This window comes from Rattus norvegicus, chromosome 5 (assembly GCF_021556685.1).
Source record: "Rattus norvegicus strain SHRSP/BbbUtx chromosome 5, alternate assembly SHRSP_T2T, whole genome shotgun sequence".
Taxonomy (NCBI): domain Eukaryota; kingdom Metazoa; phylum Chordata; class Mammalia; order Rodentia; family Muridae; genus Rattus; species Rattus norvegicus.
This window is the reverse complement of record NC_141538.1, coordinates 109224306-109293691: the sequence shown is the minus strand read 5'-3', so window position 1 is coordinate 109293691 and position 69386 is coordinate 109224306. Positions and strand designations below refer to the sequence as shown.

The 69386-nt window shown below is 40.7% G+C and overlaps 2 protein-coding genes and 1 pseudogene across 2 annotated transcripts; 1 reads left to right on the top strand and 2 right to left on the bottom strand.

Moving 5' to 3' along the window:
* Nucleotides 1-18148: 18148 nt before the first annotated feature.
* Ifne (interferon, epsilon) lies at nt 18149-18809 on the top strand. Its single transcript, NM_001402768.1, is given in 1 exon segment — nt 18149-18809. A coding segment is annotated over 1 exon segment (576 nt). The 5' UTR covers nt 18149-18170; the 3' UTR covers nt 18747-18809.
* Nucleotides 18810-59248: 40439 nt separating this feature from the next.
* LOC120103372 (U4 spliceosomal RNA) lies at nt 59249-59405 on the bottom strand (annotated as a pseudogene).
* A 6840-nt stretch (nt 59406-66245) lies between these two features.
* On the bottom strand, nt 66246-66815 carry Ifna4l1 (interferon, alpha 4 like 1). The gene has a single exon (XM_087551765.1). It carries the CDS (start codon nt 66813-66815, stop codon nt 66246-66248), a length of 570 nt encoding a protein of 189 aa, XP_087407891.1.
* Between the last annotated feature and the right edge of the window lie 2571 nt (nt 66816-69386).

Here is a 69386-nt window from a genome sequence, read left to right as displayed (position 1 = left end):
ACTTAACATTTAGAATTATAATTGTCCAATTAAATAGCCTAATACGGCTTCCACAAACACTCAGATGATCTTGTTGATAAAATTGTAACTGCAATTCTTGTCTCCCTCTTTTTCCTATCTATTTTAATGTATTTTATCATCCAGACTTCACACTGGTAAGACAGGATTGCTGAAGATGCTGTTGCAAATCTTATGGACTCGGTGTCTCTCTTTCTTAGGTTTCCTGAATAGAAACCATGTGCTCTCCCAGTTTTCTATGTTCACCTCTTTCCTCGACCTGGTTAGAATTTTGCTAAATTATGTTAGAGTAAAATGCAACATTTCACCTTTCCATATCATGCCTAATTGGCAGGGCGTGTTCTTTTGAGTCAAGCTACTTGTGGAGTTTTGCTCTGTGATTTACTAAATGAGCAATAAAGAAGGAAGGGTTTTTCTGGTCAACAGGCCTAATACTGTATGAGATTTCCAAGATTTTAAAATTTTGCTCTAACTCCTTGTCGTGTAGTACTGAGCGTTCCATTAAGTCCCACCATGAACACGGTGACTGTACTTAGAATCAGCAACCATTCCCTTATTTTGGGCTGTCTCTATTTTTTTAAACATCAATTGACTGAGTTTTAGGAAGCAGTCATGAGTGGAATTTTCCTTTGGCATTTCTCTGGCCTCTCTCTGTCTTTTGTAATCCCTTGTTGTGTTCTGGTTTGTGGGTTTTATTCCTAGTTCCCTTTAAGACATGATAAAGTTATAAGAGAATCTAACAGTTAGTGACTTGTTCTTCCTCTCAGCAAGACGGAAAGGAATGATAACTCAGAAAAAAAAACAATGTAATGTAATTTTAATCCTGGTTTCTAAGGGATCAAATCACTGGTCTCATGTCTCTGACACACAGTTGGTAAGGCTGGCAGGGTTATCATTAGTGAAACAAATGTTAATGGCTTTAAAAAAAACCTCTCACTAACAAGACCATGTACAGTAAGCTCTAAAGAAAAGAAAGCACACTTCTTTTGGGAAGAATACAAAGAAGAATTAAAGAAAACAATACTTTCCAGAAAAGTCTCAAAATGACTTGTGCATCACACTGAAGCTAGAGCTTCATACTTAAACAGGCTGCCAAAGATGGGCAGGTGAGATGGCTCAGTCAAGCAAGCCTGGCAGTCCAAGTTCGATCCTTAGAACCTCTGTGAAGGTAGATGGAGATAACCAGCTGTCCTCTGACCTCCACATGTGTGTCATGGCGTGCACATTCCTACACACCCACACATGCCATGCACCTGCCTTTCAATGATGATAATAATAATTTATTAATAATTAATAGTAATAATAATAAGTAGTAATGATAAATATAAAAGACTGCCAAAGACATCTATGTTGCCTAAGTACAGTGTACTTCTTTTCCATGGATTACATCCAATGCTCTCAATATTTGTTTATATCCCAAATGAAAAAGCAAGCTTGGTTGCCTTCCTTTTCCTCTGAGTGCTCTAAATTGCACACCTGCCAATAAATTAATTTCCTAGTCTATTGTTTTCTGACTTTTTTTTAAAAAGAGAAAGAACCTTCCAGAAGTCATAGCACTGTAAACAGAACATCATGAATTGTTTCTGCGACAACTTTAATTATATATTATACACAAATCAGATACCACATGGAGAAGCCAGAATACATAAGCCATTGTTCGCACCAGTGGTTTGAAACAATTTTATATTGGGTAATGCTTACAACTTAAAAAGCTCTTTCCATTAACTTATTTACATAGGATCTAGAAAAAGCCCATTACTTAATGTTAGGAGAAAAGCACCTAGCTTCAACTTATAAAACCTTTGTTCCACTGCATCTGAACCAATCGTCTTAATGATATATCATATGACAAACTGACAAACTGAGAAATCAAGTAAATTCCAATATAAAAGTTTTAGACTTGCAGGATAGTAATCACTGCCTCCCCATCCCCCCCTGAAAAGGTGAATTTTTAGTTAATTAGTTTTGTATGTATATAAGGGTCTGTATGAATGCCTGCAGACCAGAAGATGCTATCCACCAGATTCCATTATACATGGTTGTGAGACTTCATGTAGTTGCTGAGAATTGCTCTGAAGACCTCTGAAGGAGCAGTCAGTACTCTTAACCTCAGGGCCATTTTTCCAACTCCCTTACTACCTTCTTTTAAAAAGTGACTGGGCGTATACTTCTATAAATTACAAACTACTTTGTACCTATCACCTTGGCTTTAGTGATTCTAAGGATGAAACCAGTGCACCATTCATGCTCCTTTCTTGCTAGCATCTATCTTTCACATACACACGGGTGTCTTTTCCTCACTGGTATATAGATTTCTAATTATGAATGGGTATGACAATATACTCCTTAAAATGAGGAGAAGGGTTGATAACAAATGCTTGTAGTCTCACGTAGAGGCAGAATGATCAGGTGTTTAAGGCCTACCTCAGCTACATGGTGATTTGGAGGCCATCTTGGCTACATGAGATGTCTCAAAAAAGAAGTGAGAAAAGGGAAGGAAAGGAAAGGAGAAGAAAAGAGAGGAGGATAGAGGAGAAGAAAATATTAGAGAAGGGGGGAGAAGAGAAAACAATAAAACTCAACTATTGGGGCCAGAAAGATGGCTCAGTTAGTAAAGTACTTGCTGCCCAAGTGTGTGCACCTCCAGATCCCTGGTACAGAATAAGAAGTCTAATGTGGCAGTAGAATTTATAATTCCAGCACTACGGAAGCAGAAGACAGGAGGATCCCTGAAGTTTTCTGGCATGGCAGTCTAGCTAATTGATGAACTACAGGTAGCATTAAAGGCTCAATGTCTGCTTTTCACTTCACTTGTGTACATACACACAAATATGCCTAACCCAACACCTTATCCCCAACACATACAAGAATTAGCTTCCTTTTGCCATGTGGAAAGGTAATGTGAAAATCTCAAGGTTATGACCATAAGTTATATTAAGTATACTGCCTGAAAAGTCCACGTGACAACTCTCAAAATGAAGTATTATTATAGTTTCTATCTGAGTACTTAATATGAGTCATTGCAGTGTCCTACTTTATTTATTTCATGGTGTGTGTGTGTGAGTGTGTGTATGTGTATGAGTGTGTGTGTGTGTGTGTGTTTGTAATGTGTGGTATGTATGTGGGGTGTGTGTGTGTGTGGTGTGTGGTGTGTATGTGGTGTGTGTGTGAGGTGTGTGTATGTAGTATGTATTTGTGTGATATGTGTGTGTTGTATGTGTATGGTGTGTGTATGTGGTGTGTGTGTGAGGTGTGTGTATGTAATATGTATTTGTGTGATATGTGTGTATTGTATGTGTATGGTGTGTGTATGTGGTGTGTGTATGTGAGGTGTGTGTATGTAGTATGTATTTGTGTGATATGTGTGTGTTGTATGTGTATGGTGTGTGTGTGTGTGTATGTGTGTGTGGTGTTTTTGTGTGCTATGTGTGTGTGGTATGTTTGTGTGCTATGTGTGTGTGTTTGTGTGGTGTGTGTGTATGTGTGTATGGTGTGTATGTGGTGTGTGTTTGTGTGGTGTGTGTGTATGTGTGTATGGTGTGTATGTGGTGTGTGTTTGTGTAGTGTGTGTGTGCGTTTGTGTGAGGTGTGTGTAGTGTGGTATGTGTGTGTTGTATGTGTACGGTGTGTGTGTGTGTGTGTGTGTGTGTGTGTGTGTGCCCAGCTTCTACTTCTATATTTTCTTTGACTATTCCATTTTCTTCCTTGTGCATGAGGTACTGATGATTACAAAACAAACAAATGAAACAAAAACAGTCCTGAGGCCTGAGAAACAATTATAACCAATCTTCAAAGTTATTAGTAGCCTCCAAATAGGAGTTGGTTTATTTCAGAGTGATCTTAATCTTGCTCTGACCTTCTGGGTGGATGTGACAAGTAGGCAGTAGTTCTGTTTATACTCCCAAGGCATATGATAAATGGCTTCATTATGGGACTGCCTATATCTTCTGCACAGTCACAGTGACAAAGAGGACATTTGTTTCTGTGCATAAGATTTTGTTAAGAACCATTATTCTTGCCCTACAGAGAAGAACTATTACCATACAAGATGCTTATCAATGACACTAACAGCTTTCTAGCCTACTCTACCTGTGTCCCAGTTACTGCCTGTTGCTGGGTGTGTGTTTCCATTTCTGTGCCATCATCTCTTGAATTTCAAGAGGGGCCACTCTGAACAACAGTCTTTAGAATGGCCTCTTTTTGCCTTTCTATGTGACTGGAGGTGCAAAGATTGGGTTTCATGGCTTCCTAGGCTAGTCGAAGTGAATCTGACACTGACAGATGGATGGCATCAAGCAAGGATGCCCTCAGGAAATTGATCATGAAGATAAATTGGCCCAATGTCAATAGATATAACTAAGTCCAGAATAAAATGAATTTAATGTAAAGAAATATGTTCAACACTTACCTCTAAACTTCAGGCACAGATTTTTAGTGGTTACAAAAACATTTACAAAAATAGCATTCTACCTCAGTTTAGTTCTTTTAAATATTTAAGTAGTAGAACCTCACCTGCTATTTGTTTTTGTGTGGAAGAGTGCCTTGTGTGTGTCAGACATCAATTCTGTACGTTCACAGTAGTGCCTGCTGTCCACATGAGTTTGGGCTCCAGCTATTATGGTCAAAAGGTCATTTGGACAGTTTCCCATCTGATCTTTTGATAACACTGACATGATCTCAGCATTTTTGTTGACCATTTTAGGTCATAACCTCCACACTAGTCGGCCTTCATCGTGGCTGCTCATTGTGCCAAGAAAAAGGTGTGACCAGGTAGTTAGACTTCATTGCTCAGCAAACTCATTAATCTCCAGGCCAGGTTGGGCACTGGCTTTGCAATCTGATGTCTAGTGCTTACACAAATATGCAGTATTGATCTTAGATGACTCCGTCACTTGGTAATTGCTCAGAACCTTGAAAAAGTGTAGCCTAGATTAAGAAAGCAAAGAGCAAAGGTCAGAGCTCTTTAATATTTTATTGTCTTCTGGTTTATTTTTTCTCTTTGTTCTACCAACAAATGAAGACAACTGGGTTTTTTTCTCAAAGCTTACATTAATGAATTCCAAATGTGACAAAGTCCTCAGAGGTTCCAGTAATTTCTCTGTGGTTGTCTCTCTTAATCCTTCAAATGTTTCTTCAGGAAAGGAAGAAGTGACACAAGTAGGAATTTTGTTTGGTTTCCTGCAAAAAGAGGACTTCTTAGGGCTGTGAGAAGTAAAGAAAGAAAATATGAATGAAGGGGGCTCGGAGGGAGGGACTCTGAAAAGGTGGCCGTGAATATTAATTACTAACACTGGGTAATGTACTGGTGTTATCTATTTCTTATCTATCTACTATGCAAAATCATGAGAATGCTTCTTTTTGCAACATTAAAGCCTTAGTAAATTGAGCAAATTCATGTCTAAGTGAAGATTTTTCTGAAGAATTAGTACATTTCAGAAGAAAAGAAGTATCTATCCCACTGTAAAGTTGACTATTTTTTTCTCCAGGAAATTGTCATAATCTATGAGATTCCCACCTAGAATGCCTGAGTCAGAAAAGTAGTATTCATTTCTGCCTACCATCCTCTGAGAAATGTGTTCCCTTGGGTTTGCCGGCTTTAAACTTCCCCCCATATTTAGTTCAAAAACCCTTTTGGCAACCAAGACAACCTCCTTCCTCCAGATGGCACTACAACTCTTCCTAAGCCTGGTTCAGGCCCTCTAGTCAATGGTACACACTTAGTTCCTTAAGTTCTATTTGATAATTTCTGGCTTTTCTGCCAATCTGTTGGAAAAAGATTAATGCACGTATTACCAAATATACATGTTGGATGTATTGCCAATAATCTTTCTTACCAGTACTCTCTCCTCTCACTGTTAGTGAAGTTGGCCTTTCTGATCCTATTGTTGTTGTTGTTTACATTTGTACACGTTCATGTAGCTGTTCTGAGTCTCAAACCACTCTTCCCTTTATCAGTTTACATTTGCCCTCTGCCCCCAACCCCTCTGATTGGGTAAACGTTAATTGGTAGCTGTAGAATTTTTCATAACCCTATAAAGTATAAAGCACTACAGGAAATGAAAGACCTTAGAATCCATGGATTTTTCATTCTACCCGTGGTACAATTGTTTCTGCTGTGTTTGCTGTTAATCCTATCTAGCAACTTGTTCAGATATTCCATATCCCAAATCTTAGAGTTTCCCTTGGTTCTTTGTTTAAAAAAATGCTTATCTCTTTAAATGCGTATGTGTATATGTGAACCACATGCCCTTGGAGGTCAGAGAGAAGCATCAGATCCCCTGGAGCTGGAGTTACAAATAGTGGTGGGATGCTATGTAGGTGCTGGGAAATGAACTCAGGACCTTTGCAAGAGCAGCAAGTGCTCTTAACCACGGGTCCATCTCTCCAAGCCCCTCTCTTTGGTGCTGGTTAGTTTCCGTTCCTCTTTTCATTGTGGGTATACCTGACATGCTCTCAATCTTTGAGCATATAAAGTATATTTGTCAAAGCTGTGTTGACATTACAGTCTGCTAAGCTTGTCATTTCCAGTTCACAGGCTATTAACTAAATCATCTTCTATTACAGGTCATATCATACTTTATCACATCTTCAGTAGTAGTTAATATGCCAAGCATTTAATAAACTGTAGTTTAATGTTTGATGTGCTGAATTTTGTATTGTAATAAATTGTTACCTTTTGTCCTGGTAGGCAGCTATGTTGTCAGCTTTATGTCGTTGTTCTTAAGCCCTTTTAGGACAGGTTGACAGTAGTTTTTATTTTAGGATTCAGTCCTACCTTTGGGATTTCTGTATGGAGGAATCTTTACAGAATGCTCTACATAATCAGCAAGATTTCTTTCCTGTGTCTGGTGGGAATTCGAGAACACTCCAGATTGACTGTGTTTGTCTTAAATTTGCCCTGGAATTTTTTTTCTTTGAACGTCACATTTGCTGGGCTTTCTAAGCCTTCCCCAATACATTACTATCCATTAAAGAACCTGGGAGACATTCAGGAAGGTGTTTGGAACAATCCAGTTAGCTCCCTCTCACTGGTTAGTCTGCCTTGCAAATGTAGATGTTTTGGTTTTCAAACTTACATCTCTGACTTTCCCCGGGAAGTGAATCTGTCAGAGAAGTTTTTCCTGGCACCATAGTGGAGAAATTTCCCCCAGGCAGAAAGCCTTGCTGGCTTCCACCTCTCTGAATTTCTATCTTGGGCTGTCTACAATCCAATAGCTGAAAGTAGATATGTTCTATATTTTGTCTAGTTCTCTGATTGTTTATAGTGTGGGTGTAATTTTTAACCCTGTGAGCTCCTCATGCTCATAATGAGGCAGAGTGCCAACTGACTGCTTGGACCCACTAGTTAGCATTTCCAATCAGTGTGTGTGTTTACCTTTCCATTTAAAAATGCAATCATATTTTCATAAGATCTACCTGCCAATAGCATTATAAAGATCAGGAATAACATTATATTATCCTGTTAGTGATGCACACACTATTTGGATTTAATATATTTGCATGAGTTTCTGTATTTGGGCATAGGGATGACAGTGATACTTCGCAGGGTAGTTGTGTGGGTGATATGAAACTTAGAATTCTTTTACATGTATAAGAAGTATTAAGTATTACTTAAGCAATTTTGGTCATTCACAATGTATTGTCTGCTATGAAGAAGAAGACAGCCATCCTTAAACACTGGCTGAGCTGGTGTTGGAAAGCATGCTAACTACTTGTTAACAATTCCCAGTGGGGGATTTTTTTCAGTTTGTTGAGAATTCTTCTTAAGTGGTGCCCAGGGTCTCCCAGCTCTCATTCTCTCTAGTCATTTCACACTCTCCTAGTCTGTCTTTCTCCACCCCCTTTCTATTTTACTCCTGGCCACGTGATGGTATGTGCTCAGACCATGACGGACATGTGTGCCTACATCTTCATATGTCTTCATCTTCTTCATATGTCTACATCTTCTTCATATGTCTACATCTTCATATGTCTACATCTTCATATGTCTACATCTTCATATGTCTACATCTTCATATGTCTTCTAACAGTTGCCTTTGAAAAACGTGGGTCTTTTAATCTTTCCAGAAAGGAGCATCTGTTAAACACAGATTTTTGTTGACATCTGAGCTACTTCCAATATAAGTTGGATATGTTAATCTAATAGACTCTGTATTGCTTTACTGTATTTGACCAAAGAATTCTGATTAACATAAGGGAAATAAAAGAGGTGACAGAGACCACATACATAAAGCAAGTGGCTAATGGAGACTATATTCTTGCTTTTAGCTTTCATTTTCTTATTTTTATTTGAAAGTATGCGTGCCAGAAAGCAAATAATCATGTTTTAAAACTTTATCTCCTTTTTTTCCAAACAAAATATCGATCACTTTAAAAAAGATGTAAAACAAACGTTTCCAATGCTGATACCACTTAAATTTTCCTCTGTAATGCGATCAAATTTTTGTCTACTTTGCCTGTCTTTTTTTTTTTTTTTTTTTTTATTAACTTGAGTATTTCTTATATACATTTCGAGTGTTATTCCCTTTCCCGGTTTCCGGGCAGACATCCCCCTCCCCCCTCCCCTTCCTTATGGGTGTTCCCCTCCCAACCCTCCCCCCATTGCCGCCCTCCCCCCATAGACTAGTTCACTGGGGGTTCAGTCTTAGCAGGACCCAGGGCTTCCCCTTCCACTGGTGCTCTTACTAGGATATTCATTGCTACCTATGAGGTCAGAGTCCAGGGTCAGTCCATGTATAGTCTTTAGGTAGTGGCTTAGTCCCTGGAAGCTCTGGTTGCTTGGCATTGTTGTACTTTTGGGGTCTCGAGCCCCTTCAAGCTCTTCCAGTTCTTTCTCTGATTCCTTCAATAGGGGACCTATTCTCAGTTCAGTGGTTTGCTGCTGGCATTCACCTCTGTATTTGCTGTATTCTGGCTGTGTCTCTCAGGAGAGATCTACATCCGGCTCCTGTCGGTCTGCACTTCTTTGCTTCATCCATCTTGTCTAATTGGGTGGCTGTATATGTATGGGCCACATGTGGGGCAGGCTCTGAATGGGTGTTCCTTCAGTCTCTGTTTTAATCTTTGCCTCTCCCTTCCCTGCCAAGGGTATTCTTTTTCCTCATTTAAAGGAGGAGTGAAGCATTCACATTTTGATCATCCGTTTTGAGTTTCGTTTGTTCTAGGGATCTAGGGTAATTCAAGCATTTGGGCTAATAGCCACTTATCAATGAGTGCATACCATGTATGTCTTTCTGTGATTGGGTTAGCTCACTCAGGATGATATTTTCCAGTTCCAACCATTTGCCTACGAATTTCATAAACTCGTTGTTTTTGATAGCTGAGTAATATTCCATTGTGTAGATGTACCACATTTTCTGTATCCATTCCTCTGTTGAAGGGCATCTGGGTTCTTTCCAGTTTCTGGCTATTATAAATAAGGCTGCGATGAACATAGTGGAGCACGTGTCTCTTTTATATGTTGAGGCATCTTTTGGGTATATGCCCAAGAGAGGTATAGCTGGATCCTCAGGCAGTTCAATGTCCAATTTTCTGAGGAACCTCCAGACTGATTTCCAGAATGGTTTTACCAGTCTGCAATCCCACCAACAATGGAGGAGTGTTCCTCTTTCTCCACATCCTCGCCAGCATCTGCTGTCACCTGAGTTTTTGATCTTAGCCATTCTCACTGGTGTGAGGTGAAATCTCAGGGTTGTTTTGATTTGCATTTCCCTTATGACTAAAGATGTTGAACATTTCTTTAGGTGTTTCTCAGCCATTCGGCATTCCTCAGCTGTGAATTCTTTGTTTAGCTCTGAACCCCATTTTTTAATAGGGTTATTTGTTTCCCTGCGGTCTAACTTCTTGAGTTCTTTGTATATTTTGGATATAAGGCCTCTATCTGTTGTAGGATTGGTAAAGATCTTTTCCCAATCTGTTGGTTGCCGTTTTGTCCTAACCACAATGTCCTTTGCCTTACAGAAGCTTTGCAGTTTTATGAGATCCCATTTGTCGATTCTTGATCTTAGAGCATAAGCCATTGGTGTTTTGTTCAGGAAATTTTTTCCAGTGCCCATGTGTTCCAGATGCTTCCCTAGTTTTTCTTCTATTAGTTTGAGTGTGTCTGGTTTGATGTGGAGGTCCTTGATCCACTTGGACTTAAGCTTTGTACAGGGTGATAAGCATGGATCGATCTGCATTCTTCTACATGTTGCCCTCCAGTTGAACCAGCACCATTTGCTGAAAATGCTATCTTTTTTCCATTGGATGGTTTTGGCTCCTTTGTCAAAAATCAAGTGACCATAGGTGTGTGGGTTCATTTCTGGGTCTTCAATTCTATTCCATTGGTCTATCTGTCTGTCTCTGTACCAATACCATGCAGTTTTTATCACTATTGCTCTGTAATACTGATTGAGTTCAGGGATAGTGATTCCCCCTGAAGTCCTTTTATTGTTGAGGATAGCTTTAGCTATCCTGGGTTTTTTGTTATTCCAGATGAATTTGCAAATTGTTCTGTCTAACTCTTTGAAGAATTGGATTGGTATTTTGATGGGGATTGCATTGAATCTGTAGATTGCTTTTGGTAAAATGGCCATTTTTACTATATTAATCCTGCCAATCCATGAGCATGGGAGATCTTTCCATCTTCTGAGGTCTTCTTCAATTTCTTTCCTCAGTGTCTTGAAGTTCTTATTGTACAGATCTTTTACTTGCTTGGTTAAAGTCACACCGAGGTACTTTATATTATTTGGGTCTATTATGAAGGGTGTCGTTTCCCTAATTTCTCTCTCGGCTTGTATCTCTTTTGTATAGAGGAAGGCAACTGATTTATTTGAGTTAATTTAAACCCAGCCACTTTGCTGAAGTTGTTTATCAGCTTTAGTAGTTCTCTGGTGGAACTTTTGGGATCACTTAAATATACTATCATGTCATCTGCAAATAGTGATATTTTGACCTCTTCTTTTCCGATCTGTATCCCCTTGATCTCCTTTTGTTGTCTGATTGCTCTGGCTAGAACTTCAAGAACTATATTGAATAAGTAGGGAGAGAGTGGGCAGCCTTGTCTAGTCCCTGATTTTAGTGGGATTGCTTCAAGTTTCTCTCCATTTAGTTTAATGTTAGCAACTGGTTTGCTGTATATGGCTTTTACTATGTTTAGGTATGGGCCTTGAATTCCTATTCTTTCCAGGACTTTTATCATGAAGGGGTGTTGAATTTTGTCAAATGCTTTCTCAGCATCTAATGAAATGATCATGTGGTTCTGTTCGTTCAGTTTGTTTATATAATGGATCACGTTGATGGTTTTCCGTATATTAAACCATCCCTGCATGCCTGGGATGAGGCCTACTTGATCATGGTGGATGATTGTTTTGATGTGCTCTTGAATTCGGTTTGCCAGAATTTTATTGAGTATTTTTGCGTCGATATTCATAAGGGAAATTGGTCTGAAGTTCTCTTTCTTTGTTGTGTCTTTGTGTGGTTTAGGTATAAGAGTAATTGTGGCTTCGTAGAAGGAATTCGGTAGGGCTCCATCTGTTTCAATTTTGTGGAACAGTTTGGATAATATTGGTATGAGGTCTTCTATGAAGGTTTGATAGAATTCTGCACTAAACCCGTCTGGACCTGGGCTCTTTTTGGTTGGGAGACCTTTAATGACTGCTTCTATTTCCTTAGGAGTTATGGGGTTGTTTAACTGGTTTATCTGTTCCTGATTTAACTTCGATACCTGGTATCTGTCTAGGAAATTGTCCATTTCCTGAAGATTTTCAAGTTTTGTTGAATATAGGTTTTTATAGTAAGATCTGATGATTTTTTGAATTTCCTCTGAATCTGTAGTTATGTCTCCCTTTTCATTTCTGATTTTGTTAATTTGGACGCACTCTCTGTGTCCTCTCGTTAGTCTGGCTAAGGGTTTATCTATCTTGTTGATTTTCTCAAAGAACCAACTTTTGGTTCTGTTGATTCTTTCTATGGTCCTTTTTGTTTCTACTTGGTTGATTTCAGCTCTGAGTTTGATTATTTCCTGCCTTCTACTCCTCCTGGGTGTATTTGCTTCTTTTTGTTCTAGAGCTTTTAGGTGTGCTGTCAAGCTGCTGACATATGCTCTTTCCTGTTTCTTTCTGCAGGCACTCAGCGCTATGAGTTTTCCTCTTAGCACAGCTTTCATTGTGTCCCATAAGTTTGAGTATGTTGTATCTTCATTTTCATTAAATTCTAAAAAGTTTTTAATTTCTTTCTTATACATCATGTTAAACACATTTAATCAAGAACGGTAGCCTTTATCTTCACTGTATTGGCCATTTGTGGCCCAAATTAAAACTGAAAGCTGATGACAAAGTGTAATATATATATATATGCGCTAGCCTACTTGGTCTCAATGATCACATCTCAAATACTAATTATTTAGGTTAATAGCTCACTGATAAGTGGATATTAGCCCAAAAGCTTTGAATACCCAAGATAAAATTCCCAGACCATATGATGCTCAAGAAGGAAGTCCAAAACATGGATGCTTCAGTCTTTCTTAGAATGGGGAACAAAATACTCATGGGAGGAAATATAGGGACAATGAGCAGAGCAGAGACTTAAGGAAAGGCCACCCAGTGACTGTCCCACCTGGGGATCCATCCCATGTGCAGCCACCAAACCCAGTCACTATTGCTGACGCCAAGAAGTGTTTGCTGACAGGAACCTGATCTGGATGTCTCCTGAGCCTTACTGATAGAGATTATTAAATTTTCAGGTAACCATCAGACAAAGCATGGGGACCCCAATGGAGGCGTTAGAGAAAGAACTGAAGGAGATGACCAGGTTTTGCAACCCCATAGGAAGAACAACGATATCAACCGACCAGACACCCCAGAGTTCCTAGGGACTAAACCACCAACCAAAGAGTACACATGGAGGGACCCATGGCTCCAGCTGCATATGTAGCGAGGATGGCTTTGTCAGACATCAATAAGAGGAGAAGCCCTTGGTCCTGTGAAGGCTAGATGCCCCAGTGTAGATGCGTCAGGGTGTTGAGGTGGGAGTGGGTGGTTGGGAGGGGGCGCATCCTCATAGAAGCAGGGGGAGGGGAGATGGGAAAGGAGGGAACCAGTAAAGGAGATAATATTTGAAATGTAAATACATAAACTATCCTATAAAATATGCATACTCTGTTTTTAATTTTGAAATAAATATAAAATCTGAACATACAGCAAAAAGAACCTTCTTCTCAAAGCCACTTAAGTGAGAGGCACTGGGGGTGACTTCAATATTATTGTTTATTTGTTGACATAAGGACATTTTCCCCATATAGTCACAATGAGTCACCAAATTCAGAATGTAACAATGATGCTAGACTGTAGGGAACTAGCCTTCGTGTTTAGGTTCACCTATCTAGTTAGTCCCAGCGATGGCGTGAATATCGTGATCCTTTGCAGTATAATAGTTCATATATGGTTGTCACATCTTTTTCTCCTTAGTATGAGACAGTTTCTGGGTCTTTCTTTGTCATGACTTTGAACTGTTTCTTCCTCACTATTCCCATCTATGACTCCTGCGGGAGGCATCCCTCAAGTGTCTTCCTATTCTTTTCAGGACCTGGTACCTCATGGCTGGCTCCCTCCTCACGGGAACTTACCCTCCCCTTTAAGCTCCAACAGTGTGGGGCCTCTCTCCAGCACAACACTTAAAGGCATGCTGCCTGAATTCTTGAGAAAGGAAGAGGGAATCAGATATTAGGTGTTATCAAGATCACTTCCTACTCTGAAATCCTATAATAGAGACGTTAATAAAGATTAATATTTACAAATTCATGCTCAGCAAGTGAACTATGGATGTACTGAGAATTATTGTAATAAATGCCATGTTTAAAATAGTTACTACGGCCAAGTCAAACTGAGACATGAATAGCTTTGAGTAGGGGCAGTAGATGTGACACACATATGAATATGGTTAGAAGTGCGAGATCTGAGCATGGGCAGAGAAGTCAAGATCTATTTAGCTAGAGCAGCCCCAAAAGGAGATAATAGTGAGTGGGTGGCCAGAAAACAAGTATCTGTCAGTGTTTTTCATGCTAGAAAGCAAAAAAAAGTTAACTAGTGAGGATCTTAATGTATGTTAAAGAGATTAATAGTCATTCTGGAACCAATTTATCTAGTCTTCTAATATATCAATTACATGGTATCACCCAGTTTCATAGATGTTAAAAACTCTTGGTTTCACTTGCCCATTGAGGAGCTGACACTAGATTCTAGGTAACCTATATCATGCTGCAATCATTTGGCTGAGTTTAAATGCCTTCCTCACTAACTAGAACTGGTTTTAATATATTTTAAACACAGAGAAAATCACAATTTTAATAAAAAATATTATACTTTGGGGTAAAAAGTAATGATAAAAAACCTCATGGAGGCTGGGGATTTAGCTCAGTGGTAGAGCGCTTACCTAGGTAAGCGCAAGGTCCTGGGTTCGGTCCCCAGCTCCGAAAAAAAGAACAACAAAAAAAAAAAAACCTCATGGAAATATAGGATGAAATATATTTATATAATAAATTAACTTGAGGTCATATAAAATTCATACTAGGTAAAGACGGACTACCATCATTAATTTTACATTTTTGTCAAAGATTTGTCATACTCAGGGATGTTTAACATCAACCTTTTTTCTATCAAAACACCTCACTACTGCCCCTTCACGGGTGCAGTGTAAGTGTGCAGCAAATTCTCTTACCAGAATGCTAACAGTGGGCAACTGGGTAAGTCCATTCTCAGGACCCTGTATATCAAACACAGTCCTCTGTGCACATAAAACTACAGGCAAGCATATGTGCACGCAAGCTCACACTTAGTTTCTTCTAGTATTCATACTACCTACATAGATCGGTTATCCAATACACATACATGTTCTGATTTCTCTAAATACATCTGTTCACTAGTCACTTCCTTTGATGCCAGTGAAGTCCTCCTAAACCACTACCATGCCTATACCATGAAGGAATCAGTGCTTTGGAGTAAGGGAAATTTGAGCTTCAGAAGAAAGAGACCAAGTTTTTAATGTACCGAATGGATACAATGGATTTTTATATAATCAAGTATCTTTCCCCAATCATGCCAAGCAGGTGTGCATTCTCCTGCTGTGTCAATGTAACAACTAGTAATTCTGGTAAATAGTTTATTAGGTGGACCTTTGAAATGGTTACATGTTGAGGAATGACTTTGAAATATTAAAAATCTGAATTTATTTTGGTCTAGATATAGCAAGCTTTATGTGTGATAATATTCTCTTACCTTCTCATCCATTTGGATTTTGATAAATTTCTAGGCACTGTTTGCAAAAAAATAAAGGAAATAAAGTGAAAACAAGAAAGCATTATTTGAACATAAACATGCACATGCCATACACACACACAAACAGAAAGAAAAATCAAAGACTGTTGGATCCCATAAAACATAAAGCCCAACATATGCTACATAATAAAAATCAAATACAAACCCATTGGGAAGTTTTGAGAAAACTTCACACACACAAGAGAGAGCCATGTAAACATTAATCAAATCAAAGCATAATTGTACGTCAGGAAAGATACAATTATAGAATAAGAACAATTGCCAAGGATAAAGAACGTTTTTTTTTTTTTTTTTTTTTTTTTTTTTTTTTTTTTCGGAGCTGGGGATAAAGAACGTTTTTTACTTAGCTCATTCAGGTTTCATAATAACCCAGAATGTGTTATGTATACATAATGAAGTTTTAAACACATTATGTAATTGAAATGGTAGAAAACAAATCTAAAACCACAGCTAGAGATTTCAAGATCTCTGTGGTGGAGAGGTCTGTTTCTCTGTCTTTGTGTCCTTGTGTATGTGTGTGAGTCAGTCAGTCAGTCTGTCTGTCTGTCTGTCTCTCACCCCCCCCTCTCTCTCAAACACACACACACACACACACACACACACACACACACACACACATGCAGGCATTCTGGCTAAGACTTCTTTCTTGACAGAGCAGAAAACATCAGACAAATATGGGAATTTTCAGTGCTTTCAATTACTGGAACCTATCTGACTTTCATAGAACAGTCCCCACTACAAAAGTAGAATTATTTCAAGTTCAGCAATAAGACCATCAAGGCAGATTATACTCTGATCTATAGACCCAATGAACTCAAACTTTATTCTTGAATCACAACATTGAAATTAGAAATCAATATTAGAAAAGTATCTTGAAAAATCCCAAATCTTTAGAAATCAATAAAATTTTAGGTCATTATTGTAAATTGAAGGGAATTTCTATGAAAGGACATTATTTAGCACTGTTGGAGGGATATAAATAAGTATGATCGTAGAGAACAGTAGAGGTTCCTCAATATGTTGAGAGAGAACTACACTGTGAGTCAGTAAGCTCACTACTAGGTGTATATCTGGAGGAAACCAGTCTGTTGAAGAGGTGCCTGCAGTCCCATACCTACTGTGAAATTATAATAGCCTTGGAACAGAAACAGTTGCCCATAACAGATGAATCGATAAGGGAAATGTTGTATATACATCAAGAAATAGTTCAGCCTTAAAGCAACAACAACAACAAAAATAGCAGGAGGTGCTAAAGAGATGGCTCAGTGATTAAAAGCATGCATTTCTTTCAGAGAGGACCCATGACTAGCTAGTTCCTAGCACACATTTCTAGCATCTTACAACTGCCTGTAATTCCAACTTCAGGGGTCCAGTACCCTCTTCTGATCTCCACTGGCACCTGCACTCATATGCACAACTACCCACAACTACCCCCTCACTACCCCAATACGTGCGCGCGCGCGTGTGTGTGTGTGTGTGTGTGTGTGTGTGTGTGTGTTTGAATCTTTTTTCAGAAAGAGAGGGAAGGTATGTCATTTACAACATGGATGGAAATGGAGATAATTGTGCCCCAGGAATAAGCTAGGTACAGAGAGCTGAAGAGGCTAATCTCAGAGAGTGAAGAACAGAATGTGGTTAGGCAGGGACAGTAAGGAAACAAAGGCTAGAGGGAGACTGGCAAACAACTGCTGAGCTACAGTTGGATCAGAGCAAGGCATTGAGTGTGAACAGCAGGGGAACTAGGAACAGTCATTGAGATTCCTTAAAGCTTGAATAAGAATAAGCTTGTTCTCCCCATAGACAGTAAATAAGAAGAAAAATTTGTTTACCCTGATTTAATACATGTATTAAAACATGGCATTTAACATAAATTGTTTCTGATAGAGAGATAGACAGATAGATGGATGGATAGATAGATAGATAGATGGATGGATGGATGGATGGATGGATGGATAGAGATGTTTGTTTTTCTCACAGTGACTATAACTGACAAATGTAACTTGGCTGGAAAGTGCTTATGTGTTTGCTCATAGACCATCCAACCACTCCCATCTCTTCTCACAACCATTTTATCATTTACTGGTTTCATGTATTCCTAGAAGATCAACACATATGTGGCCATTGTATTGAACTTTTAGGTTGTTTATACTTTGCTGCTATCGTGAAACTATATAATCACAGTCTTTTGATAAGTTTTACTTTTATTTTATAAGCTAAAACATTACATATTGAACTGAGTAGATGAGATATAAATAATAGTAAAATAATCCAAGATCATTGATACATATTTTCAGATTAATTTGCCCAAATACTTGTGCCCATTTACAGTTCTACGTGAAGTTTCATGAGTTGTCAGCCTGTGGATTTTAAAGTTTACCTCTGAGTGTGTTCTGGGTACTACTAGATCTCTGATAAATAATACTCCACGAAATACCACTGTTTGAAGAAGAAAGCTTGCTCTTAATAAAAGTACATTACTAAGCCTGACTAAACATTTAGAAAGTGCATTGTGTTAGTTAGGGCTTGTACATAATAAATAATGGGGATAATAGAAGGTCAGATTAGACAACTGTAATTGTCTCAAGGAAAGTGTACAGTGAGGCCAGCTCTTTCGTTACTTCCTCCAGCAGCAACACAATGGGGAAAGTAAAGGAAATGCTCCATAAAACTCTGCAATGGGAACCAGAAAACCTAAGGTAGAAACTTGGGGAAATGACACACAAGGTAACAAAGGCAGCAGAATAGAACACCCTCCCTCATGGTTTCAGATGTGTGAAAGGTAAACATTTCTTAGAACTGGAGTTGTACAAGGTGTGCAGAGATCACTGTGTGCCCTCCGCCATGGTTCACAAACAGCTCCCGGAAATGTTGCTGCTCTTAGCTTCTTTCGCTATCTTCTCTCTAGAACCGAAATTGATTCTCTTCCAGTCAAGGAGGAACAGAGAAAGTTTACAACTACTGAAAGCTTTGCCGAGCTCATCAGTCCAGCTGTGTCTAGCACACAGGAAGAATTTCCTGCTCCCTCAGCAGTCTGTGAGTCCTCACCAGCACCAAGAGGGACATGTACTGGCTGTTCTGCACGAGATCCTTCAGCAGATCTTCGTTCTCTTCCAGACACATAGTTCTCGGGGCGTTTGGGAGGAAAACCATATAGAAGAAGTCCTAGCTGCGCTTCACCGTCAGCTGGGATACTTGGAGTCACTGGGTGGACTGAAAGCAGAGCGGAAGAGTGGGGGCTTGAGTGTGAAGGACCTTAGGTTACAGATCAAAGCGTACTTCAGGAGGATCCACGATTACTTGGAAAACCACAGGTACAGCACCTGTGCCTGGATCATTGTCCAGATAGAAGTCAACCGCTGTATGTTCTTTGTGTCCAGGCTCGCAAGACGGCTGAACAGCCAGGACATAGACTCTTGAACACTGCGAAGCAAGAGCCAACAGTGGATTTTAAAGTCATAGGTTGGTGGCAGAGTGGGAGGAGATCTATGAACATTGTTGCTTCTTCTTGGTGTAAAATGGCTACATTGGTTCACTTTTGCACATGGTTAATTGTGTCCTAAGATTGCATGAGTTGGCCACAGTTATTTCCATTTGCCATGTTATGTTTTCTGCCAATTTCAAATTATTTGAGAATTATAGTTAATCCATTAAAATTTCATAATTGGTCTTTCAATGGTGAAATTTTCATAGAATTTTGCAGTTAGATATGATGAACTATGCCAATAATGTAATAAGCATTCATTAACATACATTCATTTTAAGGAATTCCTTGTGTACCAGAAATTGTTAGAGACAATGAAACTAGCATTAAACCTTGAATATTTCTGTTACAGAGACAATAGAAATATGACCAAACGGCATGGACAATTTTCAGAGGAATGAAAACAGATTTAATCTCACTCATTATAATAATAATGCATATTACAACTAATAGCGTGCTGTTTTAAGCTATTAGCTAACACCTCAAGGTTTAATTAAGAAAAATACGCAGACTCAACAGATTGCTGAGAAGGCAGGAACTTTTCCTGTGTGCTAGACACTACTGGGCTGATTGATAAATGCTCTTATAATTTGCTAGATCAGCAGAAGTTAGTATAAGGAATTCCACATAAGAGAACAAGATTCTCTTGAAGAGACTGAGGTCATGCTTTCCCTACAAAAGTCCATAAAGGAAAATAAAAGCAAAAAAAAAAAAATCGGAAAATGTGTATAAGTAGTATATTTGTACAAAATCATGAAGAATTCTTAATATTTGTACTGACTATAAGTGAAAAACTAATGAACACACAAGAAATAAGTGGCCAGGATAAATTACTGTTCTGTGGAGGAAGAGAAGGCAGACTTGAGGGGCGGGGCAGGGAGACTAGGGAAGGATAGTTTTTACTCTTGTTTCTGAGGTCATTTTGCATCATACGCATATTACAAATTAAGTTAAAGGTATCCAGCTGGTTAGAATTGTCAGCAATATCAATGAAGGATCCTTGCTGAAGAACAGAGGCGCTAGTTGATGGTTAGAGGAAACAGGACCGAAGCAGCCCGCTCTTGGTTGGCAATGGCTGGGGGTGGAGAGCTGAGAGGAAGCTGATCATGCTACAGGGAGGGGGTTTCTGGGTCAGGAAAGGTCTGATGGTGACAGGATTGCATCTCTTCTAGGCACGCCCTTTCAGAAAGCATCACAAAGCAATGTGGAGCAAGACATCTGAAGTCCACTGAGACTTGCTGATTTTGCTATACTACAAATACAAGAAACAAGATAAAGACACAAGCCCTATAACAACTTCTACTTCATGGCCATTGTGTAATCTTTCCTGGAAGTTCTACTGAATGTAGAAACTCACTAGAGAACCAGACAATCCCAGTTTAGTTGAACCATTGCAAGCAACTGTTGATAGACACATCTAGATTTGGCTTAAATGAATGGAAAAGCTGAATGGACTTCTGAAGGTGAAGCTGTTGCCACAGTGAAATAATCTCTCCAACCACTGGAAACACAGGAGCTAGCAGCAGAGAAAGGCCTTGCTGACTTCACTGTGAGGCCCAGGACGGGACCTGTTTGCCTTCACGTTTACAGACAGGTAGTGGAGTCAAGGAAGGAAAAAGCATTTGCCACACTTGACTGAAAATACAGGTCACTTTGCTTCTCGTGGGCTGAAAAACAGTTTGTTGTTTTTATACTTTAAACCAGGAAGTTTCCAGAGCTAAATCTAACAATTACTCAGTTCTCCAAACAGCCTTGTCTGTTTTTCTCAGGTGAAAACAAGACTTCAAAGATGAAGTGACTTGCTTAAAGCAACAGAACAATTCCCAGAGCTAGCAGAAGCCAGAGCAAAGACTCCATTCCAAAGCACCCCGACTTGTGGCTCAAACACCTGCACTTTGCCAAACAATCATTTGTGATATTATCTTCTGTCTTGTATTATGGTCTCTGAATTAAAGAAAGGATATGTCTCCTTCTCTAGACATCTCTTTCCTCAAAACGGAGAACTTGGATGAGCTATGAAAGGTGAGAAGGAAGAAGAGTCATAGTGGTTATCATATACAAGTCTAGAGTAAGCCCGGTGGTGATGGCATACAACTTTAAACCCATCGCTCAGGAGGCAGAGGCAGGTGGATCTGTGAGTTTGAGGCCAGCCTAGTCTACAACAGAGTGAGTTCCAGGACAGCTGGGGCTACACAGAGAAACCATGCCTTGGAACAACAACAACAAGGGTAGAGTAGAACTGTCTTTAGTTTTGAATAGCACTCAGTAAGAGAGGGGGAGATGGAGGAGGGACGGAATTATCTATCCACCTTTTGGCAAAAATGTGGAGGCTGGTGATGACTCTGAAGTGTAGCTTTGGCTCTGGATATGGAAGATATGGCCTGAGATTCTATCTTTACTAAACAAAGGTTGTTAACTGAATTTCTCTAGGCAATTGCTCTGTCTGATTCTACTTGGGCCACAAGTGAGCTGGGGTGGGTCAATTAGATTACAGAATCTTGCCATTTCTTTTAACATGAACTATTCACAGATGCAACTAATGGAAAAGTAAAAAAGACAGAAAGAATAAGTCATATGGTTCCAACCAACTGCAAGGGGAAGGGTATAGCTGTGTCCACAGGAACATGGATGGGGTTAGTGGCTGCAGAATAGTGGTTCTAATACATACCATGTATATTCAAGTGACCAGATATCAGTGCTTCTCTCTGGGGGACTGAGGACACAGCATTACTCTTCTCATTACCATGATTGATTATCTGACAGTAGGCAATTCGAGGGAGGAAGGTCTTATTTAACTCTCAATTTAAGAGGTCGCAGCCCAGTATAGTGGGGAAGGCATGGCAGCAGGAATGTGACACATGTGGCCACATAGTTCAAGTCAAGAAGCAGAGAACAGACAGAAAAGGGGTCAGGCTATTGAACTTCAGCACCTAATCCCAGTGACTCGAACAGTCTACAAGATTCTCTGTCCCAGTTTCTACAACTTTCCAAACCAGCTCCACCAGCTGGAGACCAAGCTGTCAAATACATGCTACATGCACCTATGGGAAACCACAAGTATTTTCTGGTAATTCCTTCAAGTGCAGAGCTCATAATTACAACATCATACACAGTCTTCTTCACCATGGCTGGACATGGCCCCGTGTGCTGTGGGGCTAGGCCAGTGATGACAAAAGCTGTTATTTGGGGACACAAAAGAGAGACAGTGGTTTTTATGGCCCACTGCTGGGTGCTGAGATAGGTCACAGGTCAGGCAGCAGTCCTGCTCACAGCAGTGACAGTCTCTGATGCTGCTCTCTGGGACACTCCCCCTCATCTCACCATGCATTTTTCAGTTCTGAGGTTGAACCTAAGTCCTCACACAGCACTCTATGTGCCTCGGCCTATTTTCCCTTTCCTTGTGGAGGTAAGACATTTTGAGATAACGTCTCACTACACTGAACTCACCCTGAAATTCAGGCAAAGCTTTGAACTTGAGGTCCAGAATAGCTGGGATTATGGCTTGTGCCACACCAAGTCATTTAACTAATGTACCCAGCTGTTAAAGAATGGCTACAATACACTTTTTGTACACTTTCATTAATTCATTTACCCTTTGTTACTTTCATTAAATAATTTATTATTTTAAAACTATGGTATAAGCACATGATCACTGAAAATGGATAAAAACTTATTAATGGGCATCGAGGGTAGAAATTCTCTTTTAAACTTAATTGAAATATAGTTACATCATTTCTCCCTTTCTCCTTTCTCCTACCCCTCCATGCCTGCCTCCTTGTTCCATTCAGAGCCTCCTCTTCTCCAAGCACTGTTGTTACATATACATAGATACAGAAAATCACTCAATACCGAGAATCAATTAAGGGGCTCTTCCCTAGGAAGACTCATTCTCCTCTGTCAGCAGTTGCTAATTGCTTGTAAGGCTTCCTATAGAGTGTTACCTCATGAGATCTCCCTTATCTGTGTTGGCATGTCAACTAATGTTGTCATTGTTCAGGTCTGGTTAGGCAGCCATAATATTTCTTGTCAGATCTAGAAAGCACAATCTCACAGAAGACTTCATAGTCCTCTCAGTCTTACGACCTCCCCCTCCCACCCATCCCCACCCGTCTTCTGCAATGCTTCCTGGGCCTTGGGTGCAAAGTTTGGGTTATAGATGTGTTGATTGGGACTGGGCACCCCCATAGTCATTTCTTCTCATTTTGACTAGTTGTAGCTTTCTGTGTTGGTCTCCTGCTGTACAAAAGGAGTGACATTGATAGTGTGGGTGGGGTGAGAACTCCTTTGAGGGAGTGTGGGGGGTGAGATCTACCCTTCCCTGTGGTTAAGTATTTAGAGTGTAGTTAGGAATATATTGGTTTAAGGAAGTGGTAGGTTCTCCTGAGCTGGAGAGCTGGCTCAGCTCTTAAAGGTTAGATCCACAACCAAAGAGACAAGGACAGACATTTTTAAACCTTAGTGCAAAGATATCTGTGAACCTTTTGTCACAGGACTTTAAGGACCAGACCAACTTTACCAGGTAGTGTTAAGCACTTCCTGTGTGGTCAGGATAAGCCTTTGCCTTGAATGGGAAAGAGAAGCTCCAGCTTTACTCAGTTCCTCTGTCCTGAGGAACATTCTAGCAGTCCAGTTCCCTGCATCACTTTCGGCCTTCATTAGACCTAGCATCTATGTTCTTTAGGAGTAAAATGTTATTTTAATGCTGCTGAGTGGCTCTGTGCAGGAGCCTCACGTTGTTCTCTGTTGTCGCTAGACTTATGCTTGAATTCTGTGGAGAAACAGTACTTGCATTAGCGTGCCCCTGCACTACAGATGTGCAGCCATCCTTTCCTAGCTGTCGTGATTTTGTTTTGTTCCCTTTTACTTCAGCTTTCTTCTGGAGTCACTGTTGTACTAATTTCAAAAGTCAAGTTGTATGACACTTAATATGTTTCTGTCAAAAAAATTTTCTGATATTCTCATTCTACCTGTCCAAGGGACTTCATACAATGGTACCTTTTAATTTTAAAACAATGAAGCGGAAGCTTGGGCATCAGTGTTTTTGTGGGTTTTCAACTTGTTTGATTTTTCTAGGTAATTCTAAATTGATGCCAGCAGAGACTCCACAGCTGTAAGGGAGCACATAGACAGTGAAGCCTGAGGTGGGAGCTGGAGATGCTAAATGAGGACACGTAACCAATGTAGACAAGGCTGGAGGACTTCTCAGTCATTAGAGCACCTGCTGCTCATGCAGAGAACCCGAGTTCAGTTCCCAGCCCTCACAAGGCAGCTAACAACCCTCTCTAGCTCTAGTCTGGGGATCTGACCCCCTCTTCTGGCATCCCCAGGCGTCAAGAACACACGGTGCACATACATACAGGCAGACAAAACACTCACACACACACATAACAATAAATAAATATTTGTAAAGGGGGGGAAGGGAGTGGAAACATTTGACCTTTGTAGCAAGCTTGACTCCATGTCTGCTTTACTAACTGCTGTTCTGCAGTCATTCAGGAAAGATTAAAACTGCTCTGGTTGTCTAGACCAAGGACACCCCACACCCCCAGTTGAGATTTGAAAGAAAGCTTACCACTCAAACTGGAACAATGAAGGTCAGAAACAAAGAGGGAGGCTGGGTGGATGGGGAATGTGGGAGTAGTAGCCTCAGCTTTAAACTTTATTTCTGCTAGAAAGTAGGGCTTCAGGGTGCAGAGACCCATCACCAGACATTATGCAGAGAGAAAAGGTCTAAATTGGAGGTCTCCACCCAGCCCCTCCCACTGAAAATCAGGGAATCTCGCAGAAGAGGGTGAGGAAAGGTTGTGGGAGTCAGAGGGGATGGGGGACACCAGGAGACCATGGCTCACTGAATTAACTAAGCAGGGCTCAGACACTAAAGCAGCAAGCCCTGAGCCTGCATGGGTCTATACCAGGCCCTTTGCACATATGTTATAGCTCTTAACTTGGTGGTTTGTGTGGGACTTCTAACAGTGGGAAGAGGTGCGTCTCTGACTCTTTTGCCTGCTCTTAGGAATCTCCCTGCCCCCGATTTTGGTTGCCTTGTCTGGCCTCAATATGAGGGCTTTTGCCTTGTCCTATTGCATCTTGTTTTGTCTTGTTTGGCTGTTGTCTCTTGGAGGCCTGCTCTTTTCTGAAGAGAATATGTAGGAGAGGGGATCTGAGGAAGGAAATGGGGAGCTAGAGAAGGAGTGGAGGGATGGGGAACTGGGTGGAACCTATGGTATGAGACAAAAGTCTATTTTCAAAAAAAAGTTGGGATGCAGTATTACTCTCTCAAATTGACAGTGTCTGTGGTGTCCACAGTCCTTAACTGTGTGGATGGACAGAAGTTGAAGTGCTAAGTAACCCGGGAGACTGGGCAGGGAGATGGTGGAGTAGGACCAGAGAGTCTTCCAGAGGTTAAAAAATCTGTCTATGAATCTACTCTCTGGCTATAAAAATAGAGTCTCCTGAGAATTCTACTTGCTTGCTTCTGGTTCTGGTCCTGTTTCTGGTTCTGTGGATGTTGTCCGCAGAGATGAAGCAATATCAAACAAGTCAGGTATCTTTATGTCCTGGCCAAGACCCACTCAATGACCAACAGTCCCGAGGGAAAACAAGCCTCTGGCAGATTAAAAACAAGATGTAATGATAGCGTTCGGAAGTTCAAATTATCAACGAAACTGTAAACTCAGAAATAGTCATTATACAAAGGATCTACAGTAGCCAATTCAATGTTTTAATGTGAGCACAGTAGGCAGACTGATAATAGCATAGGTGGCAGTCGGTGACAGGAAGGAAAGTGAAAAACAAGTTGAACAATGGAAAAAGTAAAGCAGAGAACAGAAGGTTCATATTTCACGTTGTGTGTGAATCTTGTCGCCACGATTCAGTAGGCATGGGTCTGTCTGTCCACAGATGCTGTAGATTAACTATGCACATTAGCCTGGTCTCTCACTAAACAACAAAATATGGATAGTAATCTAAACAAGTGACTGCTTCAGAGCTAAGGAGGTAAGCTCGAAACAGCCCAGTAAGCTCATTCCACCTCCAGGTAGACGGAGATTGTTGTTTTTGAGAAAAGGCTTTTAAACTTAGATTTTAATAGCAGCTTTGTCCTCTGTTCTACACAAGGTGTGTGGGGGGAGGGGAAGGGGGTATTTAAATGCCTGAGAGTCTAACTGTCCTACTGAAGATGAATATAACCTGGGTTTATCTTAATTAACCAGAGGGACACAGGAATATCTAGAATTGTTTGAGCAAATGTATTCTAGTGACTGATGCTATTTTGCCCTCTACTGGTGAAAATTAAAATTCCCACTGAGACCAGGCCAGAGACTGAGTAACCAACTTAAATCAATCTCCCTCCCTCCCTCTCTCCCTCTCCCTCCCCTCCCTTCCTCTCTTTTCCTCCCTCCCTCCCTCCTTCCCTCTCTCCTTCCCTTCCATTTTCTCTTCCTCCCTCCTTCCCTCCCTCTCTCCTTCCCTTCCACTTTCTCTTCCTCCCTCATTTCCTCTCTTCTCCATCCCTCTTTCCCTCCATCCCTTCCTCCATCCATCCCTCCTTCTCTTTCTCTCTCTCACTCCCATCCTCCCCTTCTCTATCCGTCCCTTCCCCTCCAGGATCTCATTGTGTAGCCTTGTCTGGCCTGGAACTTACTTTGTACATCATGCTGGTTTTGAACTCACAGACATCTACCTGCCTTTGCCTCCAAAGTGCTAGGATTAAAACCATGAATAATCTAACCACACCTGGGTTGAACTAGAATATTAGTGGAAACTTCCTCATAAAACAAATGAGCAAAACAAGCAAACAACAACAGAATTAGAATGTTTATATCTCTTGGTCAAGTAATAAGAGCAGAAAAAAATGTGAACACTATACAATCTCATTTATACATTGTTAGGCCCGTTATGTCATTCAAAAGGTGTGCTTGCTGCTTTTTCTGTATAAGTGTAGCTACTGCCCTCCATCAAAGAAGACCTTTGATAACAAATGGAGACCATCACAGAAAACCACAATTGGATACAATGTAAATAGCAGTGGGTCCTGGGAGAACCAGCCCCAGCAGATACATCTACATCTGTGCCACAGCTCCAGCATCTGTGATTCCGGGGACATCTGGAAAAGGGACCAGAAGCAGTCTCTCGTAGAAATGGTGCATAGACAAGAGCAGAGCAATGACAACATCAAAGGGGACATTAAGATGAAAGGAAGAAAGTATCATGAAGTCCCACCCGTAGACAAAGACCAACAGGCAGCTAATGACTGCTGGGAGGGGGAGAATTACCCTCTCCCTGGTATGAGTTCCTTGTTGATTTTCCAATTCATAGGGGTCATCACTAAAACCATATACATACATCAACAGAGCATACTCAGCAGATTATATTTATGCATTTATGCATACACATAAGTAAAAGATGTTATCAACTCAAAGGGGTAGGGGGGATGTTGGAGGAAGGGTACCTGGGAGTGAATGTAAGGAGGGAGGCGGAGGAAGTGATGTTATTCTGTTTCAAGGAAAAACATTTTTAAAAGCTTTCAAAACACCTGCCATTGTTCAACCTGATTTTGAACAATCACAGCCAATAATGTCCTGCCTCTGTCATTTTTGAAGTGGAAGCCTTATTGTCAAATGTTAAGGACTATTCAGACACCAAATGACAATCTTTTTAGGTTAATTATATATATATATATGTATATATATATATGTGTGTGTGTGTGTGTGTGTGTGTGTGTGTGTGTGTGTGTGTTTCAGTAACCAATTACCTTTCACCTTGTTCAATGTCCTCCAAATGCACATGAAAGGGCTTGTGAAAAAGGAGGCACAGAATGGCTTCTTGACTCAGCTTGCCCAAATTTTCACGCTGTTTCGTATGTTTCAAACAAAGCTCTGTTGCCCACTGGACAATCTAATGGCACTAGCTCGACACTTACCCATTCTTCAGCATCTTCTCTGTGCAGGCTGATTTCCTAACTTGGCCACTTCTCCCTCCTTCTAGACTGGGCATAGGTAGAAATGTTTGTTAATAATGGTGGCTACTGGACCACAGCTATCCTGAAGGTTTCTGTTTGCTGTGGGTATATAACCAGAGGAGCCAGTTTAGATAAGAATCAGTGTCAGAGGGAATGGCTGGAGAGTGGAGGAAGCTCCTCCAACACCTGATTTTGTTTTATTAATGCACACAGTCCCTGTTACTAATATGTATCAATTACAGCCTGTCCGACTCTTTACTAGTCTGAGCCCTCCAATCTATTGCCATTAAGGCAGAGGCTTATTCTTTAATATGAGTGAAGAACCAGTAGACCACTTTGGTGATGTGGGCAAGGGGGCTTAAATGGTAAGTCATGATTATTAGTGGCTCACATGCTCTATATTTTTAACAAGTGTCCTAGTTTGGTTTTAAAATACTTACCAAAATCTACTTAAGAAGAAAAGGGTTTATTTCATCTTATAAGACACACCATTATAAAGGGAAGCCAGGCCAGGAACCTGGAGGCAGGAACTGAAGCAGAGACCATGAAAGAGAGTTGCTTGCTTGCTTGCTTCCTTTCTTAAAATACATTTATTTGTATTTTTCCTGCATATATGTTCACTACATGTATACCTGGTGCTTACAGATGTCAAAAGAGGGCATCAGATGTCCTAGAATTGGCACTGCAGTCTGTTGTGAGCTGCCATAGAGGTGTTGGGAATGAAACTCAGGCCCTCTGCAAGCAGCAAGCCTTATCTCCAGCCCTGCCATTTGCTTTCTTATATAACCGTGGCACTGCCCACAGTGGACCAGGCCTCCCCATACCAATCATTAATCAGAAAATGTTGCACGGACTTGCCTACAAGTCAATCTGGTGGGGGCATTTTCTCAATTGAGTGCCCCTCTGCCAAGATGACTTTGACTTGTGTAGAACTGACAAAGTACTAACTAAATCAGGTATTATACATTCAATATTCAGTATAATCAAAATATTCCTTAAGTTATAAGATGATCATCAGGGGAAATGCTCTAATTCATTGTGAATGTCAGAGTTTAAAAACCCTCAAGGAATCTGCGATCCACAAGCCGCATGTGGATTTTTTCGTGAGATGCTTAAGCTCACACTACTGTATCTGATGTGCCCTTTGGCCACACACCTCCTGAAATCATTTGCACATTGTCCTTCTAATGAGCATGCTCCTGGAATTCCAGTACTAGTGAAGCTAAAACAAGTGAGATTTTGAATTCAAGCCGCCTTGAGCTACACAGTGAAACCCCATCTCAAAAGAACTGAAAACATTGAAAGAAAAAAAAAAATGAAGTGTCCATAGTTTGTGTGAATCAAGACCAACCTGAAGAAGCCACTTTATCGCAAGGTGAAAAGGCCCTCGTTGGGGATGGGTCCTCTTCTTGGGTCATGGGGATGTATACAGCACACATACCTTTTAAGAAGTTGCATCTCTTTTTACAAAATGAAATGATTATGCGTGTATTGGAAACATCCATAAAGCGTAAATGCTGTGCCCAGAATAACTACAGGGACCAAGTTTAATCTCTTGAGATGATTTATTACATGTCACAGTTCACCTTTAAGGTCACTGCTGGCATCTGGCTTTGATGGTCAGTGAATGGAAAGGTATGGAAAGCCTTCCTGAGAGTCATTTTATTGCTATTTTGTGAGGCACCGATTTTCCCTTTTCTTAATTTGTAATAGACTTGTTAGTGGGAGAAACCATGAGAGGAACCTCACTGGGAAAGCCTCCTGTGGGGAGGGGGAGCCTCCTTCCTTGAAGGTAGCTTCTTACAGCCAGTTTTGGAAACAGAATTTTAGAGATTCTCTTCTAAGTGTATCTTTCTTAACCCAGATGTGGTCCTAAATATCCCAGTTGGTAATGGCCCAGCCAGCATCCTGCCACACAGATCACCTGATCCGACAGCTGGAAGTAGAGGGCCATCGTCTCTCAGCTTACTACCTCTCTGCAGAAAAGGCTAGGAGAGCCCCACCCTACTCAACCGACAGGATTCAGTAACAAACTTGGCATATCGTGTTTATTGCATTTGGACTGGAACCCAGTGTTAGATATAGAAAACGTGTAGGAAATGGAGTTTTGTGGTTGTTGGCTGGTTTGGGAAAGGATTTCACATATAATTGCCCTTCAGCAGAGGGCTATTAGGAAGAAGGGCCTAAAGACCATGATCAGGAATTGAGGTGGGTAAACATTAGAAAGTGATGATATATGACAGAAACAGACAGGATGGTGGCTTAAAGGGAAAGGAGGAGCTTCATAAAGAGGGATCACTTAAAATATAAGAGTAGGGAAAAGAGAGAAAACATCGTGAGAGTAATACCGGACAAGGGACTGTCGGGGCAGAAGGGAGAGGGAGGCCCACAGTGTCCTCCAGAGAAATCCCCAAACAAAGGAATTATCTGACTGTTATGTCCTCCCAGGGGAGGTGTGAGTTCATGCCATATTAGTTTATTCAACATAGCAGGCATGACAAAGAGCACAGAGGAGCCAGGTTCCAAAATTAGTCCACAGCAAAGATGGATTCTTAGCTCTCTGTCCCAGAGAGAGTGACAGGGGACTAATCTCTTCAGGCTATGAGATCTGTTCCCCAGAATGACTGGTGTCTTAAAGGGGCAGTCCATGATTTAACACCTACTATATCCAAGTTTGCCACTGTTTTTTCTTTCTTTGTCTTTTGAGACAAGGTCTGTAGCCCTGGCTGGTCCAGAACTTTGCTATGTAGACAAGGCTAGCCTCCAACTCTCAGAGCTCTGCCTGCCTCTACCTGCTGAGTGGTGTGATTGAAGGTGTAGGGTACCGCACCTGAATGAACTTGCCTACTTCTTAAGGTCCAAGTTCTGACACAGCCCTGGCCCTTTCACTTCCTGAACAAAAGCACAAGAGCCTGATGTAGTCTGACCCTAGGCAAATTCAAATTTCAAAGTGCAAAAGCTTAGTGCTGAGAGCTCCCTGTTGTGTGTGCACGCATGTGCGTGCATTGTGCACAGACAAGAGTTAGTGCTACAACTCTGCCATCTGTTTTTCTGTGCCTTGGGTCCTGTGTGTGGCCTTGCCCATTGGTGCCAGTGTTAGGGTGTGGAGAAGAATGGGCTGTAACCAGGTTCACATGCCTCAAGCTCTCACAACACCATTCCCTGCAAGCACTCCATAGCAAGGGTCTCTCCTCACTTCCTAGCAGACAGCATGTATGGAGGGATTGTGTGCTGAATCCCACTCCAGCTCCTTCCCTACTCTAGCAGAACTTCTGAGTATTGTGAGTGACACGGCCAGAGGGACGTGCAGGTCAGGGTGACAGTACAGAACTAGCTAGCAAAGTCTTTTCACAGTAGAGACGTGAAGTTCAACCAAAAGTCAGAAAGATTATACCTACATGTATATACTATATGAATACATGTCCATATGCATACACATTGTGCTTTTATACACATATGTATATACATATGTAAATAGCAAGGTTCTATTGTACCTTTCAAATATTATGATCTTACATCCAGGGATGTCAACGATATGCTATTCTAACTTGCATCTCTGCTAATGTGATAAAACACAGACTAAAGGCGACTTGTAAAATAACCCATCACTGAGGGAAGCCAAGACAGGAACATGGAGGAAGGAACTGAAACAGAGACCATGGGGGTGGCAGAACACTGTTGACTGGTTTGCCCACAGGCTCAAAACTACCTTTCTCATAAAGTTCAGACCCCTTTCCACTAATGGTACGGTGATCTTTGTCCTTCTACATCATTTAGCCATTAAGGAAGTGCCTGACAGGTATGTCCACAGGCCAATCTCCTCAAGCAATTCCTCAGTTGAAGTTCTCTCTTTCCAAGTAACTCATTTGGGTCAAGTTGACAAAAGCTAAGCAGCACATAAATAAATAACATATATGCTTTAAATGTGATAAACAGATGCTCCTGAGCCCTTCTAACAGGAACATGTGTACCATGCAAGTTTATTTATGTATTATCCATAATATACATATACACTTAACTTTTACAGCAAACTATTCTACATACAGAACTTGTGTATTATATATAATATTATACACTTCCTAGTCCCCTATGTCCTGGTTAATCTCAAAACCCAAATTGCAAACTACAGTTCACCCTCCCAAATTCCAACACCTACACGTCACTTGGCTATCGTTCTACAAATATTAGAATCATCTGATAAATTAAAATGTGCCTGCAATTTCTATTTAACTATGTGGAAGAGCCGCCAGTATGAGTTATAGCAAAAGGTGTATTTTCAGTATATAAAAAAAATCAATGGGATATGATATTTAAGAAGAATTTGTTTATCAGTCAAACATGATGCTTTCCTCAGCAGCCCCCACTCTGAGTTCCTCCGGGCTCTCTCCTTCTATTCCACATGCAAATATCACTCTTCTTGTCCTATGAAAAAATTTGTGTTCTCATTCTCCCCTCTCCTTTTACCTAGAATTCTCACCTTAACAGGTTTCTATGTTTAATTGGGGGTTTATACTGTTGTTGGGCAGTTGTTTGGTTTCTTTCTTTTTTAAAAATCAAGATCTCCCTCAGCATCTCCAGCTGACCTAGAACTTTCAGAAATCCTCCCTCTTCGGCATCCCAAGTTCAAAAATTTGACACACTATCTGCATCAAGAAACCTTCTTAGAATGGAGTTTTGCTCTGCTGGCTACTGGTGAATGATCTCGGGTGTCTCTGTCCTCAAACGCATTCACTCGGGACATGTGGCTGTGCTTTAAAGGAGCCACAGGCTGGGATTAATACTTTACCCTCTGGCCACCTTTTTCTTTTTCTTTTATTGGGAGCTTTCTTTATTTCCCAGTTTCTCCTGCGTAAACCCTCTATCCCATTCTCCCTCCCCTTGCTTCTATGAGGGTGCTTCCCAACCACCCACCCAGCCCCCCCCACAACTGGGGCATGGAGCCTTCAAGGAACCAAGGGCTTCTGATGCCCGACAAGGCCATCCTCTGCTACATATGCAGCTGGAGCCATGAGTTGCTCCATGTGTACTCTTTGGTTGGTGGTTTAGTCCCTGGGAGCTCTGGGGGGTCTGGTTGGTTGATGTGGTTGTTCTTCCTATGGGGTTGCAAACCCCTTCAGCTCCTTCAGTCCTTTCTCTAACTCCTGCACTGGGGACCCCATTTTCATTCCAATGGTTAACTGGGAGCCTCTGTATTTGTCAGGCTCTGGCAGAGCCACTCAGAAGACAGGCTGTGTTAGCATGCACTTCTTGGCATCCACAATAATGTCTGGGTTTGGTGACTGTATATGGCATGAATCCCCAGGTGTGGTAGTCTCGTGATAGCCTTTCCTTCAGTCTCTGCTCCATACTTTGTCTCCGTATTTCTTCCTGTGAACATTTTGTTCGTGAAACACCTAAAGAAATGTTTAACCTTGTTCGTCATCATGAAAATGCAAATCAAAACAACCCCAAGATTCCACCTCACACCAGCCAGAATGGCTAAGATCAAAAACCCAGGGGACAGAAGATACTAATGAGGATGTGGAGAAAGAGGAACACTCCTCCATTGTTGGTGGGATTGCAAGCTCGTACAACTGCTTTAGAAATCAGTCTGGTGGTTCCTCAGAAAATTGGACATAGTATTACCTGAAGACCCAGTTATACCTCTCCTGGGCATATTCCCAAAAGATGCCCCAACATATAACAAAGACACATGCTCCACTATGTTCACAGCAGCCTTATTCATAATAGCCAGAAACTGGAAAGAACCCAGATGCCCTTGGACTTGGATCTTTGTTGAAAAAATAACGAACTCTCTATGTCTTTGCCTCTGACCCTACAATGCTTGCCTGAAAGAGCCTGGCTCTCATGGTATAAATTTTTCTTCTCCTATGGGAGGACCCTAGCTATTAAAGATGTCAAATGCCTGCTCTGTCTGAGTAGGTAAATGAAGCACTTGTTACAGTCTCTTACATTCAAAAGCCAATTTTTATTTTTCATCTTGCCACGCATAATTTTTATCATTGAACTCTTAGCTGATGATTGAACAATTTCATTATTTTGTGAGCTAAGCGCATAGGTGACAGAATTTCTCATTACGTGTCTATATTACCAAAGCATATTGGCATAGGATCAGGTATAGCAGGCTTTACACATACAAAAAGGATTTTTAAATATCAATGCTTATGCTTTGTAAGCCTAGAATTGATTTGGTTGGAAAAAAATCATATGACTCTCGGTAGTTTATATTTGACTAAGATAGGTAAGTAAAATAAAATACTGGAAACAAAAGTTCCAAGAAAGTTCAAAACATCGCTCTTTAAAATTTAAGTTTGTGTTAGAGAAGCTAGTTGCCCCCGGCTCATTGGTTCCAGTTGATTCTCTGGGTCTATCTGTGACTCATTCTAGCAATAAAGGACACCGGACGAATATGTTCAAGAATGATACTGTCTTTATTCATGCTTTGGTGAGAAGTGCCACGCCGTTCTTATATCACTTCCTGGGTCATGCTGAGGTTAATGCAGGCTCAAGAGAGCAAAGGAGAGGCAAAGGGTTGGGCCATGTAAAAAAATTTTTTTTCAAGATAGAAAATGTTATTTCTCTTTTCAACTTTCATAGAAAGAAAAAGTCCATTAGTTTGTGGGGAAAGAGAAAATTATAAAATATAAGTTGTAAAATTATAAAAAAATAAACTTGTCTTTTATCCCCACTGTCCTGTACCGTGGCGGCCCATTGCCTCTAGCTGCCGCACACTTAAACTTAAATCGATACGTGAAAGAGCACACAACACAATAACCTCTGATCCAATTGATAAGAAATAATTGCCCACCTAGACACACAAAGCCCTGTACACATCCATCCCTTAAGAACATTCATAACAACCTGTAAAGGTAGAGTGGAACCTTAGCATCCGCCTGCATGTTCTCTCAGTGGCTTCTGTTCCCATCTCCTTCGGTTCCAGTCTCCTCTTCCCTCAAACGTTTCTCCTGCCCATCCTTCCTTCTCGTCCAATGACTGGCCTCGTTCTATCTTGTTCCTGCCTTCACCTGTATGATATCCTACAGATATAAGTCCAAATGTCATGAAAATGAAAAGTTATCAAAAAAACAACAACAACAACAAACAAAACAAAACAAAACAAAACAAAACAAAACAAAACAAAACAAAACAGAGCTAAGAGAAAGGAGGAAGGAAGGGGAATGTTCAAATGCACCAAGACACAAAGATGGCTGCTTCTGAGAGGGACAAGGAGAGACGCCTCTGAGGACTCAGTGAAGACAATTTTTAATTTGAGCCATATGTGAACAGTTGTGGGGAGAGAAGGAAGGAGTCAAACCAGTCATGGGAAACTTGACCACAGTCAGGAGATACGGCCTCCCCTGAGGACCCCACACTATCACTACACTTTGCAAAGCTGTGAAAACACTGCCTTTCAAAGAAGCCTAGAATTTGGAGAAAGGGAATTGGAATGTCCCATAGCAATCTGCTATTATGCTGGAAAACAGTAATGATATTTTGAATGAAAATGGAAGAAAATTATTGTAAGCTAACTATGTCCATCCACTGCTCTAAAATCATTTAAAATATGAATTCTATCATCTCTGTTACACCATCTGGGACTTTTCAGACAGAAATAAAAAGAACAGATACACAGTACTTTAGAGACAGTTGAGATTTGGGCGTATTAAAGGAAGTGCGAACTGAAACCGCTATGAGGTTTACCGCGAAAGAGGATGTGGCAGGGACCTAGTAGAACGGCAGCCGAGATGGCAAAAAGGTGGGGTCTAGGCAAACTCATAGTTTATTTCACTTTGATTTTTAAGACTGCATCATGGCTGTGGATGATGTTCAATGTGGGGCACTAAGATGAATTTTGGGGGATAAAGGTTTTTTAGAAGAGTTGTTGATGCTGTAGACACAGGTACGATCAGACAATAGCCTGCCTGGTAGAGACTCTGAGAAATCAAGCTCTGGCACCGGAGACCACACATGGGAAAGGAATGTGGTCTGAAGTAAAATCAAGCCAAGGTAGAGTCTGTGACCTTCTTAAAACCCTCTGAGGACGGGGTATGGGGGTGTTGGGGTGTGTTGGCGTGCGGGGTGGGGGGGTTCTTAGCAGAGGCCTAGAGCTAGTCTTCCCTGTCCCACAACTTGCCTCGAGGAAGCAGGGAAGCGCGTGAGTAGTGGTGGGCTGTGTGGCCACCAGTACATCTTTGTTTTGCCTACAAATTCATTACCTCCAGGGAGAAATCTGAGCACACAGAAACCTGTTAGCTAAAAATTGATAGACAGTACGGTCAGCAGGGTCTTATCAGGACTGGAGAGAGGGGAGAGGTTACAGGTTCTGTATCCTGAGAGTAGTGTGGTTGGGATGCTAGAAAGAGTGTTGGCTTGTTTATTCATTTAAAGTCATTTACCTACTTATTTTATTTGTTATGGGGAGACAGTAGGTTTTGGTGTGAGGCAGGTAGTTCAGGGGACACTGAGGCTACTGGGGACTAAAGAGTCGATTAGCAGACAGACAGACTGGCAGGCAACAGCATGCTGAAGCTTCAAGGAGACCTCAGGTCTGTACGGATAAGTTTTTGTCAACTTGGCACAAACTTTAATCACCTGGGAAGAGAGAGCCTCCTTGTGGGAATTTCCTCTATCAGATTGTCCAGTGGGGATGGCCATGTGGCATTTTCTTGATGTGGGAGGGCTCAGCTCCCTGTGGGTAGTGCCATTCTTGGACATTTGGTCCTCGGTTGTATTTAACTGGGCATTTGGTCTTAGGTCGTGTTTTAAAAGGAAACCGAGCAAACCAGTAAGAATGTTTCCCCGTGGATTCTGGTTCAGTTTCTGCCTCCGTATCTCTTCCCTGAGCTTCTGCCCTGAATTCCCTCCATGATGGAATAATCACCATCCCAAGTTGCTTTGGCCAATATTTTACCACAGTAACCCAGAAGCACCCTAGAGCAGGGCCCACACACAGAAGACAGCATAGCGGGGTCTCCAAGGAGAATCAGGGCCCAATGGGCAAAACAAGGAGACTCCTCTTACATCAGTTTAGGATTAGGAGAGAATTAGAGCTGGCTCTGTGACCCCCACAAGGAGGCAAGGAAGGGAGGGGGAACAGAATGCAGCACCCCTTTGATGTAGACTTACTCCCTAGAAGAGGTGTGACTTGGGCAAGTCTGCTAGCAGCTTGGGCTTCCTATGTCCCAGTGACTCCTGTGAGAGGAGCCTCTTCAAAGCCTCAGCTATACCCCTAGTGCTCTCTACAACCTGGATATTGTCTGAAAATAAAAACAGTCATTATCAAAGGGGAGGTCCATGGTGAGAATAAGTCAGTAGTAAAATCAAAACCTAGCCACCTTTTAAGCTCTGGTAGTTCTAGGAAGCAGGGGCACTGATGATAGTGTGCACATGTATAAAATAGTTACTTTAGACAGGAATAGAAAATAAATGCAATAACAGTAAAAACTAAAAACACAACATAGCTGGGCTGTGAAGGCGCACACCTTTGATCCCACACTCTGGAACCAGAGGCAGGCAGATCTCTGAATTCGAGACCAGCCTGGTCTACAGAGTGAGTTCTAGGAGAACCAGGGCTACAAAGAGTGATCCTATCTTGAAGAAAAAAATAAAACAAACAAAAAATAATACTACTGACTATTATTGAGTTGACAGAAAGAATGTGAAGAAAATGTATATAGAAGATGGAGAGTGTGAGAAATGCGTAAGCTGCACATGCATATCACACATTCCTCATCTTTAAACCTAGCAATCCTATCACTGCTCCCTAGCAATCCTTATCTAGAAACTGTGGGGTTAAGTAAGAGAAGAGTTGGCCTGAGACACCGCCGGAACCTGAAGGAAACAGACTGGATAAACAGTTCTCTGCACCCAAATCCCGTGGGAGGGAGAGCTAAACCTTCAGAGAGGCAGACAAGCCTGGGAAACCAGAAGAGACTGCTCTCTGCACACACATCTCGGACGCCAGAGGAAAAAGCCAAAGACCATCTGGAACCCTGGTGCACTGAAGCTCCCGGAAACAGCGGCACAGATCTTCCTGGTTGCTGCCGCTGCAGAGAGCCCGTGGGCAGCACCCCACTAGCGAACTTGAGCCTCGGGACCACAAGTAAGACCAAATTTTCTGCTGCAAGAAAGCTGCCTGGTGAACTCAAGACACAGGCCCACAGGAACAGCTGAAGACCTGTAGAGAGGAAAAACTACATGCCCGAAAGCAGAACACTCTGTCCCCATAACTGACTGAAAGAGAGGAAAACAGGTCTACAGCACTCCTGACACACAGGCTTATAGGACAGTCTAGCCACTGTCAGAAATAGCAGAACAAAGTAACACTAGAGATAATCTGATGGCAAGAGGCAAGCGCAGGAACCCAAGCAACAGAAAACAAGACTACATGGCACCATCGGAGCCCAATTCTCCCATCAAAACAAACATGGAATATCCAAACACACCAGAAAAGCAAGATCTAGTTTCAAAATCATTTTTGATCATGATGCTGGAGGACTTCAAGAAAGACGTGAAGAACTCCCTTAGAGAACAAGTAGAAGCGTACAGAGAGGAATCGCAAAAATGCCTGAAAGAATTCCAGGAAAACATAAATAAACAAGTAGAAGCCCATAGAGAGGAGACACAAAAATCCCTGAAAGAATTCCAGGAAAACATAAATAAACAAGTAGAAGCCCATAGAGAGGAGACACAAAAGTCCCTGAAAGAATTCCAGGAAAACATAAATAAACAAGTAGAAGCCCATAGAGAGGAGACACAAAAATCCCTGAAAGAATTCCAGGAAAACACAATCAAACAGTTGAAGGAATTAAAAATGGAAATAGAAGCAATCAAGAAAGAACACATGGAAACAACCCTGGATATAGAAAACCAAAAGAAGAGACAAGGAGCTGTAGATACAAGCTTCACCAACAGAATACAAGAGATGGAAGAGAGAATCTCAGGAGCAGAAGATTCCATAGAAATCATTGACTCAACTGTCAAAGATAATGTAAAGCGGAAAAAGCTACTGGTCCAAAACATACAGGAAATCCAGGACTCAATGAGAAGATCAAACCTAAGGATAATAGGTATAGAAGAGAGTGAAGACTCCCAGCTCAAAGGACCAGTAAATATCTTCAACAAAATCATAGAAGAAAACTTCCCTAACCTAAAAAAAGAGATACCCATAGGCATACAAGAAGCCTACAGAACTCCAAATAGATTGGACCAGAAAAGAAACACCTCCCGTCACATAATTGTCAAAACACCAAACGCACAAAATAAAGAAAGAATATTAAAGGCAGTAAGGGAAAAAGGTAATGTAACATATAAAGGCAGACCTATCAGAATCACACCAGACTTCTCGCCAGAAACTATGAAGGCCAGAAGATCCTGGACTGATGTCATACAGACCCTAAGAGAACACAAATGCCAGCCCAGGTTACTGTATCCAGCAAAACTCTCAATTAACATTGATGGAGAAACCAAGATAATCCATGACAAAACCAAATTTACACAATATCTTTCTACAAATCCAGCACTACAAAGGATAATAAATGGTAAAGCCCAACATAAGGAGGCAAGCTATACCCTAGAAGAAGCAAGAAACTAATCGTCTTGGCAACAAAACAAAGAGAATGAAAGCACACAAACATAACCTCACATCCAAATATGAATATAACGGGAAGCAATAATCACTATTCCTTAATATCTCTCAATATCAATGGCCTCAACTCCCCAATAAAAAGACATAGATTAACAAACTGGATACGCAACGAGGACCCTGCATTCTGCTGCCTACAGGAAACACACCTCAGGGACAAAGACAGACACTACCTCAGAGTGAAAGGCTGGAAAACAAATTTCCAAGCAAATGGTCAGAAGAAGCAAGCTGGAGTAGCCATTCTAATATCAAATAAAATCAATTTCCAACTAAAAGTCATCAAAAAAGATAAGGAAGGCCACTTCATATTCATCAAAGGAAAAATCCACCAAGATGAACTCTCAATCCTAAATATCTATGCCCCAAATACAAGGGCACCTACATACGTAAAGGAAACCTTACTAAAGCTCAAAACACACATTGCACCTCACACAATAATAGTGGGAGATTTCAACACCCCACTCTCATCAATGGACAGATCATGGAAACAGAAATTAAACAGTGATGTCGACAGACTAAGAGAAGTCATGAGCCAAATGGACTTAACGGATATTTATAGAACATTCTATCCTAAAGCAAAAGGATATACCTTCTTCTCAGCTCCTCATGGTACTTTCTCCAAAATTGACCATATAATTGGTCAAAAAACGGGCCTCAACAGGTACAGAAAGATAGAAATAATCCCATGCGTGCTATCGGACCACCACGGCCTAAAACTGGTCTTCAATAACAATAAGGGAAGAATGCCCACATATACGTGGAAATTGAACAATGCTCTCCTCAATGATAACCTGGTCAAGGAAGAAATAAAGAAAGAAATTAAAAACTCTTTAGAATTTAATGAAAATAAAGGTACAACATACCCAAACTTATGGGACAGAATGAAAGCTGTGCTAAGAGGAAAACTCATAGCGCTGAGTGCCTGCAGAAAGAAACAGGAAAGAGCATATGTCAGCAGCTTGACAGCACACCTAAAAGCTCTAGAACAAAAAGAAGCAAATACACCCAGGAGGAGTAGAAGGCAGGAAATAATCAAACTCAGAGCTGAAATCAACCAAGTAGAAACAAAAAGGACCATAGAAAGAATCAACAGAACCAAAAGTTGGTTCTTTGAGAAAATCAACAAGATAGATAAACCCTTAGCCAGACTAACGAGAGGACACAGAGAGTGTGTCCAAATTAACAAAATCAGAAATGAAAAGGGAGACATAACTACAGATTCAGAGGAAATTCAAAAAATCATCAGATCTTACTATAAAAACCTATATTCAACAAAACTTGAAAATCTTCAGGAAATGGACAATTTCCTAGACAGATACCAGGTATCGAAGTTAAATCAGGAACAGATAAACCAGTTAAACAACCCCATAACTCCTAAGGAAATAGAAGCAGTCATTAAAGGTCTCCCAACCAAAAAGAGCCCAGGTCCAGACGGGTTTAGTGCAGAATTCTATCAAACCTTCATAGAAGACCTCATACCAATATTATCCAAACTATTCCACAAAATTGAAACAGATGGAGCCCTACCGAATTCCTTCTACGAAGCCACAATTACTCTTATACCTAAACCACACAAAGACCCAACAAAGAAAGAGAACTTCAGACCAATTTCCCTTATGAATATCGACGCAAAAAATACTCAATAAAATTCTGGCAAACCGAATTCAAGAGCACATCAAAACAATCATCCACCATGATCAAGTAGGCTTCATCCCAGGCATGCAGGGATGGTTTAATATACGGAAAACCATCAACGTGATCCATCATATAAACAAACTGAAAGAACAGAACCACATGATCATTTCTTTAGATGCTGAGAAAGCATTTGACAAAATTCAACACCCCTTCATGATAAAAGTCCTGGAAAGAATAGGAATTCAAGGCCCATACCTAAACATAGTAAAAGCCATATACAGCAAACCAGTTGCTAACATTAAACTAAATGGAGAGAAACTTGAAGCAGTCCCACTAAAATCAGGGACTAGACAGGGCTGCCCACTCTCTCCCTACTCATTCAATATAGTTCTTGAAGTTCTAGCCAGAGCAATCAGACAACAAAAGGAGATCAAGGGGATATAGATCCGAAAAGAAGAGGTCAAAATATCACTATTTGCAGACGACATGTTAGTATATTTAAGTGATCCCAAAAGTTCCACCAGAGAACTACTAAAGCTGATAAACAACTTCAGCAAAGTGGCTGGGAATAAAATTAACTCAAATAAATCAGTTGCCTTCCTCTATACAAAAGAGAAACAGGCCGAGAAAGAAATTAGGGAAACGACACCCTTCATAATAGACCCAAATAATATAAAGTACCTCGGTGTGACTTTAACCAAGCAAGTAAAAGATCTGTACAATAAGAACTTCAAGACACTGAGGAAAGAAATTGAAGAAGACCTCAGAAGATGGAAAGATCTCCCATGCTCATGGATTGGCAGGATTAATATAGTAAAAATGGCCATTTTACCAAAAGCAATCTACAGATTCAATGCAATCCCCATCAAAATACCAATCCAATTCTTCAAAGAGTAGACAGAACAATTTGCAAATTCATCTGGAATAACAAAAAACCCAGGATAGCTAAAGCTATCCTTAACAATAAAAGGACTTCAGGGGGAATCACTATCCCTGAACTCAAGCAGTATTACAGAGCAATAGTGATAAAAACTGCATGGTATTGGTACAGAGACAGACAGATAGACCAATGGAATAGAATTGAAGACCCAGAAATGAACCCACACACCTATGGTCACTTGATTTTTGACAAAGGAGCCAAAACCATCCAATGGAAAAAAGATAGCATTTTCAGCAAATGGTGCTGGTTCAACTGGAGGGCAACATGTAGAAGAATGCAGATCGATCCATGCTTATCACCCTGTACAAAGCTTAAGTCCAAGTGGATCAAGGACCTCCACATCAAACCAGACACACTCAAACTAATTGAAGAAAAACTAGGGAAGCATCTGGAACACATGGGCACTGGAAAAAATTTCCTGAACAAAACACCAATGGCTTACGCTCTAAGATCAAGAATCGACAAATGGGATCTCATAAAACTGCAAAGCTTCTGTAAGGCAAAGGACATTGTGGTTAGGACAAAACGGCAACCAACAGATTGGGAAAAGATCTTTACCAACCCTACAACAGATAGAGGCCTTATATCCAAAATATACAAAGAACTCAAGAAGTTAGACCGCAGGGAAACAAATGACCCTATTAAAAATGGGGTTCAGAGCTAAACAAAGAATTCACAGCTGAGGAATGCCGAATGGCTGAGAAACACCTAAAGAAATGTTCAACATCTTTAGTCATAAGGGAAATGCAAATCAAAACAACCCTGAGATTTCACCTCACACCAGTGAGAATGACTAAGATCAAAAACTCAGGTGACAGCAGATGCTGGCGAGGATGTGGAGAAAGAGGAACACTCCTCCATTGTTGGTGGGATTGCAGACTGGTAAAACCATTCTGGAAATCAGTCTGGAGGTTCCTCAGAAAATTGGACATTGAACTGCCTGAGGATCCAGCTATACCTCTCTTGGGCATATACCCAAAAGATTCCTCAACATACAAAAGAGACACGTGCTCCACTATGTTCATCGCAGCCTTATTTATAATAGCCAGAAACTGGAAAGAACCCAGATCCCCTTCAACAGAGGAATGGATACAGAAAATGTGGTACATCTACACAATGGAATATTACTCAGCTATCAAAAACAACGAGTTTATGAAATTCGTAGGCAAATGGTTGGAACTGGAAAATATCATCCTGAGTGAGCTAACCCAATCACAGAAAGACATACATGGTATGCACTCATTGATAAGTGGCTATTAGCCCAAATGCTTGAATTACCCTAGATCCCTAGAACAAACGAAACTCAAGACGGATGATCAAAATGTGAATGCTTCACTCCTTCTTTAAATGAGGAAAAAGAATACCCTTGGCAGGGAAGGGAGAGGCAAAGATTAAAACAGAGACTAAAGGAACACCCATTCAGAGCCTGCCCCACATGTGGCCCATACATATACAGCCACCCAATTTGACAAGATGGATGAAGCAAAGAAGTGCAGACCAACAGGAGCCGGATGTAGATCGCTCCTGAGAGACACAGCCAGAATACAGCAAATACAGAGGCGAATGCCAGCAGCAAACCACTGAACTGAGAATAGGTCCCCCGTTGAAGGAATCAGAGAAAGAACTGGAAGAGCTTGAAGGTGCTTGAGACCCCGAAAGTACAACAATGTCAAGCAACCAGAGCTTCCAGGGACTAAGCCACTACCTAAAGACTATACATGGACTGACCCTGGACTCTGACCCCATAGGTAGCAATGAATATCCTAGTAAGAGCACCAGTGGAAGGGGAAGCCCTGGGTCCTGCTAAGACTGAACCCCCAGTGAACTAGACTATGGGGGGAGGGCGGCAATGGGGGGAGGGTTGGGAGGGGAATACCCATAAGGATTGGGAGGGGGGAGGGGGATGTTTGCCCGGAAACCGGGAAAGGGAATAACACTTGAAATGTATATAAGAAATACTCAAGTTAATAAAAAAAAAAAAAAAGGGAAGAGTTAAAGTTAAACCCTGCCCCTTACCTTCAGAGGACAAAGCAAGAACCTGCCTTAAGGAATGATTATCACAGACACATGGTCAAAGGTCACACTATTGACCTCCTTTGCTAAGGAAGGAGTCTTTTGCATTGCTATCTGCAAAAGATTGTTTGTTTTCATTACTGCCCGAAACTATTTGATCCTGAAAACATCCATTGACTGTGATTTAAGGGGAAAAAATTCCTTTTGGTGGGTACCCGAGTGGCCTCAGTCAGTCCCACCACTGCCTGTCTACCAGAGCCGTAAGAACTTGTTGGAGACTGCTAGACTTTTATAAAGCCTGAGTTTGGCTCCACCTGGAGTTTCCCCTTCTCCAAGTGCCAGCCTCAGCCCTCCTGGTTGGAACTTCCTTAAGAGCGGTGGTAAAGGAAAAGAGGATGGAGAAGTCTTGGCTGAAGTTTGACAGAGAAAGAGAGAATAATGTGCATCCTTATGCCGAACCCCAGATCTGAAGAGGCCGTGCTACAGAGATCCTGCAGCAAACCAGGCCAGCCCGTACTCTTCTGGGGAAGAAAACTCATAAACGATGCATGATGGTTTGCAGGACAGTTGCCTTGCGAAAGCAGACATGGCTTAAATGTCGACTCCTGATTGTCCTAGAAGTCATGTCCTAGTCATGTTCTTTTCTTTGCCCTTAGAATTTCTAGTTGTGCTTTTGAGGTTTTCTAAAGTGATATTTTTTTCTTTTTCATTTGTGTATCTCCTGACCCTTCACCCTTTCACTTCTAGATGGAGAAGTTCACTAAGAATTGAATGTATTGTGGTGGTGCAAACCTTAATCCCAGCGCTTGGGAGACAGGTGGGAGGCTCTCTCTGTGAGTTCAATGGCAACCTGGTCTACAGAACAAGCCGTAGGACAGGCAGGACTGCATAATAGAAAGATCCTGCCTCAGAAAAAAACAAAAGAAACAAAATTTGTTTTAATTCTGATTTAGTGTTGATTTCTGACAGTTCATGTTTGTCCCGGACAATCTTATTTCTCTTTCATTTGTGAGGGGTAGCTTTGGGGGACTCTCTTAGGCTTTCTATTGCTGTGATGAAACACCATGACCAAAAGGCAAGTTGGGGAAGAAAGGCATTTGTGGGGCTCACACTTTCACATTGTAGTCCTTCACTGAAGGAAGTCAGGACAGGAACTAAAACAGAGCAGGAACCCGGAGGCAGGAACTGATGCAAAGACCATGAAGGGTGCTGCTTACTGGCTTTCATCCTGTCTTTCTCAGCCTGATCCTTATACAATGTGAGACCAGGATCACTAGCTCAGGGACAGAACCACCCACAATGGCTGAGTCCTTTTCCATCAATCACTAAGAAACTGCTCTACAGGTTTGCCTTCAAGCCTTGGTCTTAATGGAGGCACTTTCTCAGTCCGGGTCTCCTCATCTCATGACTATAGTTTGTACCAAGTCGACATTAATCAAGCCAGCACAGGGCATGCTATTCGCACTTAGTAGAGTGCTTAGTGTCTCTTAGCCTGTTAGGATTTTGAGAAACCTGCCATCTGTCAAATGTGTTTCTCTTAAAGGCCTCAATGATTTTTCTCTTGACTAACTTCTTTTTAATTGTACTTTTTGTTCAAATTAACTCAACTAGTTAGGAAAGAATGAATGAGCTTAGATGTCTGTATTGTTTCAACCATGAAGGAAATATCTCATCATTTTCTTTCTTGATATATATAGCGGTAGTAAATAGCAACATTCTTTTTCTTTATTTTGGTTCACAGAATGTATGTATTGATTTTGCTTTCAATAAACCATAATGTAAAAAGTTCTTTTTATTGGATTTTTTTAAATTTACATTTCAAATGTTATTTCCTTTCCTGGTTTCCCAGACACTAGTCCCCTATTCCATACCCCTGCCCTTCATCTATAAGGGTGTTCCCCTCCCCATCCACCTCCCCTTCTGGCCCCCCAACATTCCCACACACTTGCAGTCCAACCTTGGCAGAACCAAGGGTTTTTCCTTCCTTTGGTGCCCAACAAGGCCATCCCTCTGCTACATATGCAGCTGGAGCCATGGGTCAGTCTTTGGGTAGTGGTTTAGACCCTGGGAGCACTGGTTGGTTGGCATTGTTGTTCTTATGGGGTTGCAAGCACCTTCAACTCTTTCAATCCTTACTCTAATTCCTCCGGTGGGGGTCCAGTTCTCAGTTCAGTGCTACGCTGCTACCATTCACCTCTGTATTTGACATGCTCTGGCTGTGTCTCTCAGGGAGACATTTATATCAGGTTCCTGTCAGCATGCACTTATTAGCTTTATCATTCTTATCTAGTTATGGTGGTTGTGTGTATGTGTATGTATGTGTGGAGAGATCGATCTATCTATCTATCTATCTATCTATCTATCTATCTATCTATCTATCTATCCATCCATCCATCCATCCATCCATCCATCTATCTATCTATCTATCTATCTATCTATCTATCTATCTATCTATCTATCTATCTATCAGCCAAATGTCGATCAAGCTCTGAATGGCTGTTCCATCAGTCTCTGCTCCAAACTTTGTAACCATATCCCCTCCTATGAATATTTTGTTCTGCCTTTTGAAAAGGAGTGAAGCATCCGCATTTTGGTCATCCTTCTTCTTGAGCTTCATATGGTCTGTGGATTGTATCTTGGGTAATTCAAGCTTTTGGTTTAATATCCACTTATAAGTAAGTACATATCATGTACATTTTTCTGTGATTGGGTTATCTCACTTAGAATGATATTTTCTAGATCAGTCCATTTGTCTATGAATTTCATAAAGTTGTTGTTTTTGATAGCTGAGTAGTAATCCATTGTGTAGATGTACCACATATTTTGTATCCATTCTTCTGTTGAAGGGCATGTGGGTTCGTTCCAGTTTCTGGCTATTATAAATAAAACTGCTATGAACATAGTGGAGCATCTGTCTTTGTTGTATGTTGGAGCATCTTTGGGTATATGCCCAGGAGAGGTGAGCTTGTCCTCAGGTAGTGGAATGAACAATTTTCTGAAAAACCTCCAGAATGATTTCCAGAGCGGTTGTAAAAGTTTGCATTCCCACCAACAATGGAGGAGTGTTCCTCTTTCTCCGTATCCTCATCAGCATCTGCTGTCACCTGAGTTTTTGATCTTAGCTATTCTGACTGGTGTGAGGTGGTGGTTTGATTTGCATTTCTCGGATGACTAAGGATGTTGAGCATTTCTTTAGGTGTTTCTCAGCCATTTAACATTCCTCAGCTGAGAATTCTTTGTTTAGTTCTGTACCCCATTTTTAATAGGGTTATTTGGCTCTCTGGAGTCTAACTTCTTGAGTTCTTTGTATATTTTGGATATTAGTCTTCTATCAGATGTAGGATTGGTAAAGATCTTTTCCTAATCTGTTGGTTGCCATTTTGCTCTAATGATAGTGTCCTTTGCCTTACAGAACCTTTGCAGTTTTATGAGTTCCTATTTGTCAATTCTTGGTCTTAGAGCATAAGCCATAGGTGTTCTATTCAGGAAAATTTCCCCAGTGCCCATGTGATCAAGACTCTTCCTCACTTTTTCTTCTATTAGTTTGAGTGTATCTAGTTTAATGTGGAGGTCCTTGATCCACTTGGACTTAAGCTTTGTACAGGGCGATAAGAGTGGATCCATTTGCAATCTTCTACATGTTGACCTCCAGTTGAACCAACACCATTTGTTGAAAGTGCTATCTTTTTTCCATTGGATGGTTTTAGCTCCTTTGTCAAAGATCAAGTGACCATAGTTGTGTGGGTTCATTTCTGTGTTTTCAATTCTATTCCACTGATCTGTCTGCCTGTCTCTGTACCAATACCATACGGATTTTTATCACTGCCTGTCTCTGTACCAATCTCATACAGTTTTTTTATCACTATTGCTCTGTAATACTGCTTGAGGTCAGGGATGCTGATTTCCCCAGAACTTCTTTTATTGTTAAGTATAGTTTTCACTATCCTGGGTTTTCTGTTATTCCATATGAATTTTCAAATTGCTCTTTCTATCTCTATAAAGAATTGGATTGGAATTTTGATGAGATTCCATTGAATCTATAGATTGTTTTTGGAAAAATGGCCAATTTTACTATATTAATCCTGCCAATCCATGAGCATGGGAAGTCTTTCCATCTTCTGAGATCTTCTTCAAATTCTTTCTTCAGAGACTTGAAGTTCTTGGCAGACATTCACTTGCTTGGTTAGAGTCACTCCAAGGTGTTTTATATATATTTATATTATTTGGGACTATTGTGAAGGGTGTCACTTCCCTAATTTCTTTCTTGACCTATTCATCCTTTGAATAGAAAAAGGTTATTGATTTGTTTGAGTTAATTTTTACCTAGCCACTTTGCTGAAGTTGTTTATCAGGCTTAGTAGTTCTCTGGTGGGACTTTTGGGGTCACTTTGATATAATATATCATATGCAAATAGTGATATTTTGACTTCTTCCTTTCCAATTTGTATCCCTTTAACCTCCTATCATTGTCTGATTGCTCTGGCTAGGGCTTGCAGTGCTATATTGAATAAGTAGGGAGAGAGTGGGCAGCCTTGTCTAGTCCCTGATTTTAGTAGGATTGCTTCAAGTTTCTCTCCATTTAGTTTAATGTTAGCTACTGGTTTGCTTTTACTATATTTATGTATGGGCCTTGAATTCCTGATCTTTCCAGGACTTTTATCATGAAGGTTTGTTGAATTTTGTCAAATGCTTTCTCAGCATCTAATGTGGTTTTTCTCCTTGAGTTTGCTTATATAGTGGATTACATTGATGGATTTCCATATATTAAACCATCCCTGCATCCCTGGGATAAAGCCTACTTGATCATGATGGATCATCATTTTGATGTGTTTTAGAATTTGGTTTGCCAGAAATTTATTTAGTATTTTTACATCAATGTTCATAAGCGAAATTGGTCTAAACTTCTCTTTCTTAGTTGGGTCTTTGGGTGGTTTAGATATAAGTATAATTGTGGCTTCATAGAAGGAATTTGGAAGTGCTCTGTCTGCTTTTATTTTCTGGAATAATTTGGCCAGTATTGGTGTGAGGTCTTCTATGAAAGTCTGATAGAAATCTGCACTAAACCCATTTGGTCTTGCTTCAATTTCTTTAGTAGTTATGGGGTTGTTTAGATGGTTTATCTGTTCCGGATTTCAATTTAGTACCTGGTATTTGTCTAGAAAATTGTCCATTTCCTCCAGATTTTCCAATTTTGTTGAATATAGGCATATGTAGTAGGATCTGATGATTTTTTTAATCTTCTCAGATTCTGTTGTGATGTCTACCTTTTCTTTTCTGATTTTGTTAATTTGGTACACTCTTTGTGACCTCTGGTTAGTCTGGCTAAGGGTTTATCTATCTTGTTGATTTTCTCAAAGAACCAGCTCCTGGTTCTGTTGATTCTTTCTATGGTCCTTTTTGTTTCTACTTGGTTGATTTCAGCCCTGAGTTTAATTATTTCCTGCCTTCTACTCCTCTTCGGTGTATTTGCTTCTTTCTGTTCTAGAGCTTTTAGGTGAGCTGTCAAGCTGCTGATGTATGCTCTCTCCTGTTTCTTTTTGCAGACACTCAGAGCCATGAGTTTTCCTCTTAGCACTGCTTCCATTGTGTCCCATAAGTTTGGTTATGTTGTGTCTTCATTTTCATTAAGTTCTAAAAAGTCTTTCATTTCTTTCTTTATTTCTTCATTGACCAAGTTATCATTGAGTTGAGCGTTGTTCAACTTCCATGTATATGTGGGCTTTCTGTCGATTTTGTTGTTATTGAAGACCAGTCTTAGTCTGTGGTGATCTGATAGGATACATGGGATTATTTCTATGCCTCTGTATCTGTTGAGGCCTGTTTTGTGACCAATTATGTGGTCAATTTTGGAGAAGGTACCATGAGGTACTGAGAAGAAGGTAAATCCTTTTGTGTTAGGATGGAATGTTCTATAAATATCTGTTAAGTCCACTTGGTTCATAACTTCTCTTAGTCTGTCTACGTCTCTGTTTAATTTCTGTTTCCATGATCTGTCCATTGGTGAGAGTGGGGTGTTGAAATCTCCTACTATTATTGTGTGAGGTGTAATGTGTACTTTGAGCTTTAGTAAGGTTTCTTTTACGTATGTAGGTGCCCTTGTATTTGGAGCATAGATATTTAGGATTGAGAGTTCATCTTGAAGGATTTTTCCTTTGATGAATATGAAGTGTCCTTCCTTATCCTTTTTGATGACTTTTGGTTGAAAGTCGATTTCATTTGATATTAGAATGGCTACTCCAGCTTGTTCTTTCAGACCATTTGCTTGGAAAGCTTCTTCCAGTCTTTTACTCTGAGGTAGTGTCTGTCTTTGTCTCTGAGGTGTGTTTCCTGTACGCAGCAAATGTTGGGTCCTTTTTACGTATCTGGTCTACTAGTCTACGCCTTTGGGGGGGGGATTGAATCCATTGTTGTTGATAGATATTAAGGAATAGTGATTGTTCCTTTCTATTATTTTCCAAGTTACAGGTGCAATTATGTTTGTGCTCTCTCTTCTTTTGGTTTCATTGCAAGGAGATTAGTTTCTTGGTTTTTCTAGAGTGTAGTTTCCCTCCCTGTGTTGGAGTTTTCTGTCCATTATCCTTTGTAGTGCTGGATTTGTAGGAAGATGTTGTATAAATTTGATTTTGTCATGGAATATCATTGTTTCTTCATCTATGTTAATTGAGAATTTTGCTGGATACAGTAACTTGGGCTAGCATTTGTGTTCTCTTAGGGTCTGTATGACATCTGTCCAGGATCTTCTGGCTTTCACAGTCCCTGGTGAGAAGTCTAGTATAATTCTTATATTTCTGCCTTTATATGTCACTTGATCATTTTGTCTCACTGTGTTTAAAATTCTTTCTTTATTTTGTACATTTGGTGTTTTGATCATTATGTGACAGGAGGAATTGTTCTTCCGGTACAATCTATTTGGAGTTCTGTATGCCTTTTTTATGTTTATGGGCATCTCTTCTTTTAGGTTAGGGACGTTTTCTTCTATAATTTTGTTGAAGATATTTACTGGCCCTATAAGTTGACAATCTTTACTTGCTATATACCTATTATCCTTAGGTTTAATCTTTTCATTGTGTCCTGAATTTCCTGGATGATTTGGGCTAGGAGCTTTTTTCATTTTAAATTATCTTTGATGGTTGTGTCGATGTTTTCTGTGGTTTCTTCTGCCCCCGAGATTCTCTCTTCTATGTCTTGTATTCTGTTGGTGATGCTCACATCTAAGACTCCTGATCTCTTCCCTAGGTTTTCTATCTCTAGGATTGTCTCCCTTTGTGCTTTCTTTATTGTTTCTATTTCCATTTTTAAATCCTGCATGGTTTTGTTCAATTCCGTCACCTGTTTGGTTCTGGTTCCTGTAATTATTTAAGGGATTTTTGTGTTTCCTCTTTAAGGCCTCTATTTGTTTACTTGTGTTATCCTGTATTTCTTTAAGGGAGTTATTTATGTCCTTCTGAAAGTCATCCATCACCATCATAAGAAGTAATTTTAAATCTAAATCTTGCTTTTTCAGAGTGTTTGGATATCTACTATTTGCTTTGGTAGGAGAACTGGGCTCGGATGATGTCAAGTGGTCTTAGTTTCTGTTAGTTAGGTTGTTGGGCTTGCCTCTCGCCATCAGGTTGTCTCTGGTGTTAGCTTGCCTTGCTGTCTCTGACAGTGGCTTGACCCTCCTGTAGACCTGTGTGTCAGTATTCCTGTAGACCTGTTTTCCTGTTTCCTTTCAGTTGGATCTGGAAACAGAGCTCTGCTCTCTGGTGTGTAGATGCTCCTGGTGACTCACTTTTAGCTCTTAGCACAGGCAGAAACCGGAAGGGTCCTGTCCCTGACTGCTCCTAGGTTCCTGTGCCCAGGGGCCACAGATGGCACTAAGTGATTCCCTCCTGGGTTGGGAATGTGGGAAGAGGGTAGTCTCCTCTGAGTTCTCAGGATTGTATGCACTTCTGAGGGTCCAGATCTCTCCCCCATTGGATTTGGGTGCAAGGAGCTGTGTGACCCAGTTCCATAATGTAAAAAGTTTTTAGCTACCTGAAGTAAATAAAATAAAATGTTTGAAAGATAACTTGAAAAAGTAAGTTCTTATACATGTTGATGAAATGTGATATTTGTTATTACATGCATATGTTTAAATATTAAAACACAATCTATTAAAATGTAGAAATTAATAGATGATAGAGATATGGGTAAATAAATAGATCATTAATAATCTCAGATATATGTATGTATATATGTATATATATGTTTCATACACATACAGAGACACACAAGCTTAACATTATTAAAGTATTTTTAAACTCAATTAAATCAATAGGAGTCACTTGAAATAACAAAGGTCCAAGTCTGAGGTGTCAGAGCATCCAGAACAATGGTTTCTAGAAGACCTCATCTTTTTGCAACCCTCTTCTTGCAGAGAAGGCTCTGGACTTCCACACAGACAATCTCCCAGGCACATTCACTGTATTTCTTCTCTTTCAGGTAGAGATGGATCCCCCTGAAGTATGTCAAGGGTACTTGTAGGGCAGACCTCCCCTCCCATCACCTCCACCTAACATACTGCAGGTCCTCCAGTTGCTGAAGGAGCTCAGCATGGAGTTTGTCAGGAGGGCTGCATTCCAGTATCAGGGGAGCTGTCTGTGAGCGAGAGTTGGAGGGTGGAATCTACTGGAGCCTCAGCTGGAGGAAAGACATAACCTGGATTCTGACGAACAGGATACCGTCCACCATGTTCCTTTGGAATTAAAAGCCCCTTTGTCACTCCTGCAAGAGGAAGAGGAGACACTTCTCATTTGGCCCAGGAGCACAAATGTCTTCTTGCTAAGCATGGGAGAGTCTGAGGTACATCAGAAACGAGAGGTCCAACAGGGCATTGCTGCACATCACGAGGATGGCCAGTAGAGGGAGGAAGAGGGCCATGGTGAAATGAGGGTATCACTGAGCTGGGGCTGGCTGAGTCTTGGACTCCAGGTTCTGTAAAGACAGCCTGTGCATGCCTGGCTTCTATGCAGTAAACACCATTGTCATGTCTGAACACTTCCCTACAGTTTACCTGTGTTTTTTTGTTTGAGTGTTCTCAATGTGACCTGAGAGCACAAGCCTAAAATAATACTTTTGCAAGGAAGGTGAGTATCCTCAGTAAACCAGCTACTCCACTCCAAATGGAAGTCATCATTCCAAAGAACTTGGTCTATACTCTGAAGTGTGTATATGTATATAGTCACTCACAAACACATCCACAACTATAGACTTTCTGCATATTCAAATATTGGTCTAGTATAGGGACAAATGTTTAGGCACAGTCTGTACCTCCATTTTCCACCCTTCTTTTACATGCAGAGCGATGCCCCTGAAGCTCTGTGGGTCTCTGAAGCTGTGCTGTGTCTTCCTGAACCATTGCAGAGGGAGGTTGTTTGAAAGTGACTCATTACTTCTGAAACAGCTCCCCTGAGGTTTTTCTCCTCAGGGAACACATTCTTTCAGGCCACGCAGTTGTGTGTCTCTGATCTCTCGAGGTCACTATTAATGCCCTCTGCCCTCTCTGCCTACATTTTTCATACAGAGGTCTAATGTTCCCCCTGCTGTAACCATCCTGTATATGGGTTCTTCCCCATTGTTTCTGAGTGTGACAATTCTAACCCTAAGGCAACACTGCTTCCCCCTCACCATGTGACTCATGCAGAGTCTGTCATCACATCAATTATAACTAATCTATATTTCCCGATGTATGTTTTAACTGAGGAAAACTACAAAATGTACACATGTATAGATAATCACATTGTACCATAAATATGGATAAAAATCTTCAAAGCCAGAAATGCAGTTTCTAAAATCTTAACTTGCTGACCCATATGGAAATTCCTCAAGCTTGCTCTAACTACAATAAATACCCTACACCCCTAGACTTGGGCCTCTCACTCTGACCCACTGCAATGGGGACAGTGAAAGACCTTGCTTGTAAGCTCATAATAAAGACCATTATTTGTTTGCATCAGAACTGGCTCCACAGTGGTTGTGGGGGTCCCTGCAACTTGGGCATAACAAAATATTTTGTATCTTGTAAATGCTATATTTATCATCAATCTTCTTAAATCCTGACAAATTACTACTATATTTGACAATTTGATAATGATGTATTGATGAGTTACATTCACTGGCAGCTAACTACTCACAGACTAGTGTCCTATATGTGTTTATGCAGACAGTCTGGTACACTACCCATATTCCACATCCCCTCAAGAAAGAATCAGAGCTTGAACAAACAACAGTCATCTTCATATGGAAAAACAAAAAATCAAGAATAGCAAAAACAAGCTTGTACAGTAATAGTACTTCTGAAGGCATCACCATCCCTGATTTCAAGGCACATTCCAAAGCTATAGCAATATAAACAACAACAACAGCAACATGATACTGGCATAAAAACATAACACTTTGATCAATAGAATCAAATCAAAGACCCAAATGTAAGCTCACACATCTGTGGACACCTGATTTTTGATAAAGAATCTAGAAATATACAATGGGAAAAAAAGCATCTTCAATATAGGGTGCTGGTCTAACTGGATGTTGACACACAGAAGAATACAAATAGATACATACCTACCACCCTGCATAAAAGTCATGTCCAAGTGAATCAATTAAATTCTATTAAACATTAATACTAGATACTGAACCTGATCTAAGAAAAATTGGAGAATAGCTTTGAATGCCTTGACACAGGATGCCATTTTCTGAACAGAACACTAATAACAGAAGTGCTAAGATCAACAGTTAACAAATGGGACCTCATGAATTGAAAGAATTCTGTAAGGCCAAGGACACTGTCAATAGGGAAAATGGCAGTTTACAGGATAGGAGATGATTTTTCACAAACTCCACACCCAACAGGGGGCTAATTTCCAAAATACATAAAGAACTCAAGAAACAAGACATCAACTCTTATTGGAAGTCATACCCTCTTTCCTTTAGTTTCTGAAATCCTAGATTACTGTCTCGTCTCTAGTTGTACATGTGACAGGATTTTGTTTTCAGCTGTGATCCATGTGATTGGATATCAGAGTGTCGAGAATTCCTAGTTGTTAATAGCAAAACACTGGGTTGTAGACATTTTATAATTTGTCTTAATATCATCTTAGCTGATAAGTATTTGGTGTTTAACTAAATACTCTTTTATGATCAACATTTGATCAATGAGTTCTTAATAGGCCTGAAATTATCAGGTGAACATATAGCACATTGTCACAGCAGTATTGTTGTTTGGCTATTATTTATCTGGAAATCTCTCTGGCAGGTGACTATCCACTTGTATTTTAGTCATGCTCCCATGCTTTCTTCTTTTTCTAACTGCAAAGGTGAATGGTAGTCAGATCCATCCTACTCTGTCAGAAAGAAGAGCTTTCCGTTCTTCAACTGTGTCTGAGTTTTCCCTTCATTTCTCTATTGCAGTGGTAGGATAACAGTGGGTGCCTGCACATTGGTCCTTTCTTTACATTAACTTCATGGTGAAGAAAGATAAGGGGAGTGAAACAATCAAACTGAAGAAGCTAATGTCCTTTCTATATAAATTTCCTTTGCTTCCCATATTTATTTCTCTTTTCTACTTCTTTCCTGAAAGCAAATCCTAACATTGGTTGTGGCAGTGAACTTAAAAACTGTGACTCCACTTGAAATGAAACCAGAAGAGGAACCTGTCATCACAATGGGGAAACAATAGCAATGGTAATGACAATGCTTCATTTAGAAACCCTATAGTCATTAGAAAAATAATCTATATTCTATGAAAGTGATTATATATTTGAAAGTCAACTACAGAGTCAACATTTCAGTAATGCGACTCTAACAACATCAATATTAAAACACACACAGAACAGAAAGTTGTAAATAGCAAAAACACTATGGAAAGAAATGAGCCACAGTGGAGGTGTCTTAACACCTGGTTTCTGATCACAGCTGTACTGGAGATGGATTATTGCACCTCTCTACCCTCATTAGAGAAGCTTACTTTTGCTAGTTAAAGAGACACCAAAATGGTCACCATGCAGAAATGAACATCGGAGGAGTTACCGGTTCTAAATAGGACATCTCTATTACACAGTCCCTTCCCAAGGCTCAGAACTTAGAAGATGTAGTGGAGAGATTATAAGAATCAGGAGAGAATGACAACAACAAGAATTTGTTCACACTACAACAGGACACTTGGAGACAAGAATCAATAGTGGCTGTGACTGCCGACTGGAAGACCTACCTAACTGCTTCAAGACTCACAATCCCCTCTTCAAGCTAAGAGGAGGTCAAATATTTCTTCTCCAAGATGAGTTCAAATCAGCAATTGTGGTCTCTTGTCAGAGGGAATGATTCAGCTTCGGGCATTGAGTCATTAAGAGGCTACCCATGCTCTGTTAAACGGCCCTGTACCCATGTCATAACCTTCTCTGGGAAGAACTAGCATAACCATATCCATGCTATGGCAAGAGTCATGGAGCCAGCCCAGCTGTTTGACACAGTTCCAGTGAGCTGAGCCTGATGCTGTAATGGCTGCCATTGTATCTCTGTTTCAGGTTTTTCTCTCTGTGTACGGCATTCTTGAGGATTTTCTGCATTATGATTCATGTTATGCCTTTTCCTGAGAAAATGATGGTGAGCCTTTTTAAGTCAATCTCCAATTAATTTTATCTGGTCCTATTTGGAAGTCTTTTTTATGCCCTGGAGTTCATTAAGCAAAAATAAACATATAGCTAAATGAGGCCACCACTACAGGATGAGGTATCTGCCCCTGAGCAAACTCAAACCATAAAATTGGTGTAGGATGAACAGAGACAATTGACGAACTCTGACTGACTAGGAGAATAGGTTAGATAATCAAGGCCACCATGTACAGTACTCTAACAGCTCTCTGAAATGTAGTTTCAATATAGGTACTCATATGTGGTAAACCCCTGGGTTAATAGAACCCAGTAAATATGAATGAGTAAATAAAATAACCTTTTCCTACTTTATAGTATAGATGATGAAACATATAGTAAAATAAGTTAAGTATCTTTGCTAATCATTAAAAGACCAATTCAGATATTTTATGTTTGTCTGGAGTGCTTCCAAACTGCATAAACTGCCGGTCTAAAGGCAGATTGTCATATAATTAATGAGTTTGTTTTGGAAGTGATATTCTTCAGATTCTTTAGATTGGACTTATAGGGATGATAATAAAAATAAAATCTGTTTGGTTTGTATTTTCTAATATGGACTAAACTTATAACGCTGGACATGTAATGAAAAATCAAACCCATAATCTGTACTTCTTAGATAACCATGAGTCCATCTTTGTTCTGTGAAACCATATAAATAAAGAAGCAGTCTGGTTTCTAGTCAGTCAGATCTTCTGAAGTGATCTGGTTGCTAGATGGTCAGTGCTAAGAAATTCCTTGGATCATCTGGGCCTGACTTCCTCCCCTTTTGGATTCCTTATTTCCTCTGAGTACTGCTCTGTCAACAATGCTCAGGAGAGAGTCCCCTACAGGGCATCCAATTGCTCTACTATTAAAGTACAGGATGAGAAGATCAGTACAACTCATAGATCAATACAACTGAACGAGAATCTATACAAATGATTGAGGATCAGTACAGATGATTGAGGATCAGTACAGATGATTGAGGATCAGTACAGATGAGTGAGGATCAGTACAGATGAGTGAGGATCAGTACAGATGAGTGAGGATCAGTACAGATGAGTGAGGATCAGTACAGATGAGTGAGGATCAGTACAGATGAGTGAGGATCAGTACAGATGAGTGAGGATCAGTACAGATGAGTGAGGATCAGTACAGATGAGTGAGGATCAGTACAGATGAGTGAGGATCAGTACAGATGATTGAGGATCAGTACAGATGAGTGAGGATCAGTACAGATGAGTGAGGATCAGTACAGATGAGTGAGGATCAGTACAGATGAGTGAGGATCAGTACAGATGAGTGAGGATCAGTACAGATGATTGAGGATCAGTACAGATGAGTGAGGATCAGTACAGATGAGTGAGGATCAGTACAGATGAGTGAGGATCAGTACAGATGAGTGAGGATCAGTACAGATGAGTGAGGATCAGTACAGATGAGTGAGGATCAGTACAGATGAGTGAGGATCAGTACAGATGACTGGGGATCAGTACAGATGAGTGAGGATCAGTACAGATGACTGAGGATCAGTACAGATGACTGAGGATCAGTACAGATGAGTGAGGATCAGTACAGATGATTGAGGATCAGTACAGATGAGTGAGGATCAGTACAGATGAGTGAGGATCAGTACAGATGAGTGAGGATCAGTACAGATGAGTGAGGATCAGTACAGATGAGTGAGTATCAGTACAGATGAGTGAGGATCAGTACAGATGAGTGAGGATCAGTACAGATGACTGGGGATCAGTACAGATGAGTGAGGATCAGTACAGATGAGTGAGGATCAGTACAGATGAGTGAGGATCAGTACAGATGAGTGAGGATCAGTACAGATGAGTGAGGATCAGTACAGATGAGTGAGTATCAGTACAGATGAGTGAGGATCAGTACAGATGAGTGAGGATCAGTACAGATGACTGGGGATCAGTACAGATGAGTGAGGATCAGTACAGATGAGTGAGGATCAGTACAGATGAGTGAGGATCAGTACAGATGATTGAGGATCAGTACAGATGAGTGAGGATCAGTACAGATGACTGGGGATTAGTACAGATGAGTGAGGATCAGTACAGATGATTGAGGATCAGTACAGATGACTGAGGATCAGTACAGATGAGTGAGGATCAGTACAGATGATTGAGGATCAGTACAGATGAGTGAGGATCAGTACAGATGACTGAGGATCAGTACAGATGAGTGAGGATCAGTACAGATGAGTGAGGATCAGTACAGATGAGTGAGGATCAGTACAGATGACTAGGGATGGCCTTGAGCCTCTGGTGTTGTTTGTTTTTCATGTCTCTAGCACGACGTGTGGTGTTAACTATAAGTCATTGTCACAACTCTGAATTATCCAACTCTGAAAGTCAAGATAAATATTTGCAGTGCATCCTGAGGATAACATGATGTCTGTCTCACTTAAAGAGAGGCTCTGGGATTCTAAAGTCAGGGCTATGCCCCTGAGACTGGCTCAGGTTCTAAATATTTTGACATGGCGTTTCACCTTGTTTGCACAAACCAGTTTTGTTGTGAAAACATTATACTATAAGGAGAACTTTACTTTAAGCAGAAAAAATAGATTTTTCTTTAAACCACTCAAGTCTCAAGTGGAAAAATACTTGTAGCCTACTTTCTCCAATATTTCATGTGAGGTAAGCATGTTGAAGGACTATAATTGATGTGTTCTATTAGCAATAATCGCACCTCGGATAAACCTCATTGGCTACAATACTGCCACTGTGCAAAGCTTAATTGATGTGTTCTAAACGATAAAATCAAACCATCCAGGATTCTTTCCCCAACTACGCAAATGGTGACTTTGAAAGAATGTTTAGAAGTGGACAATTCGCTCTTGCAGTGTTTTATATGTGAGGAAGGAGAACGATGATGTGTTTGATGCTCTGACACTGAAATCACCCATAGTGTAGGGCCTTCTCTTTGTCTGAGAAGTATGGGCGGCCAGTGGAGAAACTCACAAAGCTTTGTAAGAAGAGCAAAAAGGGCATCCTGGTCAACATGGACGACATCATTGAGCAGTATTCAAATGAGGACACCTTCATTCTCAACATGAAGAGCATGGTGGAAGGCTTTAAGATCAGGCTGATAGAGATCTGAACCCTGATGGAGTCCCTGAAGGAGCTTTTGGCACATTCCTTCCTTGGGAGAGATGTGATTTCTGCCACCCCAGAACCTGGAGATCCATCTCATCCACCTCACAAGACTGTTACAAGACTGCTGGGAAGGGGGTGGGTCCCAAGGCCCAGTAACAGACTTCCTTCCACTCTTCCACTTGCTCCCTCTGGAGCTGAAGCCTGAGCCCCTCAGTAGATTTCTTTGAGCCTGGTAGAGCCTTATTTATTGCCCATTCTTACCCAAAGAGTCCTCCAGGACTCTGCAAGTTACTGATAGGTCTATGTGAGACCTCCAGAGTTTCCCCTTTAAGGGCAGCAGCAGCAAATCCACTCATCTCGAGCCTGAGGAACTGGTGTGTCCTTTTCTTACCTTTCCACATTTCTTGAGTGGATGGACCAGATGAGCTGCTGCTTGGTGCAGCCTTCATGGATGAGGTAAGAAGGGCCCCAAACCTTCAGATTGCTCTGAGGAATCTGCTAAATACCTCCAGGGACACTCAACAAATAGCCACTGGCCGCGTATAGGAAGACTTTGTGCTACCATGTCAACAAATAAGGAACACGAGAAAGAGTATGTCTGACGACCATGTACATAATCTGTACATAATATTGCAGTAATATATTTACCTATGGTTTGTGGGCATGTTTACTGCCATTGGCCTGGAGGAGACACACCGGAGATTCAGAACGTTCTGCTCTGTCCAAGAGGAGGTTAGGGAAGTGGCCTCTGGGACGTCATGTGATGGTGGTGAACGCCATGCCTGAGGACTTGTTTCCCAGAGCCCTCTCTCAAACATGACTCTCCCTTGAGGCCATGGCATTTTATCTCATGGTGAAATATTGCCTAAGCTCATCCTTTGAGCTGTCTTGGAAAGGACATATTGTCAGTGCCTTCTCTAACATCTCTTGAGCCTTGCGCAAAATCTCTGCAGAGATTTTCGCTGGGGACTTGTCGCTGGGACCTGCTGCAGAACCGCTTGGCCGACACGGGGATCCTGGACACTGTAGCGCCTCATAGTTTACAAGCATGCCCTTCATCGCAAGTGGCCCCTTTAAAAGTCCAACTGCAGCGTTGTGAATTGAGCCAGCAGCTCTGCTGGGCTGTGAACAGTAGACAATTCTTTGCCTTGCTTCTGACAGGAAGAGGTGAGACTATCCATCCTGGCTCTGGAATCCACCCTGGCTGTGGGAAGCGTGGGAATCCTAGCACTTCTGAAACCAACTCTGGAAGGCGCTGGAAAGCTAAGGCTGTTTTGTCCTCTCCTCGCCCTTGGAAGGTCAAGAAAAAACGGCTTACCCGAACAGGCATGAAAGCATGCCCCATCATGGACCTCTGTTCTCTTTGAAAGAACAAGTCAGTAGCTCTGTTAGGGTTAAGGGCTGGTATGTGCCCCTGTGGGCCGAGAACTATGAATTTGGATAACCAGGCACATCCCATCCCAAGGCCTAGATAATGAAACAGCTTTTAAGGAAAGGTCTAAATTTGTCTGTGAAGCACTTTAATGTCTTACCTAGAGGCTCTGCTCTCCGGCCTCTGCCTTGCTCTATCTGCCCCTGAGGCCCACAGCAGCTGAGGCTGACTCCAGCCCAGCTACTGCTCTTCCAAGCTGCAGAGAAATTGAATGGAATGGGGAGTAGGTGCCGTAACCAAGAGGATCCCAAAGGGTAGCAGGGGGCACCTTTCTGAGAGCCCACAAGGAGTCTGAGACTCCTTATCCTTCTTCCTGTTGCCAAAGGTTTGCATCCAGGGCTCTGCTCTATTCCAGCCCTGCACTCCAAATTCCACTCCTTGAAACTAAGCAGCCTGGGGACCCTCCAGGGTACTAGTGGGTCTCTGATCTAAGACAGACAAACTCCGTGTTGGAAATATACGCTCTGTGCGCTTCCTGTGCTGTAGCGCTTGAACTTAGCTGCAAACATGACTGGCAGACCTTAAGAGATGGGCTTAGGATTCCAGAGCAGGGAGACAATCCAACAGGCTACCAGCTCTTCTTTCTAGTCTTTCTGGAAAATTACTGGTCTGCTCTGGGTCCAGAGACAAGCCAGAGTCGGCTCTCCCTTTGTCCTGAGTCCCTACTCTATGAGATAGCCATTGCCAGAAGAAGGTATAGGAAACCACAAGGAGCAGTATAGCGTCAGGTACGGAAGTGTCTGCTGGTGGATTTCCGTGTAGCTCATCGCTCGCTAGGTTGACTGAGCTTTGCTAAGCATCAGGTCCTGAACAAAAGCACAAAAGATAGAAAAGTTTAATCTCACCCAAACATAGAACTTTTTATTTTTTGGTAATCCATAAAAGGGGGGTGACACATGGAGCATGCATTTCCTTCTATGTCTCCAAATTGTTGGAACTTCCTCGGTGTTTAGAAATTGGAACCGGTAGAAAAATACACAGTGGGCTGTCACCTTGAAGTCGGTTCCTAAAAGACTAAGGCACATCCAAACGCAGAAACCTGGGAAGTTTGAAATGAATTAAATATTTTCCTTCATATTTTAATAGTCACAAAAATGCAACAGGAAAAGAGGCCAAATTCTAAGAATGACCCTTTCTGGAAGACCAACAGGAGAGACTCGTGTGTATAATCTGCTCCCACATTTAAAAAAAAAAAGAGTAAATGTAATTTAATAGTTTTGTAAATGGGAGAGGGGGGAAATCTATAAACTATAAATATGTTATTTTATTTTTTGTACTTTTTAAAGAAGAAAAATATTTACAACATGAAAAAAAAGAAGTGGACAAGTCAAGAGTGTCATGGCATTTCAAAATTCATTTGTCCACTTCATTCACCTAAGCATGATTACCAAGGTCCAGTTATCAAAGCACTGAAAACCAGCAAACAAAGGCCCCCTTGTGGCTGCCCCAGTTAAGCTGTACAATCAATATTAACACTTTTCCCTAACAGGGGTTTCCCCCTTATAGTTTTATAAACTGCCATTTGCCTATGGGCCATATTGTTTCTTCTCTACCCAGACACACATATCTTGTGTCCCTTCAACCCCCAGGAAAAATATCTCTTCTGCTTTTCCCTAGTCCTCTATCTTTGTCTCTTATTCTTGGTCCTATGTCTTTCTGGGTCAAATAAATCACCTTTTGAGTGAGAACTTGGTTGGGGAGTGCATTGTACAAATACCAGTCACTTTACACATTTTGACAGTATGCTGTCTGTGCATTCAGAAGAATATGATACACAGGAGAAAAGGAAAGACTTAGGAATTAGCCATGAATGGATGAGAAGCAAGAGACAGGTATATCCAATTGCCTGAACACAATGCAATGTCATATGCATCTATAATAATTGACAGCTTGATTGTGTATATAATTTCATTACAGAAAAATACCAGTGTAAACAATAAAATTGTTTTAAATAATTAAAGAATGAACAAATAAAACAAGTTGCATTTGTATATTATGAACAATTTATGGAAAATGTATCTATACAAAATTATGCTGCAATATATGTTGCATCATATAAATAGTTAAATAAGTGAATAAATAAGCACATAAAGAAATAAATGGGTACAGGTAGACAGACATGCAGACACTAAGTGGAATGCACACAGACCCCTCCTTCTCCAGAGAATTTCAGTTATAGAAGGCTAGACAGAAACGACACAAAAGACCTTTTTATGCATACTTGTCCATTGCTCATATGACATGACTTGTGGACCCGAGAGGATTTCCCTTTCTAAGATGAATTTGAAGAGAACAGAGTCTTTCTGAATTCAGTTCTTCTGGAGAAAAGTCTGTTTCAGTGTGAAAGAAACTCTGCCAGCAAACAGAATTCTGAAAAAAAAAACTCACCAGAATTGGATTCTGTTCTGTCTTTGCAGGCTAAGCCAGTACGTGGCTCTCTTCTCTAAAGATTTAGTTTCCTTTTTCTTTCTCTCTTTCTTTTCTTCTTTCTTCTTTCTTTCTTCCTTCCTCTCCTTCTTTCTTTCCCTTTCTTTCTTCCTCTTTCTTTTTACTGTCTTTGTTCTTTCTTTTTTCCTGTTCTTTTTTTATTGTTGAAACAGTCAGCTTTAGATCGTTAGAAGAACATTGTTGAAGGTCTAAAATTAAGAGGAAATTCTTATACATGAGAGTTTCATTCAAACCTTGAATTCCTTCATTCATGTTTCAATGATGGTTAGATGTCTTAGGAAAAAACTCCAGTCAGGAATCAAGATGTAAAGAATAGACGCATTTGTAGAGTGAGCAGAGCTGGGTAATGAGGAGCACACAGTGGGGCTCTCTGCATCAGGGAATGGTAACTAAGGACAGTGACACTGAAAGATGGGGTCTGGGACAGCAGAGAGCTGCTGGGAGTCTATCGAAGAGAAAGCTGTGTGTGTGCACATATACACATAAGTATATATACCACATATGGCTATTATACATCATATATACAAGGCATCAAGTATAAGATATGCATTTATCTGTAATTCCACTTTCTGTTTCAGTCTAAGATACTGACACCTATATATTTCTCAGCCATCAATTCTTACTGAATATTTAATTCAGGGATTAATCTTCCATGCCCAATGTATTTAATGGCAGAGATGTTCAGGTAATTGTGACAAGACAACAAGTGCCTCAGTTGTCTGTACTTTCACACTTATTCTTTCATCATTCCTGAGGCGTTGGTTTGGTGGTCAAACTCTTCAATTCTGTTCTCTGTCTCTTCTCTACTTTCCTAGAAAGAAAACCCTGCTGTCAGTTTCTGCCACTGAACCAAAAATATGATGTCATTGAAGTGAAAGCTGAAAAAGGAACTGATGTGCCATCTAAATAACAGAGTAGTAGCAAAAATGTTAGGTACTAACATTAAAAGGACAGGATCTATGGACATTAATAAGATATGAAAGTGACTATATTTTCAGGTGATCTTCAGTGTCAATGCAATCCACATAAAACTTTGAGTAATATTTGTCTCAGAAGTATGATATTTAAAATACATGTGGAGCCATGAAGATAACAAAGAACAAAGCAGTGCTCTACTCATCCTGTCACAATACCTGATTTGAAATTAGAGCCTACACCTAAGAGTGGGTTCCTGCACTAGCCAACGCTTACCACAGAACTCTTTTACAGTCTCTGCTAATGAACAGAGAGACTCGCAACTGATCACTGAGAAAAGGAAGTGCTGATTTCCTGGCCTCAGGAACCACTGAAGAAGAGGGAATAGAAGAATTGGAACAGCCAGAGGCAGTGGATGACTCAGCAAAGCCGCGTTCTTGAACACAACAGAATAGTTACTCATGTGAACTGTGAGTGGCTATGACTGAATTGACATGACCACGCCAGACGAGTTATCAGCTTGGAAAACAGAGGCAATTCCACCTCCAGCTGAGGAACAATGGAAAAATATTGGTGCTGGAGGAAAGAGATTCAGGTAACCTCAGGCCGGGACCCCTGAGAGTGGCTTCCATGCTCCATGAGATGGTGCTGTGCCATGCACAACTAGTGATTCAAAGGAGATGGAGCAAAAGTAGAAGCATGAGGAGGAAGCGGAGGAGGAAGAAAGAGGAGGAAGAAGAAGAGTAACAAACAGAGAAGTAGAAAATGGGAAGAGGAAAGGTCCAGGAAAATAGAGAAGGAATAGTGGTGTTTCAAAGGGTTAATTTTGGAGTCACTTCACTCTCCTGGTTGGATTTATTCCCAGATTGGTTTATGAGGCTATGAGTGGGGTTAACTCCCAGGTTCTTCTTGTCTTGCTTTTCTGTGCCATATAGGCAGGGTAGTCATTTTTTTAACCTGTTTTGCATTGTTGTACATGTTCTCATTCATATTTAGAACCTAAAACCACTAAACTAATTAATGATAATAGTAGATGACAAATATATGAGATCAAGGAAATGAAATGCTAAATAAATCCAAGGCATATTTGATCAAAGTGGACTAAGGATTGTGAGGAGCAAGACTCTCTGGTTTTCTTCTGCACAGCAGCTGTTTATCCAGCCAGAAGAATACTATATGCCAGAGAGAAGAAGATGAAAATATCTAGGGCTTGTCTAAATACTGTGCAGTGTATATGTCTTTCCGCTCTGATATTTAGAAAGTGTTCATTTGTACAGTATTTACAGTGTAGACTCTAATGTTTAAAATTTTTGATAATGTTAAAGAGATAGCAAATAAATTAATCCAAAGTGTCTTATAAAGCAAATTTATTTGAATATGAAATAAATTACAAATTATGACTTGCTGTATTAAAATATAAGACTGCAAGGTTTGACATAAATACCTTAAATTATATTACTAGCACTAAAAATAAATAAATAAATAAACAAACAAACAAACCCAAATGGGTTCAAATACAAAAATGGTTTTATATATTGAAAACAATTTTTCAATATTGCTGAAACATCTAGGCAGGCTGATTGTATTCATATTAAAAGTAATGAGAGTTTTTAAGGGAGCACTTATAAAGTGTGATACAGTGTTCGAATCCAGGAGAGTCCTCTAAACACTTTGTTTCACAACTCACTTCTCTTCTCTCAGTTTTGCCACCAGCTTGGTTGAGGAAGACAGGGCTCTCCAGATTTCTGCTCTGACCACCTCCCAGGCACAGGGGCTGTGTTTCTTCTCTCTCAGGTACACAGTGATCCTGTGGAAGTATTCCCGCACAGCCAGCAGGGAGTCTTCCTGGGTCAGGGGAGATTCCTGCATCCCCACCTGCTCCATAAGACAGACTTTGAGGTCACTGAGCTGCTGGTGGAGGTCATTGCAGAATGAATCTAGGAGGGTTGCATTCCAAGCAGCAGATGACTCCTTTGATGTGAAGAGGGTCAGGACCTGCTGGGTCAGATCTTGCAGGACAGAGATGGCTTGAGCCTTCTGGATCTGCTGGGCATCCACCTTCTCCTGGGGGAATCCAAAGTCCTTTCTGTCCTTCAGGCAGGAGACAGGGGAGAGTCTCCTCATTTGTGCCAGGAGTGTGAAGGCTCTCTTGTTCCTGAGGTTATGAGTATGAGGCAGGTCACATCCTAGACAGCAGGTGGACGAGTAGCTCATCACCACCAGGACCATTAGGAAAGCACAAACCATAGCCATTGTGGATCTTGCAGATTCTGATGACTCTTTGGGCAGTGTGTTTGAGTCTTCCCCTGTAGGTTCTCTGATAACCCTGCTGTGTGCATCTATCTTAAATACGGGCAAACACAAGTTTCCCCTTTCTGAATGCTCTCCCCCACTTTGCAATTCTCTTTTCACTTTCTTTACCTCACTCTCCGCTTGCATCTGGGCATTTTTTTTTCTCAAGCATTTGGGTTCCATCATTGTTTTCCCTTTCACTGCTGCCCTCAGAAGGCTACAGCATTCTACAGCATTTATTACATTTAAACTGAGATTAACCACTATTCCACAGATACACAGTCTGTGTTTAAAATTAACACATGCATTGCAAACACTAGATTTCCTTTAAGTTTGTATTTTAAAGTTATTTTAATTCATTTTATAATTATTTTTTAATTTTATTTATGCCATTTATATAAATATTTGCATCAAAATGTTAAGTATGATACAAATTCTTTCTAAATTAGACGTATTATTGTGGCCTGGCAGTGGCATTTTATAGGCAAAAGGGTATGCAAGTTCAAGGCCAGCCTAGTCTACAGAGCAAGTTCCAGGACAGTCAGGACTACACAGAGAAACCCTGTCTCTAAAAGACTTATACTGATATAATGGCATACTTCAAATTTTTCCACTGTTTAAAGGCTAAAAATTAAGTTATTTTCTTTATATTCCTTTCATGGACTGTAATATACATATTTATAAAAGATAAATCTAGCCACCACTGTATATTAGTTCATTATCCAATGATTTTCATGGCATTCTGTGGGGGAGTATATGCGCAAAAATCTGTATGTTCAAGCTTTATAATCTGGGTTTGATTTCTGGAACACAGGGCTGCAATAGACAACCAAAGCTTGTAATCAGATGGCCTCTGATCACCACATTCATAGCAAAACAAGCTTGTGCCTACATCCACACTCTCCCGGTGTTCCACTCTGTTTCAGTATGTGGGTGTGTCTCTCTCTTAATATCTCTCTCACACACATACACACACAGTCACACATTCACACATTTTCACACACACTCATCATGCATACACACACACACACACGCACGCATGCACGCACATAGACCCACTCATATATAGATACACAGAAACACACAAACACATTCACACAATACCCACAAACACACATACGTGCACACAGAGAGAGAGAGAGAGAGAGAGAGAGAGAGAGAGAAGCATTCTCACACATAGACTCACAAAAATGCAAACACACACAGTCATAAACAGACATACAGAGACACACAGAGACCCATAAATAAAAATTCTCACATGTATGTGGACACACACATACATACAGACATACACACAAATATCCACACATATATAAACCCAAAAATACATCCATAGACAAAAACAGACTCACACATGCACACACACACACAAACACACACTCCCACAATACTTATACATATATTAAAAATTCCCAATTCATGCGCACACACATACTTAATCTCTCATATAAGACAGTTTTAACACATAAACACACACTAGACAAACACTTTAACTCACATACACCCACACATGTGCAGAGTTCCCCGTAAACATCTGCCATCATTCAAACATAAACACTCACACAGGCACAGACACATACACACATGTACAAATTCCCACACATTCTCACTAATGTTCACAAACCTTTGCAAACACGCACATGCAAATCCTTAAACAAACTCACATGTATACATACTCAAGTACATACAAAGACACACATATAGGCATACATGCCATTACACATTAACACACTGGGTGACACACAGGCACTTGGACATATTCACACAAAATAACACATGCAGACACACACAAACACACACATTCATACACATACACAAGAGTAATAAGATATTTAAAACCTCAAAGCTTAAAATTTCATTTCTCTCACAACTTTACACCATTAACCCCATGGATTTCTGAATCCATTGCATAGTGGGAAGACCTTGTGTATTAAAAATTTACCCATGTCATGGTCTCCAAGAGGTAGACAGGGGAAGTTTGTCCTTACAATGGATTCCCTCTAACCTTCCTCCAGCAAAGCCTCAATGCCTCATAGACTATTCATCAGAAATAATCAATGGCTTTTCATTGATATTGTTTGTTCCTGGAAGATGTGATGAAGGCTGCAGTGTCCTGTGAACACTGCTTCCCTGTGTACCAACCTCCAACATGTTGAACCCCAGCAACATTTTGCATCTAAACCAAAACATATGGGGAAGTATCTGAAATTTGTATTTCAAATGCTTGAAAGCTCACACTCTATACCAACAGTACTATTAAAACCATACAAAGCAACATGCAATATTTATAATTATACTCAGGATATTGTAGTATCGGAACCACAGACAATGTTCCTGTCAAATCAGTGTAGAAGCAGTTCTAGCTTCTCTACACCTCCTCACAGCAGTTAAGGGATCTACACAGCCATTAATTTGTACCTCAGATTTTAAAGTCTTGGCACTCGTTTTGAGAGTTAGAAATAAATGGAATTAATTTAATGGAAACAATATGTGTTCTATGTATGGTTTTATATATTAAAAAAGTCCTTCTCT

Excerpts from the sequence above, each read along its gene's own strand:
- Ifna4l1 (XM_087551765.1), bottom strand. The coding sequence starts at position 66,815 with ATGGCTATGGTTTGTGCTTTCCTAATGGTCCTGGTGGTGATGAGCTAC.